The 72089-nt window shown below is 36.1% G+C and overlaps 2 protein-coding genes across 2 annotated transcripts; both read left to right on the plus strand.

Moving 5' to 3' along the window:
* Positions 1-29491: 29491 nt before the first annotated feature.
* LOC142530598 (uncharacterized) lies at positions 29492-29998 on the plus strand. Its single transcript, XM_075636422.1, has one exon. It carries the CDS (start codon positions 29492-29494, stop codon positions 29996-29998), a length of 507 nt encoding a protein of 168 aa, XP_075492537.1.
* A 6594-nt stretch (positions 29999-36592) lies between these two features.
* On the plus strand, positions 36593-57248 carry LOC142530836 (cell division cycle protein 27 homolog B). The gene is made up of 16 exons (XM_075636689.1): positions 36593-36977; positions 37715-37787; positions 38328-38434; positions 38625-38671; positions 41295-41392; positions 49768-50069; positions 50806-50961; positions 52956-53169; positions 54024-54244; positions 54323-54388; positions 54560-54679; positions 55287-55363; positions 55574-55693; positions 55780-55999; positions 56086-56367; positions 56782-57248. The coding sequence occupies exons 1-16, from the start codon at positions 36873-36875 to the stop codon at positions 56830-56832; spliced, it is 2259 nt and encodes a 752-aa protein (XP_075492804.1). The 5' UTR covers positions 36593-36872; the 3' UTR covers positions 56833-57248.
* The last annotated feature ends 14841 nt before the right edge of the window (positions 57249-72089 follow it).

Below are 72089 nucleotides of genomic sequence, written 5' to 3' on the forward strand. Positions count from 1 at the left end.
ATGTGCGGAAACGATCTGTTGGTTAGTGGGTGAAAAATAGTAAAACAGAAAAGCAGTAGATGGCACAGGGTTTGTTTCTGGAAGTTCGAAGATGAATCTTCTACGTCTCCCCTTCTTCTGTTTCCAGAAGGTATCACTAAAAGACTTTGGTGAATACAGTACAACAGTTGTACACACCCACTTCAACAGGACTTACCCTTCGCCTACTGAAAATCTTAGGTTTACAACTCAACTACTTGAATAATCTTAAGTTCTGGAAAGGACTCTTTTCCAGTTACAAATTCTTCTATTAATGAGATAGTGAAGTGAATAGCTTAAGAAGAGATAAAGAAAATAGCTAGCACAAAATGATCTCAAATGATCAAATGTATGCAATGAAGCGTGTGCTGCTTTTTCAGTGTTGAGCTTTTGAGATAACTGAAAGTTCTAGCAATGCTCGAATGAAATTTTTGATTGAGATTCGTTCTCTTCTGTTTATTGAAAAGTGTTTCGTCTCCATATATAGGCTTCATCCAACGTTCTAAAATCTGAACGGCTCTTTTGACTTTTCAGTGGTTCAGCTTTATTGCTGAAAATAGACCCTGCAGAATACATTAAAGCAATCACTCTCAGTTCATACCAAAAATGGTAAGCCGTCTTAAATGTTCCCGTACAACATTTAATGGCATTTAATGAAGCAATAAATGCTAGTATCACGTTAATAGATTAACGGTAATATTTAAAGACTTGAGATACGCAAAATTCTGCTAGTGTTTATTTCGAGTTTGTATTTTTTCTAGTTCTAGTTTTAGCTAAGAAGTCATTTGTTAAATAGATTAAGCAGTACTTGATAAGTGCTGCTACTGGTTTTAGCGCGGTACAAGTGCTTCTGGTTTTCTGCTTATTTACATCTACTGGTTTTGTACTTAAGTCAGCATCTACTGGTTTTTTACTAGCATCTCCACAACAAAATTAATTCTAACAATTTATCTCTTTGTGGTTGTGGGGACCCGGACGCTAATCATAATCTTAATCATCATTTGGGACATTTTAATCACTAATAATAAACAGGGTCTAAATTTTTTTTTTAAAATACAATATGAATTGCGGAACGTAATGGAATTCAATCTAATATACATATCAGTATAAAGGTACAAGTCTTTTACTACATACAATCATTCAACTAAGGTTTAACATCTAAATCTCAAGTGTCTAAACCCTATCTTTAATCAACGTAGTCTCCACTCTAATCACGATCTCCCTTCATCTCCTCGACCCTGAACCTGTCCCACCTGTTGCCATGCACACATACAAACACGACAACAGCCGGATAACTCCGGTGAAATAAATATCCCAGTATAAACAATGTAAACATGCAGTCATATAAAAGCATATATAAAAGCTTGAAACACATATCAATCACATGTATCAAATCTGAACAACATGTATCAATAGAAACTCTGAATCACACTCTGTGACTCCTAGACTCTGATTCGACTCATCCTAATCTAGGGATCCCGATCTCAATAAGAACGCAACTTTCTCCCATCTACTTTACTCCAGCTAGATGGTGGTACGTTCTTAGTCCCAGACTTTGGCTGTCTATATAGAAGATCTACAATAGGAGTCGGTCTTCTCCTCAGTCTATCGATATATATCCAAAAGTCCAGTGACTTGGCGGTTCTGCCAAAGACTAGGCAGGTCTGCCCAACTCTGACTCATGCTTTGCTATAATCAATAGAATAAGCATATCAATATCAAGGATTGCAAATATCAAATGCAATAATCATTCAGTATGTGATTTTGGGAAACTCAAGTTAAAGCTAACTCGAGTTGTGCAATCCCGAATCAACATTTACTTATACCTTTCTTTCTGTCTATCTGACTCTGTCGAAGTCTCGGATTCACAGCCTGTCAATATCAATCTGGCAATGACAATATCGAAGGTATCGTATCAATATACCATTCGGATCAATACTGGATATAATCAGAACTGAATCAAATTCAGTTTCAACAGCATAACTGCACAACCTCAATATACCCAGCCATACAAATCAACAGATATCAATTCCAACACCTCATAATCAATACAATACAAATCTGATATCAAATCTCAATCAAATCAACTCTGAAAATCATAGCAATTCTATACGATATCCGTTCTTCAATCCGGTTTCGATTATACCATGTCTAACATGTCAGAAATACCATATATGAATCATATCCGATTCCTTCAACATCATAATTTCAAGACATGACAAAACGTAGTAAAATTTACATCCAATTGTAGCCTGCGTTGATAGGAACACAGTACCAAAGTCAGATTTAAAATCAGACGGGCGGATCTCGCGCAATCTCAATTTGAATTTACGAAGGTGAAAGCTTCTTCCTTGGAGCCCTTTTTGATTTCTTCTATTGCTGTTCGAAGAAATGAAGGCAAATGTATTTATATATTGCATGTTGAGGGCAAGTGGCTCGTCCTTTGCCTTGCACGTCTCGCGCATATGCGCGACCATCATCGGCGCATATGCGCGAGACCTACTGGTCTCGGCGTTTGGCTTCGCAACAGTTGGCGCATATGCGCGACGCATCTCCGCGCATATGCGCCCAACTCTCTGGACTCGGCATTCTTGAATAACACTTGCTCGCGCATATGCGCGTCATGTCTCGCGCATATGCGCGAGACTTACTTTCTCGGCAATGATTCCAAGTACTTGCCTCGCGCATATGCGCGTCCTTTCTCGCGCATATGCGCGAGGTGTTCTGTCCTCGCGAATGGTCTTTCGCGCATATGCGCGCCTTTCTCCGCGCATGTGCGTGATGCCTACTGATTTTCAACCTTTGTTCATACTATCCCACGTTCTCTTCAATATCATGTCATCCTCAATTCATACTTCAATTTCCTTTTCGGATATCCCGGTCTTATCCATTTCATCTATGATTACCTTACGATTAATCAATGAATCATTTTAGATTACAACGCCTCAAATCTCGGGCATTACAATTCTCCCCCCCTAAGATCCGATTTCGTCCCCGAAATCATAGGTAATCAATCAATTATCAATCAGATATAATAAGGAATGGAGAATAGAAGCTATACAAGAATACTCACATCAGTGAAATAAAGCTGGGAACCTCTGTCTCATATCAGACTCAGTCTCCCAAGTAGCTTCTTCAACGCCATGACGACTCCACTGAACTTTCACAAGTGGAATAGTCTTCGTTCTGAGCTGTTTTTCCTTCCGATCAAGAATCTGAATCGGCTTTTCAAAATAGCTCAATGTCTCGTCCAATTCGGCCTCGTCTGGCTGAATAATATGTGAAGCATCTGGCATGTACTTCCGCAATAATGATACATGAAAAACATCATGTATCCCAGATAATGAAGGCAGTAGGGCTAATCGATAGGCACGATCTCCTATCTTTTCAAGAATCTCATATGGCCCAATATATCGTGGAGACAATTTTCCTTTCTTGCCAAATCTGACAACTCCTCGGAAAGGTGAAATCTTCAAGAATACTCGGTCTCCTGCCTCAAATACCAACGGTCTACGTCAAACATTGGCATATTTGGCTTGTCTATCCTGGGCTGCCTTCATTCTCTTCTGAATTAGCTTCACTTTTTCAGTCATATCTCTGATCATATCAGGTCCAATCTCTGGGACCTCAGAGATATCGTCCCAATACAGAGGGGATCTGCATTTCTTACCATACAACGCTTCGAAAGAAGCCATCTCAATACTCTTCTGATAGCTATTGTTGTACGAGAACTCACAAAGTGGCAAGGTATCTTGCCAACTAGTGCTAAAATCAAGCACTATTGCTCTCAGCATATCCTCCAATGTCTGGATAGTCCGCTCTGACTGTCCGTCGGTCTGTGGATGATATGCGGTACTCAGATTCAATTTCGTACCTAGAGCCTGCTGTAAACTCCTGTCAGAAGTGTGAAGTAAACCGAGGATCACGGTCTGATACAATCGACTTCGGCACTCCGTGTAATCTGACCACCTCTCTGACATAAATTTCTGCCATCTGGTCATGTCGGTACGTCATCTTGTACGGAATAAAGCATGCTGATTTGGTCAATCTGTCAATCACGACCCAAATCGCATCACAACCTCGGGAGGATCTTGGTAGCTTCGTCACAAAATCCATGGAAATGTGATCTCACTTCCATTCAGGAATAGCTAGACTCTGTAACAGTCCTCCTGGTTTCTTTCTTTTTGCTTTCACCTGCTGGCAATTCATACATTTGGATACAACTCAGCAATATCAGTTTTCATCTGTTTCCACCAAAACTGTCTTTTCAAATCATTATACATCTTTCTGCCACCAAGATGAATACTGAATCGACTGTTGTGTGCTTCTGACAAAATCTGTCGTTTTAACTCTGAAACCTTCGGCACAACCAGACGATCGTTCACATATAGTACACTATCCCGTACCTGATACTCAGATCGATGTCCTGCTCTAACCATCGATATCGAATTCTAAATATTCTGATCAATTTTCTGCGCCGCTTTAATTCTCAAAATCAGTTCTGGTTCAACTTGAACAGCATATAGTCTCAGCGGTCTATAATCTGTTTCAAATGCTAATCCAGACAAACAGCAGTTTTCTATCAAATTCGATACACCGATCGTCGATAAGGATAAAGAACATACCTTTCGACTCAGTGCATCTGCTGCTGCATTAGACTTCCCCGGATAGTACTTGATTTCACAATCAAAATCTTTAATCAAATCAAGCCATCTTCGCTGTCTCATATTCAATTCTGACTGTGAAAATAGATATTTCAGGCTCTTGTGATCAGAATAGATCTCGAACTTCTCACCATATAGATAATGTCGCCATATCTTCAAAGCGAAGACAATGGCCGCCAATTCAAGATCATGAATTGGGTAACGAGTCTCATGTGGTTTCAGCTGTCTTGAGGCATAAGCAATCACATGTCCTCGCTGCATCAGAATACAACCCAATCCTCGATGAGATGCATCACAATAAACCACAAAATCACCAGTACCTGATGGGATAGTCAGTATCGGTGCACTGGTCAGTCTTTTCTTTAATTCAAGAAAACTGGTCTCACATTCTTCAGACCAAACAAATGGAGCATTCTTCTGAGTCAATTGTGTAATCGGCTTGGCAATACTATAGAAATCTTTAATAAATCGTCGATAATATCTTGCCAAACCCATAAAACTATGAATCTCGGGTACTGAAGTTGGTCTCGGCCAAGAAATCACTGCCTCAACCTTACTGGGATCAACTGATATACCATCTCCGGATATAATATGCCCCAGAAATACAACTTGTCTCAACCAAAACTCGCATTTTGACAGTTTAGCATATAATTTCTCAGCCCTCAGAATTTCCAACACAGTTCTTAAATGCTCAGCATGCTCAATCATATTCTTCGAATAAATCAAGATAACATCAATGAATATAATAACAAAATCGTCAAGATACCTCTGAAAGACACGGTTCATCAACCCCATAAATACAGCCGGTGCATTCGTCAAACCAAATGGCATGACAATAAATTCATAATGTCCATTCCTGGTTCTAAATGCGGTCTTTGAGATATCAGAATCTCTGACTCTCAGCTGATGGTATCCAGATCTCAGATCGATCTTGGAATATACAGATGAACCCTGCAACTGATCAAACAAATCATCAATGCGAGGTAAGGGATATTTTTTCTTTACCGTAGCCTTGTTCAGTTGCCGGTAGTCGATACAGAGTCTCATCGAACCGTCTTTCTTCCTCACAAACAGTACTGGAGCACCCCAAGGAGACACACTTGGTCTGATATACCCCTTGGCTAGTAAATCTTCCAACTGTTCTTTCAACTCTTTCAACTCAATCGGTGTCATTCTGTACGGAGCCCTCGAAATCGGAACTGTACCTGGCATTAACTCAATGCTGAAGTCGATCTCTCGAATAGGAGGTAATCCAGGAATCTCATCTGGGAAGACGTCAGCAAATTCACACACCACTGGCAGGTCTGCCAATGATGGACTCGATTTCAGTAAATCAACTGAATACACAAGAAATCTCTCTGCTCCTTTCTGTAACAATCGAGTCATAGACAATACGGATATCAAAGGAATTCTCGATCTAGAACTCTTACCGTAGAATTTCCACTCATCAGTCATATCTGGTCGGAATTTCACAATCTTGTGGAAACAATCAACAGTCGCTCTGTACTTGGTCAGCATATCAATCCCGATAATACATTAAAAATCAGACAATCCAAGTACGATGCAATCTAAATCAATCTCATGCCCATCATACTGTAGTATACAATGTTTTACAGAATTCACTAATATTAAACATGTCCCCAACGGAGAAGAGACAGACACTACAAACGATAATGACTCAATAGGCAAAGCATGACTCAATGCAAATTTCTCAGAAATAAATGTATGAGAAGCACCAGTATCAATCAATATATAAGTAGGGTAACCAGAAATAAAACAGTTACCTGCAACAACATCATCTGGTGCCTCCTGAGCCTGCTTCCTCTGTCAAAGCGAATATTCCGGCCTGCTGTCTAGGAGGCTGGATCACTGTCTGACTACCTCCAGGCCTCTGCTGTGATTGAGTTGGGGCTGGCTGAAACGAATGAACAGCAGCGGGTCGTCTATCAGTCTGTGCCGCTGATCCAGATGATTCGGCTCCCTGGGATCTTTGGGAACCTCTCTGTGGACACACCCTAGCAAAGTGTCCCTGCTGATTGCAGTGCTGATTGCAGACGTTGCAACTACCAGTCACTCCCTGGCATTGCTCGGTCGGATGTCTCCCTCCGCAGGTTCTGCAGTACACTCCAGTATAGCTCTGGCTCTGTCAAGAACCACTCGAGCTAGATGAACTGCTCCCTGATTTCTTGAATTGCTTTCCTCTAGCTTTCAAGAAATCTTTCTTTCCACTACTGCTGCTACCACCCTCAAATCTGGGAGGTGGTTGTTGGGGTCTCGGTGCTGGAGGAACATAGGAAGCTCCTTTCTGTCGAATCAGACCAGCTTCTGCTCCTTTGGCTCGGTTCAGGGCATCAATGAAATTATTCGGTCGCCCTGTGTTCACCAATGTAAAGATCTCGGGGTTCAAACCATTGATGAACTGATCAGCAATAGCTTCTTCATTCTCGGCCACATGTGGAGCAAATCGCAACAAGGTAGAAAACTTGGTCACATATTCCTCAATATTCAGTTGACCCTGCCTCAAGTTTGCAAATTCTGCTCCCTTATCCTTCCTGTACGACACTGGAAAGAATCTCTGATAAAACTCAGTTCTAAATACGTTCCAGGTATAACTGTACCTCGATGCTCCAAGGCCCGCTTGGTTGTAATCCACCAGTTCTTTGCAACATCATGCAACTGGTGCCCTATCAGTTTCACTCTCCTTTCATCGGTGTAATCCAAGGAATCAAACAGCATTTCTATGTCATCTAACCATCTCTCACAGTCAACAGAAGTCTCTGTTCCTTTCAGGGTTGGCGGTTTAAATGACTGAAACCTCTTTAACAGTGTTTCCATCAGTGTTGGTGTAACATCCATTGGAGAATTCGAAGTACTACCCTGTTCTGGTATTCTTCGGGGAGGCATATCTGATTACCAAAAGGATTAGTAACCAAATACAACATATCTGTTTCGGTCCTCCTCTGATCATCTTACTGCTGATCAAGAATCGGTTCTGATTCATTCTCAATAAAACACATTACCAAATCAAATCAGATAACCAGGTAAACATGCGTTATAAAGCAGTAGAACATGCTAGCAATCAAAAGCAGGAAAGAAACTCAATCTACCCCGCTCACTAGCTCCTATCTCAGTCTAAAGGATCTATGGCTCTGATACCACCTGTTGTGGGGACCCGGACGCTAATCATAATCTTAATCATCATTTGGGACAATTTAATCACTAATAATAAACATGGTCTAATTTTTTTTTTTAAATACAATATGAATTGCGGAATGTAATGGAATTCAATCTAATATACATATCAGTATAAAGGTACAAGTCTTGTACTACATACAATCATTCAACTAAGGTTTAACATCTAAATCTCAAGTGTCTAAACCCTATCTTTAATCAAGTCCGTAGTCTCCACTCTAATCACAATCTCCCTTCATCTCCTCGACCCTGAACCTGTCCCACCTGTTGCCATGCACACATACAAACACGACAACAGCCGAATAACTCCGGTGAGATAAATATCCCAGTATAAACAATGTAAACATGCAGTCATATAAAAGCATATATAAAAGCATGAAACACATATCAATCACATGTATCAAATCTGAACAACATGTATCAATACAAACTCTGAATCACACTCTGTGACTCCTAGACTCTGACTCGACTCATCCTAATCTAGGGATCCCGATCTCAATAAGAACGCAACGTTCTCCCATCTACTTTACCCCAGCTAGATGGTGGTACGTTCTTAGTCCCAGACTTTGGCTGTCTATATCGAAGATCTACAATAGGAGTCGGTCTTCTCCTCAGTCTATCGATATATATCCAAAAGTCTAGTGACTTGGCGGTTCTGCAAAAGACTAGGCGGGTCTGCCCAACTCTGACTCATGCTTTGCTATAATCAATAGAATAAGCATATCAATATCAAGGATTGCAAATATCAAATGCAATAATCATTCAGTATGTGATTTTGGGAAACTCAAGTTAAAGCTAACTCGAGTTGTGCAATCCCGAATCAAAATTTATTTATACCTTTCTTCCTGTCTATCTGACTCTGTCGAAGTCTCGGATTCACAGCCTGTCAATATCAATCTGGCAATGACAATATCGAAGGTATCGTATCAATATACCATTCGGATCAATACTGGATATAATCAGAACTGAATCAAATTCAGTTTCAACAGCATAACTGCACAACCTCAGTATACCCAGCCATACAAATCAACAGATATCAATTCCAACATCTCATTATCAATACAATACAAATCTGATATCAAATCTCAATCAAATCAACTCTGAAAATCATAGCAATTCTATACGATATCCGTTCTTCAATCCGGTTTCGATTATACCATGTCTAACATGTCAGAAACACCATATATGAAACATATCCGATTCCTTCAACATCATAATTTCAAGACATGACAAAACGTAGTAAAATTTACGTCCAATTGTAGCCTGCGTCGATAGGAACACAGTACCAAAGTCGGATTTAAAATCAGACGGGCGGATCTCGCGCAATCTCAATTTGAATTTACGAAGGTGAAAGCTTCTTCCTTGGAGCCCTTTTTGATTTCTTCTGTTGCTGTTCGAAGAAATGAAGGCAAATGTATTTATATATTGCATGGTGAGGGCAAGTGGCTCGTCCTTTGCCTTGAATGTTTCGCGCATATGCGCGACCATCATCGGCGCATATGCGCGAGACCTACTGGTCTCGGCGTTTGGCTTCGCAACAGTTGGCGCATATGCGCGACGCATCTCCGCGCATATGCGCCCAACTCTCTGGACTCGGCATTCTTGAATAACACCTGCTCGCGCATATGCGCGTCATGTCTCGCGCATATGCGCGAGACTTACTGTCTCGGCAATGATTCCAAGTACTTGCCTCGCGCATATGCGCGAGGTGTTCTGTCCTCGCGAATGGTCTTTCGCGCATATGCGCGCCTTTCTCCGCGCATGTGCGTGATGCCTACTGGTTTTCAACCTCTGTTCATACTATCCCACGTTCTCTTCAATATCATGTCATCCTCAATTCATACTTCAATTTCCTTTTTGGATATCTCGATCTGATCCATTTCGTCTATGATTACCTTACGATTAATCAATGAATCATTTTAGATTACAACGCCTCAAATCTCGGGCATTACAGTGGTGATGCCAAAACCTAGATGTCCCTTAAAACATTAGTAGAATTGAGAAAACAGATTAAGAAGCAGATAAAAGCAATTAGTATCCAGAAAATCAAGACAAGAAAATAAAATTAATTTGTTCCAATATCTCTAAAAATAGCTTCATCTGGATTTTGATCCCTTCCAGAAGAATGAGGTCTGCTGTTACTCGCTCCAGTTCTATCTCCAGCAGTTCTATCTCCAGCTCTATCGTCTTTCCCCTTTTTGGCATCACTTTCTTTAAATTGAGTGATTAGATCATCAACTCGGCCTGTGAGGGTTTGGATTCCCGCATTCAGCATTTCCAAGTATGGTGCTTGGCTCGAAACTCTGTCTGACATATTTGTAAAAGATTGAAATTGAGATTCAATCTTGGTATGAAGGAGTTCTAGTTGTGGAAAATATTCTTCTTGAATAAACTGAATTCGATAACAAATCTCGTCAAAGAGTCGTTGGTGTTTGCGACTTCTTTTGATATACGTTCTTGACTAGATTTGACGCGACCGCTATGATCACTGTGTTCATAAGAGAGCTGTTTGGCAATCTCAGATAGATTATGAAGTCCTCTTTGAAGAGTTTCCATGGCATATTCAAGAGCAGAGGTCTCAGAAGGTGAAGGAGATTCTGCAAGAGCACGTTGCTTAATATCTTCCATTTTGGCTATGCGCTCAGGAGAATGCTGAGAAGAAATAGTAAGAGCAGTAGAAGGTGCAGCTTCTGCTTGAGTGATAAAAGCTTGTTCTGGTTCAGCAGAAGGACCTTCTGAAGCAGTAGTTTGATCTGTTGGCCTCGTTTCTGGTTGTTTCAAATCAGCAGCAGGTTCAGTAATAGCTCTCGACTCAACAGCAGAAGGTGAAGTAGGCAACAGAGTTGCCATTTCAGCTTGATGAGCTTCTGAAAAATGTTCAAGCTCTGGAAGAGATGAAGAAGTAGTAGCAGTAGCAGTAGCAGATTCTGGAATGGATTGGACTGGAGGAGGATCAGCAGAAGTGGAAATAATTGGCAAGTGTGTCATCCTGTGCAGTTTGAGTCTGCACAATCGATTCGATCACTTCATCAACCGATGCCAGATCATGAACAGAGATAAGTGAGGAAGATTGGGTAGGAGCTTCTTGAGGTGCAGGAGTACTAGAAACCTTGACTTCAGAAGAAGCTTTGGCCGGTTCCTCAACTGACTGTGTCTTCAATATGGCGGGGACAGTATTGACACTAAATTTTGGAGGCTGAGAAAAAGTCTTCTCCTTGGTAACAATTTGCTCAGACAAAATTGTCAGCTGCTCTGACAAAATTTGAATGACATTATGATCATGAAAAGCAGTAGGACCAGTAGAGTCAAAATTTGACTTCAAAATTTTCAGAACAGTGTCCATATTCTGCTGTTTGGCTTGATCCAGAATGTAGTTTCTGCGATTGATGGCTTCTATCACATTTTGTGTCTTGGCAGCAGCAAGACCTTTTTCTCATTTTTCACAGTTTGAGCAAAAGCACTGGGAGTCCTCAAAAAAGTGATTGGATGGTAGACTCTTACCTTGAGCCAATCATCAAAGAATTTCATGTCTTCTCTGGTTGAATTATTAATTTCTTCCAGATGAAGATCGATTGCTGTTTGAATGGTTGATGTGGCCACCGGTGACTGAGACAACTCGGTAATCTTGCCTTTCCCTTTTCTAGAAGTAGCAGGGACTACTGGTTTGAAAGCAGAAGAACCAGTAGCAGATTCTCTAATGACCACTCCAGAAGTTGGTCTGAAAAATTGAGCAGTTGAAGGTCCTGATTCAATGGCTTTAGCTTTGGTGGATGAGACAGCTGGTGGAAAAACTTGTCGAAGAGGAACATCCTCTAATTCAGCAAGAGCCGCTGTTTTCTAGATGCGGATGGTGGTGCGAGGCTTCTTTTTGGATGGGGTGGGAGGCAATGATGCTTGTTGAGTGGGTGCTGCTAATTCTTCAGATTCCGTTTTGTCAGAATCAGACAAAACTACACCTCTTTTTCTTTTGATTTTCTTCTGCCCCTCAGCCTGAGATTCCCCAATCTCCTTCTTTATAGCCACAAACTCACCAACTGTTGGCTTCGGCCTTAAGGCAAGCACACTATCAGCATCTGTCATGGTGACCGAAGAGCCATCCTCTTCTGTTGTTCTGGGAAAACCAGCATCTTGCAACATTTTACCTGATTTGCACACAAATCCAGTACCTTTCCTTACAACCATATCTTTCATAATTCGAAACAGAAAGCGACCCCAATCCACTTTATTTTCTGAAGTGATGGCCATCACACTTGAACCTTCTCTTTGGTCAGTTTGTCGAATATTCCAGCCTTGACCAACAAGGCTTTTGCCACGATATCAGCGAGTACCTGGTACTCAATTTTCAATAGCTTCTTGAAGCAGGAAGGTGAAAGCTCTTCTGCAGTGGCTGAAAAGTTTGTCAAAGCAGTAGACATCTCTTCCTTTGTGATATCCGAAAGCTCGAAAAGTCCAGAAATTGGTAGAAAGAAAGTGGAACCGAGAAGTGCAGCATCAATGGAGATTGATGCATCTCCCTGTGTATAGTAAATCTTTTCTTCGACAACTTCTGCTTTGGCATAGAAATCTAGAAGAGCAGACTTGTAGATAATAGCAGGCGATTCCAAGAATTTGCGAAGTCCAGATTTTTCCAAGGATTTGAACATCTTAACGAGGTTCTCAGCCTTAATGGAGAGAACAGATGCAAAGTTCACCTGATAAGCATTCAAAGTATAAGCTGCGGCCATTTCTGAGTTGAAAGAGATTAGAGGTAGATTAGCAGTAGATGCGAGAAAGCAGTAGATGCAAAGTAATGATCTGAATTCGTAAAGTGCAATGAAAGAGAAAATGAACGGTTAAAAGGAATGAAATGTACAGCCGTCAGTAAACATAGGGATACGTGTCGATATGTTTATGGTTGGTAGAGAGAGAAAACAGGAGTGTCAGTTACTCTACTCATTTCAAAATTTAAAAAAAATTCAGTAAAAAAAATGGCGGGCTGTCCGAGGCGGTTGCTAAAAGAACAGAAGCTGATTTGTCGTTTTATGATAATATCTACTGGAAGAAGGTAAAGTGCTGAAACAAATGCAGCACTTAGACAACTTCTGGTAGATACACTGTTTTATCGAAAAGACAAATCAGTTTCTAATATAAATGCCATAACAATGTTCCCCCTCAATTAATGCAGTAATAAAGGATATTAAACTCCAAACGACTCTTGGCAAACATTCAATCTGAACCATTGATAATGAATAGTCGCAAGGATTTTTATCTCCCTTGAATACTACTATAAATACCTGCACAAGTTAAACAAAGTTAAGCGTACATAAGATCAAATGAAAACTAATGTGAATGAAGAAGCAGAATCTGATCCAGAAGCCGAAGCAAGAATGTTCAGAAGACAACTTGCTGCGTTTTCTAAGAAGATGTTTGAAGATATCGTTCTTTATATAATGATCCTTGGATCAAACTCCTGGAGTTGTAATGTGAACAATCAAAAAGATTGTTTGCTCTTATTAGGATTGGGATGCAGCATCATTCCCTTCCATAAGCATTCTAATGAAATAAGAGAGTACTAGTGGATCGATGATACTGAAAAGCTTAGTAGGATAATCTGTGTAATCATTCTGCTGATATCTTCAATTGTACCTCTTGTAATGTAATGCATCTGATTATATGAATAAAAGATTTCGTTTTTCCATACCTCTTGTGCTGTTCTTATTCCTGAATATTTCTACTGGATTAGAATAAAGAAACAGAAGACACGTGAAAACAGAAGATAATAAACAGTAGTTATGATAAATCAATTAATCCAAGAACATTACGAAAATACGAAAACTTATTCTCAGGAAGTGGTTTGGTAAATATGTCTGCTGCTTGCTGATCAGTAGGAATGTATTCCAGACGAATATTCTTCTTTTGCACATGATCTCTAATGAAATGATGTCTGATATCAATGTGCTTTGTTCTGGAATGGAGTACTGGATTATGTGATATAGCAATTGCACTGGTATTGTCACAAAATATAGGTGATTCAGAGGCTTGAACTCCATAGTCTTTAAGTTGTTATTGTATCCAAAGCATTTGAGAACAACAGCTTCTAGCAGCAAGATACTCTGCTTCTGCAGTAGACGTGGCTATAGAAGTCTGCTTTTTGCTAAACCAGGAGATCAACCTGTCACCAAGAAATTGACAAAAACCACTTGTGCTTTTCCTATCCAGTTTACATCCTGCATAATCAGCATCTGAGTATCCAATAAGATTAAACGATGAGTCCTTGGGATACCAGAGGCCTACATTTTGAGTACCTTTCAGATATTTTAAAATTCTTTTACCAGCAATGAAATGTGATTGTTTAGGATTTGATTGAAATCTAGAACATATGCAAACAGCAAACATAATATTGGGTCTACTGGCAGTAAGATATAACAATGAGCCAATAAGACCACGATACTGAGTTACCTCTACTAGAGTTCCCCCTTCATCTTTATCAAGTTTGGTAGACGAGCTCATAGGAGTGGAAGCAGTAGAGCATGCTTCCATCCCAAACTTTTTCAGTAGTTCCTTTGTATACTTAGCTTGATTGATGAAGATTCCAGTATCAAGTTGCTTGATTTGAAGTCCTAAGAAAAATGTTAATTCTCCCATCATGCTCATCTCGAACTGTTACTGTATTAACTTAGCAAACTTTGCACATAATTTGGGGTTAGTTGACCCAAATATAATATCATCAACATAAATTTGAACTAATAATATGTGTTTGTTTTTTACTAGGGTAAATAAAGTCTTGTCCACGGTACCAACGGTGAAATCATGATTAATAAGAAATTGTGAAAGTGTGTCGTACCAAGCCCTAGGTGCTTGTTTCAGACCATACAATGCTTTGTGTAATTTAAAAACATGATTCGGTAATAGATGATCAGAAAAACCTGGAGGCTGTTCAACATAGACTTCCTCTTGTAGTAGACCATTGAGGAACGCACTCTTCACATCCATCTGATACACTTTGAAATTTTTGAAAGCAGCAAAGGCTAAAAATATTCTGATAGCTTCGAGCCTAGCTACTGGTGCAAAAGTTTCATCATAGTCTATTCCTTCTTCTTGTCTGAATCTTTGTGCAACCAATCTTGCTTTGTTTCTGACAACTGTTCCTTCTTCATTTAGTTTGTTTCTGAATACCCACCGGGTTCCAATGATAGCTTGGTGAGATGGTCTAGGTACTAGAAACAATACTTTATTCTCTCAAATTGATTCAGCTCTTCTTGCATAGCTTCTATCCAATTGGGATCCAGAAGAGCTTCTTCAATCTTCTTTGGTTCATCTTGAGAAATAAAAGCAGCATGTATTCATTCATCATCTGTCTTCTGGTCCTTAGCGGAGCTGTTGGATTTCCAATCACCAAAGATGGAGGATGAGATTTTCTCCAAATAAAAGGATTTAGATTGTCTTTATGTAAAGCAGTAAATTGTTTTGGAATATCAGCTGCTGGTTCTGGAATGCCAGCTGCTGGTTCTGGAATGCCAGCTGCTGGTTCTGGAATGTCAGCTGCTGGTTCTGCCATATGAATGTCTGGTTCTGGATTTTGAATATCCTTGACACTTGCTTCTGCATCATCTTCACTGTCTAGTTCCAGATGAACCATGTCTAACCTGTTACTTAGATTAGATATGTTAGTAATCTCGGGAGCACTAATGTCTTCATCAAATACAACATGAATAGATTCTTCAACATTGAGTGTTTTATTATTGAAAATTATAAATGCCTTACTAACTGCTGAATATCCAAGAAATATTCCAGCGTCAGATTTTGAATCAAATGCAGCTAAATGATTTTTACCATTATTATACACAAAGCATCTACAACCAAAAACATGAAAGTAAGATACATTCGGTTTACTCCCTTTCCATATTTCGTAAGGAGTCTGATTATTCCTCTCGTTGATCATTGTTCTGTTTTGTGTGTAGCAAGCAGTATTAATAGCTTCTGCCCAGAAGCGCTGAGAGATGTCTGCATCTGCTAGCATTGTTCTAGCAGCTTCTTTAAGTGTTCTGTTTCTTCTCTCAGCTACTCCATTTTGTTGGGGCGTCCTGGCAGATGAATATTCATGATGAATGCCCTGTTCATCTAGATATTTCTCAAGAGTCTTGTTAGTAAATTCAGTACCTCGAACTTCTGATTCTAATGACAGAAACTGATTTTTCATTTTGAATCTTTTTCAGAAGTTTGATCAGGAGGCTACTGGTTTGATCTTTTTCAGCAAGAAAGATTACCCAAGTAAATCTAGAAAAATCATCAACAACAACAAGGGTGTATCTCATTCCCCCTAAGCTCATGATAGGGATTGGACCAAATAAGTCCATATGCAATAATTCTAAATATCTTGAGGATGATTTGCTGCCTTTATTTTTGAAACTAGATCTTACTTGTTTACCAAGTTGACATGCAGAACATACATGATTCTTAACAAAATTTATGTCTGGCAATCCATCGACTAAGTTCTGCTTTTTGAGATTGTTGATAGACTTGAAATTCAGGTGATTCAATCTCTTGTGCCACAGCCAGTGTTTATCACTTAGAGATGCAACTAAACATGTAGGAGCAATGATATGATCTATGTTCCATGAAATTTTATAGGTGTTGCCTTTTCTAACTCCGGTTAAAACAGTAGAGTCATCAGCATTTTTAACTGTGCAAGTGTGCTTCTGGAAAGCTACTGAAAATCCATTATCACATAATTGACTAATACTGATCAAGTTATAACAAATATTTTCAACTAAGAGCACATCCTTAATAGTGATGTTACCATGGATAATCTTACCCTTACCCACGGTTTTACCTTTTGAGTTGTTCCCAAAGGTTATCTCTGGTCCAGCACAACTCACTATTTCTGATAGTAGGCTCTTCTGTCCAGTCATATGTCTGGAACATCCACTGTCCAAATACCATGTTGAGCTACTAATCTTGGCTTTCTTCACCTGTACCTGCAAACACAAATTTTAGTATCTGGTACCCAATCTACTTGGGTCCAAGCCTTATTAGTCCCTTTGGAACCCACATTTGTACAATTTTTGTACTTCGGGTATCCATGGAGGTGTGTGCAACAGAGAGTCTGTTATTTCTAACATTATGCATCTTATCATGTTGTTCTTCCCTTCTGTTTCTGTTGTCTGGCCTGTATCTCTTCTGAACAGGTCTAGAATTGTAGTACTGGTAGTTTTTAACCTTCATAGGAGGTTGTCTTCCTGAGTTGAATCCTCTACTGGATCCAGAACTCTGGTCAACTCTTTCCTTAGGTTCAACATAACCCAGACCATAATGCATCCTTTTGTTCATCTGATTTACATTCCTTTTAATTGAAGCAGTAGGTACTTCTGGTTTCTGTACCACACTGGATTTCACAAAATGAATGTACTTTCCTTTGCACATATCCAGTTTTGGCTTAGTATTCGTTTCAGAAGTGCCTTCATCATTACAAAATCCGAGACCACTCCTGTCTCCAGATTGTTTTTGTAACTCTTGCATCTTTTCGAGTGAAATAAAGTACTTGTTCCAAGCATTCACCAGTATCGATAACTTCTGGTTTTCAGAAAGCATCGTCTGGTAATCTGCTTTTACTCTTTCATTCTCAGTTTTTAATTTACTCATCTCAACTTGTAAATCATTACAGCTGTTTACTTGCAAGCAAGTTAACTTACTGTTCGATCTCTTAAGTTCTGATTTTCAATCTTAACTTCCTCGAATGATTGAGAAAGTCTTGAATACTCTTCTACCATGTCGTGTAATGCTTTGACTAAATCAGTGCGTGTAAATTCATCAGAGTCAAAGTCAAATACCTCTCCAGATGTCGAGGTTGATTCCGTATTTTCCATCAGAAATTTGATCTCATCTTCATCACTGTCACTTGAATGGCTTTCAGAACTAGAAGATTCGGAACTTGAGTCTGCCCATTTGGACTTACTTTCTTCTGCAATCATTGCCTTTCTGTCTCTTCTGGTCTTTTTATCATTGCGTTTGACACCCTTCTTCTCCTGGTCATCCTTCTTTGGTTTTGGACAATCAGCAATGAAGTGTCCAACTTTTCCGCAGTTAAAGCATGCCATATCACCAGATGGTGATTCCTTTTTGAAATTGCGGTTGGCACTTTGAAATGTTCTGTGATTCTTTCTCATGAATCTGGAAAACTTCTTAACAAATAATGACATTGCGTCATTGCTTATCTGTTCAGCGCTTCTCTCAGAAGTACTTTCTATAGCAGTAGCAGAAGATGAACTTGGGGCAACTGTAGCAGTAGAGTTAACAGTAGCTGCGAGAGCTTTGGTTGGTGGAATTGCTAAGGACTCTTCTCCAATTCGAACTTCAAGTTCAAACTCATATGCCTTCAGATCTGAGAACAAGTCATGTAGTTCTAACTTGTTTAGATCCCTGGAAGCTCTCATTGCCATCGTTTTGACGTCCCATTCTCTGGGTAGGGCTCTCATTACCTTTAATGCAACTTCCCTGTTGCCAAAATCTTTCCCAAGAGCTGAGAGTTCATTGACAACGCTATTGAAGCGTTCATCAAACTCATTCATAGTTTCTCCAGCCTTCATCTTCATATTCTCAAACTTCTGTATGGCTACATAAAGTTTGTTTTCCTTAGTTTCTTCGTTTCCTTCACAGATCTGAATTAATTTTTCCCAGATTTCCTTGGCAGTAAGGCACATCTTGATTTTGCTGAAGGTATTTTTGTCGAGTGTCTTGTACAGAATGTCCTTTGCAACGTTGTCAAGATTGGCTTTCTTCTTGTCCTCACTTGTCCATTCATATCTTGGTTTTTCCAGCATCTGAGGTACACCTTCGGTGATAGCAACAGCTGGATTTGTCTTTAAGATCTTTAATGGACCATCTGTGATGACATACCACATGTCATCATCTTGAGCTGCAAGCTTGCATTCTGATTTTCCAGTCATCAAAGTCTTCTTTTGAGAACATTGGAATTTTGCTGAAGTGAGCCATGTCTGTTAAATATTTTTCAGAACAAGAATAACCTGCTCTGATATCACTTATTGAGGATCGGGTTGAGTTTAGAGGGAGGATGAATAAACTCAACGGCAAACTTAATCGATTTTTCAGAATGATGTGCTAGAATCCTGTTAGAGATGCTAGCGGTTTTTTGTTCAAGTTTAAAGACCAGCATATCACAAGATAATGTGCGGAAACGATCTGTTGGTTAGTGGGTGAAAAATAGTAAAACAGAAAAGCAGTAGATGGCACAGGGTTTGTTTCTGGAAGTTCGAAGATGAATCTTCTACGTCTCCCCTTCTTCTGTTTCCAGAAGGTATCACTAAAAGACTTTGGTGAATACAGTACAATAGTTGTACACACCCACTTCAACAGGACTTACTCTTCGCCTACTGAAACTCTTAGTTTTACAACTCAACTACTTGAATAATCTTAAGTTTTGGAAAGGACTCTTTTCCAGTTACAAATTCTTCTATTAATGAGATAGTGAAGTGAATAGCTTAAGAAGAGATAAAGAAAATAGCTAGCACAAAATGATCTCAAATGATCAAATGTATGCAATGAAGCGTGTGCTGCTTTTTCAGTGTTGAGCTTTTGAGATAACTGAAAGTTCTAGCGATGTTCGAATGAAATTTTTGATTGAGATTCGTTCTCTTCTCTTTCTTGAAAAGTGCTTCGTCTCCATATATAGGCTTTATCCAACGTTCTAAAATCTGAACGGCTCTTTTGACTTTTCAGTGGCTCAGCTTTATTGCTGAAAATAGACCCTGCAGAATACATTAAAGCAATCAGTCTCAGTTCATACCAAAAATGGTAAGCCGTCTTAAATGTTCCCGTACAACATTTAATGGCATTTAATGAAGCAATAAATGCTAGTATCACGTTAATAGATTAACGGTAATATTTAAAGACTTGAGATACGCAAAATTCTGCTAGTGTTTATTTCGAGTTTGTATTTCTTCTAGTTCTGGTTTTAGCTAAGAAGTCATTTGTTAAGTAGATTAAGCAGTACTTGATAAGTGCTGCTACTGGTTTTAGCGCGGTACAAGTGCTTCTGGTTTTCTACTTATTTACATCTACTGGTTTTCTACTTAAGTCAGCATCTACTGGTTTTTTACTAGCATCTCCACAACAAAATTAATTCTAACAACATCATCAATCAGAATGTGGTGAAAGCCTTCGAAAGCTAATTTCCAAAGTGCACCATCAGGGTCATCTCTTTTTGTTGTCATACACCTAACAAGAAAAAGGGGATTATATTAGCATAAACCACATGACAGTGTAGAATCAAGTACAAATCACTGCATGTATAAATAAAAATATCACAGAAAACTAAAATCACAAGACAGACTTCACACTCTGTCTTCTGCACAACATTACATGCAAGACAGTCAAGTTTGATTATGAGCTTGACATCAATTTTTGTGAGCACTGTCAGAAGGCTGGTCACGCTTTGGAAACTTGTTTTCTTAAAAATCAAGATGATACAGCACAAGAGGACACGGTTGCTGCTGGTTATACAACACGTAGTAGATCCCGTAGTGTGGTGTGGAAAAAGAGTGGTTCCAGGGGGAGATCCAGACTCAGAAAAACCTATAAATATGCGCCCTCTAGATCTAACTCCACTGCTGGAATGAATAAGGGTACTGGTAGTACTGAAAGTGATAAGTTAAAGAAGGATACAATTCCTACTCTAGCAGAGCACAACCCACCGTCTGTTGCACTGGAACAGGCAGCAACCATGGATAATTTGGATACTTTCAATTGTATCCGAGATCATAACAATTGTTTGCTTGTTATTTTATTTTCAATTATTTATATTTTGTTTGTTTTTCCTTTTATTTGAATTTTTATTTATTTTATAAATTAATATATATTAAAGTAAATTTGTCTAATCAATCTATGAGAACGATACTCGTACTTCGTAAACTATGTTATAACTTGAATCGTGTACTTATGATTTATTCAAACTAAAAAATTAATTTTATTGGAGAATTTACAGTGCAAGAAAAGTTAGATTATTTGTCTAAATTATTTGATGAGCTCTTAGATGTTGCAACTACATCACGATTTTCTATGTCAAACTTATTTAATTAGAATCTCTTTGGTATATTTGGATAGTGTTTGTGAGAGCTTTGCTTATTTTAAAATGATTTTTCTAGAGATTATTTTAAGTGAGTGAGAAGAAAAAGTAGGAAATGTTTGGAAATAAAAATATAAAAGCTAATACAAACTAGAATTTGAATATTTAGGGAAAAATTATTTCCAAACTTAATTTTTAGTAAAATGACAACAATATCTTTAACTAATATAATATTTATATATTTTAATTATCTAAATTTTGGTAGTAACGCCATTAAAAATATTTTTATATAATTATTATTACATTTTGAATATTTTATATCAAAATTAAAATTTTTTATAACACGGATGCATGAAAATTTATATAAGATTAATAACAACAAAAAAAACAAATGAAAATATTTGTATAAATGCATAAAATATGTAAAAAAACAAATTATGAAAATGAAAATTTTATAAAAATTCATTATATATTTTAAAAAATTAATGTTTGTAATAAAATATGATTGGAATTTTATTAATTTCATTCAAAACAATTAAAACTCATACTTAAATAAAATTTAACATTTTAAAAAATCTCCAAAAATATTTATAAAAATTGAGAGCAATTGTATAATATGATAATTTTTTTACAGATACAAATTTCAAATTGTAAATTTAAATTATTAGAAAAAAATAGAAGCAGAAAAAAGCATCTCAAATTTATTTCTAATTTTTGGTTAAAAATAATTGAAGTTGAAGTAAAAGTTGATACTCATAAATAACCCAAAGCACTTTTAGTCGGCTAGAAGCCAAGAAGTGCTTCTTAAAAGATCTCTCAAACACACCTTTGGTCTGGTTGATGAATATACCAATGTCTAGCTACTTCACTTACAGTTTGAGAAAGAATGTTAATTCTCTCATCATGCTTATTTCGAATTACACCTGCATTGACACAGAGCCAAATAAAATGTCATCAAAATAAATTTGTACTAACAAAGAATGATCATCCTTATTAAATTTAAAAAATGTCTTATTAACAATTACAATTACAAAATCATGCTTAAGCAGAAATTTTGGACAAAATATCATACTAGGCTCGAGGGGCTTGTTTCAATCCATACAATACCTTATCAAATTCATAAACATAATGAGGATATACATTATTAATAAAACCAGGTGATTGTTGAACATAAACTTCTCCATTCAATATGCCATTAAAAAATGCAGAATTAACATTAATCTGGTACCTTAAAGTCCTGATATGCAACAAATGCAATAAATATCCCAATGACCTCGAGTTTTGCTACAAAAACAAATGATTCATCAATGTATGTTTCTTCTTTCTACCTAAAGCCTTGAGTAACAAGTTTAACTTTATTTCTTACAACTGATATATTTTCATTAATTTTATTAGTACAACCATCTAGTTCCAACAAAATGTTGATCTGAAGGTATGTGAACTAGATTACACACTTTATTTTTCTTAAATTGATTAACTTCTTCGTGCATAGCTTCTATTTAGCATGAGTCTTATAATGCTTCACCTATCTTTTTAGGTTCTATCTAAGAAATGAATGCAACATCCAAATTTCATCAATCATTTGCTTTCTAGTTCTCAGAACAACTATTGGGTTACAGTTGACAAGTTCAAGTGGATGATTATTATTCCACCTGAGGCATGGTCCAAACATATTTGTTTTTTGATGTTGAACCATTGGATCTTCATTTGCATCTAAAAAAATTATCTTTTTGAGTTATCTCTGGCTATTGATCATTCACTGGCTCAACTTCTTTGGCGGCTTGATTTTTCACAATATTTTCATTTTCAACTGGACTTATTGTAGGAGCGATTCCAGGCAATCTTCTTAGATCTATTTAATCATCACTGTTGAATCAAGGTTAGTAACATCTAAGATGTTGCTTAAATCTGCAACCATTGGTATATCGAGAGTTGCAAATGAATTCGATAACGATGTGATATATCTTTGAGTAATAATAGTGATATCAGATGTGCAACTAGAGAACCATCTTCCCTAGAGCACATGTCTTACTCTTCCAAGAGATTCTTTGCACTATTAACTCATCATATCACATAGGATATCTTCACCTATATGCAAACGGTGAATCCCGACTACAATGCATTGGCTCCTATGTATTTCGAAACTATAACCAATCTCGCCACCTGATGAGCCGCAATGAACTCGGTAAACGAGACAAAGTGCAGTGCTAGTATGCAGAGCCTCCATGTTGTTACAGAACAAATGACTAATGGTGTACAACCATAACAATGGACTTTTTCACTCGATAAGTGATAAACACTTGGAAATTCCGAGGAAGATTGTTCAGTGCATCATCAAATGATCATTCATCTGTATGAACAGATATATTCATGCCCTATCAATGAAACATGACATTTACATAACAGATGCTAGTCTCAAGCTCAATTGACCTTTATCTTTATTTTAGGCGGTTAATTCGATTATGAACCTATTTACAATATACGATACAGTTTCTAATGAATTTCATGATCTTACATTGTGAGGCAGGCCTCATGGTACATATTGTGTATTCAAGGGGTATACATATAAAGTAAATGTCACAATTGGATAAAACCGTAAGATATTATTAAAATAATGAATGTTTTTATATAAGAACCAATAAAGTTCAAGCCACAAGTTAGCTCGCCGGGACACCTACTATAACAATCTCACACTTGTCTTATGGCCAACTACCCATAGATTTCAGACTCCTTGCTTCACGATGCTTCTAAAAGAATGGTCCTGGCAAGGACTTCATCAGTGGATCAACAACATTATCTGTAGAGACAACTCTCTCCATTGATATGCCTCTTTTTCCCACAATCTCCTAAATTATGTGGAACTTCCTCAATATAAATTTGGGATCGCTGATATGACCTCGTTCATTTGCTTGTGCAATGGCACCGGTGTTGTTACAGTAGACTAGAACTGGATCAACTATTTGACGAATGACACTCAACTTTTGAAATAAATTTCTCATCCAAACAACCTCTTTTGTTGTAACTATGTTTTCGGTCTCAATGGTTGAATCTATTGTGTCTTACTTGGAACTCTTCCAAGAGACATCACCACAATTGAACTTGAATACAAATCAAGAGATTTATTTTGAATCATTCACATATGATTGGAAGTTAGAATGAGTATAGCCTTCCAATTTTAATTATCCACTCTCGTAAACCAAGAACAAATTCTTAATTCTTCTTAAGTAATTAAGAATGTCCACCATTGTTTTCTAATACAATGAACGGGGATTCGATTGATATCTATTTGCAAAACTCAGTGCAAATGCAACACCTTGACGAATATCTATCATACCATACATTATATTGCCTATAGAAGACGCATATGGGATGCGGCTCATGGTTTCTATCTGATCGTCAGTCTTAGGGCACATAGGCTTAGATGGAGTTACACCATGACACATAGTGAGATGAACTCTCCTGTACTCCTCCATAGAGAATCGCCTTAGTATGATATCGATATAAGTAAATTGGATGAGACCTAACATCCTCTTTGATCTATCCCTATAGATCTGTATGGCCAGACTTCTGAGGTTCTCCTGCTGAACCACCTATCAACTGGACAATCAGCTAGACTGCTTAATTGGCGTAACAGTTAGACTGATTCAGTTTGTGCGATCAGTTGGGTCTTCAGTTTGCGATGTAAACAGCTCGTGAGTGATCCTAGATGTTGCACACTAAGGTAGATTATTAGCAACATAATTATCAAGTTTTGTTATCATCAAAATCAAGATTGCGAACTTGAAAAGTTCCAACAATAGTGTTGTCAAATCCGAGGTTCCACCTCCTTGATGCATGTTTGAGTACATAGATAGATCTCTGAAGTTTTCATACTTTATGCTCACTTTCTACTGATGTGAATTCTTCTAGTTGAGACGTGTAAATCTCTTCCTTAATATCACCATTAAGGAATAGTGCCTTTACATCCATCTGCCATATTTCATAGTGCCATGGATAACAATATAGTAATGGACTTGAATATTGCGACTAGAGAAAATGTTTTCTCATAGTCAATACATTGCCTTTGAGTATATTCTTTTGGTATTAATCTTGCTTTGAAGGTCATTATCTTCCCATCCACCCTAAATTTCCTTCTGTAAATCCATTTTCTTCCTATGAGAACAATTTCATTTGGTAGATCTACTTAGGACCACAATTGATTCGAATACATGGAGTCCATCTCGGGCTGCATGACTTTAAGCTATTTAGATTAATCGACATCAGATAATTCTTATTTGAAACTTTTTGGATCATATCCAGGAAGTAACTCATCTTTGCCTTCTTCAAGAAGCATGCTCATCTTCTTAGTTGATCTTGAGATCCTTTCGGATCTCTTGAGAGCTTGTGTTTATTCAACAGGTTGTTAGAGTGTGAGTTCTACTATTTCATAAGTGGGTGGTTTCTGAATCTTTTCGAGTTCTATATTCCGTTTTTTCTATCTAATAGTATCCAGTAAAATTTTTTGGATATCCCACGAAGTAACACAAATTGGCTTTATCATCCAATTTGTTTCTCACTGACCGCTTCATATAAACATGACATCCACATATTCTTAAAGAATAATATTTGGGTGGCTTTCCTGTCTATATCACACATGAAGTTTTATCCACTATCTATGTATGGACTTGGTTCAACAACATTGCCGTAGTTTCAAGTGCAAATTCCCAGAAAGATGGCGGAAATTCAGTAAATGCCATCATAGATCGAACTATGTCCATCAATGTTCGATTAAATCATTCTGACACACCATTCAACTGAGATGTGGCAGGTGAGATCCAGTGTGAGAAAATCTCATTCTATTTAAGATGGTCTTGAAATTTAGTACTTAAGTATTTTCCATATCGATTAGATCGAAGTGTTTTAATACTCTTTCATAATTGTTTATCTACTTAAACTCTGAATTCTTTGAACTTTTCAAAGGTTTCAGATTTTTATTTCATTAAATACACATGCCCATACCTCGAGAAGTCATCGATAAATGTAATGAAGTAGGATTGACTATATTTCGTACTAACACTTAGCGGACCACATACATCTGACTATGTGCATCCTTCTTTGGAAAATATGTCGTAGCCTAGCGTGACAAGTGTACTTGATTTAGACTATCTTGTTTTATTTTCTTTGTTGTTGATATCGAGTTTAATTGGACATCGTTAATTGAGATATATTTTATTTTTAAGTTATAGAGATCATTTTATAATTTGTCTGTTCCAATTAATATTCATTCTTATAAATATTGCAAACATCTTTAGCAAATAAACAAGAAAATCAATCTTTTTTAAGCACATAAATAAAAATAATATTTTTAACTAAGTTAGAAACATATAAAACATATATTAAAAGTAAATTAAAATTATTGTTTAGTACTAATTAACTGTTTCATATGACCCTCGCAACAACTTTCCTAACAGATTGGTATTGTCAATTTCTCTTCATCGTACACTGCATTAAATGCTAATACTGCATTAAATGCTAATTTAATGCATTTTTTGTTTTTACAGCTTCAGTTATTAGCTTCTGAAAAGTTGATTGACTCTTGACATTTTAGGAAAAATTTATGTCAATCGGGAGTTGGTAAGATAGTGTGCTTGACACGTTTTTGTGATAGACATGTTGGAATAGTATCCTAAAAGCATTATTATTAGACTATGTTTTTATATTATTAATAAAAGTGACATTTATTATTGAACATATTTACATGAAATTTATTGTCTTAAATATCATAGAAAAATCCCTAGTTTATTGGATGTAACCATGATTTTAGTATATATAAAAGTTATAGATATAAGAGGATTAAAATTATGGATAATAAACTTAAATTAAGTCCGTGATGAAATTAATTAAATTATGGGATCTTTAATTAAAGCATCATTAATGCGGCCCATAAACATTAAGAATGTGACTGTCTTATCCGGACTGTCGATGTAGAGACATCTAGATGGGGGCATTTATATATAATGAGATTATGTAGGACTTGGACCGATTTAATTAGACATTTTATAATAAATTTCGTTGTTAATATGAAATTTAAATTAAATCATAAAAATGATCATATATGAATAAATCTGAATCCTGATGTGATTATAGACTCCTGTTCATTTCAATGTGATTCTTGATTTGCTTGTTTAAAGTTTGCAATTATGCATTCTCAATACTTGCATTTTAGATTTACATTTGAAATTAATGGCTGGGAATATGCATTCACAGACATGGAATTCATTCCTTCTTGCGAGAAGCAGAAAGATAATTCTCTCATTTGTTAATTCTAAAACTGAGTGTGGGCCCAATTAATTTATAATTGAATTATAAATTGAACCACTCACTATTGAATTAATGGTAAATGAGGATAAGAAGTAATTGAAGAGGTAAAACGAAAAATTCCTAGCTTCAATTATGAATTGTCTATGGAGGATTTATTCATATGTAATGTTTATATCAATGGACTACTCGTTTTGTAGAGTAAATATTTCATAATGAAGAAGAATGCAATTTCATATTTTTAGTGGAGTAATTATGGAATTAATAAATTGGGTAAATTATTTAAAGAGTTTAATTATTTATCTAATTTATTGGAGCTTCTAATTATGAGTTCATGGTCCCCAGTACGTTTTTCAAATTAATGACGGATAAGAAATGCAATTTAGAAATTACTCGAGATAATGGAAATTTGTTTCCATATAATCAAAGGCTTAGATATAAATATAATTTAATATGAGTTATTAATTATATTTAAATTATAATTATGAGATAATTATAAATTTAATTATCGTGATAATATTATAAATGGACATACACATTTTTTTCAAAAACGAGAGACAATTGATTTATATATATATATATATATATATATATATATATATATAACATGTATAAATTGTTTTATTGTTTAAAAATCAATTACGTAGAAAAATTGGTTTTCTATAATCATTACTTTGCTATTGTTGAATTGATTGTTAAAATCTCAATTATTTAAAGAGAACATTACAGGCAATTCAATAAGGAAAAAGAAAAATCGAGAATAAGCCATCTTGAGAAAATATATTTGAGCATAATATATTTTCTGAAAAATTTGATTTCTAAGTTTGTATATTTCTGAGTGTCCACACACTATCGTATCGATAGAAAAGATTGTACTGGAAGGCTGTGATTTCTACAGATCTCGGATTCACAAAAAGAAAGAAAAACTACAAAAAGGTTTGTTTTTCTAGAAACTAACTTTATTTAAATTCATCATTAATTTATATTCATATGTTCGATTATAATTTATGAAATTATGTAATCGATTCCGCTGTATTTTTGATTTGATCAAAATAATTATTATAGTCGGAATAGTTCCGAAGACTCTATAAATTTCCAACAAATGGTATCAGAGCCATTGTTTTCATATGAATATAAATCACGAGAATTTAAATTTATGATAATGAGTTATTATTGAAGCTTATAAATTTAGTTGTTAAATTTTTTGATTGCCGAGGATATTTGTTTATCTTAATTATGAGAACATATCAAATAAGATGATAAAATATGAATTTATTTATTCTATCGAGTCCTACATGAGCTGGAAGAAGACTTATTATGTGCACAAGAAAGAATAGTTCTTCTTTAAAAAAAATAAATTGATGCAACGTTTTTCAATAATTGGGTCCAAGCATGTTTTTAATAATTGTGTAATGGGACAAATTCGTTTATATCATCGGATTTTTTTTTAATAGATTAATAAAGTTAATTTGAAATTAAATAAATGGTTTATTTAATTTATTAATTAATGATAATAAGCAAAATTATGAATTTCAACCATATCTATTTTTTATATATTGTATCATGTTTAAATTAGATTTAAATTTTATGATATTCATTATGTAAAAAAAATACACATGTTGTATGTATAAAAAAAAACAATAAGATTGTAATTTTTATAATTAAATCATTAGATGATTTAATTAATTAAATAATTAAAAGTTTGAGAAACTTTAATTATTATAATGAGTGGGAGAAGAATATATGACAATAAATTCTACGGCCTCCACAATTAACAAAAGCAACGTGAGATTTAAATGGCGCCTAGTGACGCATAGGACGTCATCCCTAAGGATGGTTTTCATTTAAATCAAAATTCAAGGCTTAGTTTCCGAAAGGATAAGATTTTTAATTAAATTCATACTTTACCTACTCTAAGGTGGCAATTATGAATTGAGTTTTAAAATCTGAAATTGTGGGTTACACTCATAAAGATGCAATTAAATTGTTTAAATGTATCCAGGCTAAATTAAATGATAATTGTTAAATAAAAGTGAAGATATGAGATATCTTAGTGTTTTATTTATTAATAGAGATAGTCTCAATTTAATCGTCATTTAATTCGTTTGACCCTAAGGCAACTTGTTAAATGCGAGATTAAATTTCCTCGGAATTGGTAAAATAAATATATTGTATCGTACATCATATTTATTATTCCTAAATTTAATTATATATGATATTTGTTCAATTGATTAAATATCACTTTTATATTACAGCAATCATGACTTCCGGTCCCGTTCTTGCTTTACTTAATGAAAAGTTGACTGGTGAAAATTTTTTAAAATGGAAGAGTAACATTAACATTGCCCTCGTCTGTGAAAACCTCAAGTTTGTCTTAACAGAGGAATGTCCTCCTGAGCCCTCTTTAAATGCTTCTCGTAGTGTACGAGAAATTTATGATCGATGGATAGCGGCAAACAATAAAGCAAAAGGCTACCTGTTAGCTGGAATGAATGACGTGCTAAGGATAAAGCATGAGCATGTAGATAATGCTTATCAGATAATGGATTCTCTACAAGAAATGTTTGGCCAGCGATCTAGTCAATCTAAGCATGAGGCCATTAAGAATGCTATGAATGCTAAAATGAAAAAAGGGCAATCAGTTGGTGCGCATGTTTTGAACATGGTAAATTACTTCACTGAAGCTGAAACTCATGGTGCGACCATAGATGATGATGGTACACAAGTGAGTATGATTTTAGAATCATTGCCTCCTACTTTCCTGTAATTCAAGAGCAACTATGTCATGAACAAGCTCAATTATAACATGACACAATTGCTCAACGAGTTACAAACCTTTGAGGCTATTTCCATTGGAAAAGTTCAAGAAGGTGAGACAAATGTTGTCGAGAATAAACCATCTTCCTCCAAATCTAGTTTGAAAAGGAAGAATAAATGGAAAGGAAAGGGAATTCAGAAAAAGCAAAAGAATTGGAAGAGTTCTAATGACAGAAAGAAAGCCAACACTGCAAAGCCCAAAGAAAAATGTTTTCACTGTGGGATTGATGGTCACTGGAAAAGAAACTGTCCCAAGTATCTCGCTGACCTAAAAGAGAAGAAAAAAGGTAAATATGATTTACTTGTTCTAGAATCTTGTTTAGTAACTATTGATTCTTCTATATGGATAGTTGATTCGGGTGCTACTAATCACGTTTGTTCTTCTTTGCAGATACTTAGTTCTTATGAAGAGCTTGTCGATGGGTCATTCACGATGAGAGTAGGCAATGGAGCAGTGGTTTCGGCAAGAGCAGTGGGAGTTGTTAAACTCAGATTTAATAATAAATATTTGGTTTTAAACAATGTTTATTTTATACCTAGTTTTCGGAGAAATTTGATTTCTGTATCAAAATTGCATGAACAATTTTATTCGCTTTCTTTTAATAATAATGAGATTGTTATTTTAAGAAATGGACGTATGATTTGTACTGCATTAATGGAAAATGGGTTATATATTCTAAGACCAAATGAACAACCACTGCTTAATGTCGAAATATTTAAAGTAGAACATCCTAAAACTAAAAAGCAAAAGGTTTCTCATGAAGATAAAACATATTTATGGCACCTAAGATTAGGGCATATTTCCTTAGAAAGATTAAACATACTTGTAAAGGATGGTCCTTTAAGAGAGTTAAATGTTAACACTATTCCTGTTTGTGAATCTTGTCTAGAAGGAAAAATGACTAAGAGACCTTTCTCTGCAAAGGGCAATAAGGCCAAAGAACCACTAGAGCTTATATATAGTGATGTATGTGGTCCTATGACAACACAAGCTAGAGGTGGTTATGAGTACTTTGTCATTTTTATAGATGATTACTCAAGGTATGGATATATTTATCTAATGCACAGAAAATCAAAGACTTTTGGAAAGTTCAAAGAATTTCATGTGGAAGCCGAAAGGCAACTAGGAAAATCTTTGAAATGTCTTCGATCCGATCGAGGCGGAGGGTATCTTGATACTGAGTTCAAAGGTTATTTTCTAGAGCATGGTATTTTATACCAACTCACAGCACCTGGTACACCTCAGCAAAATGGTGTTGCTGAAAGGAGAAATCGCACTTTGCTTGATATGATGAGATCTATGATGAGCTACCCTTCACTGCCAATTTCGTTTTGGGGTTACGCAATAGAGACGACAACTTACATTTTGAATACAGTGCCATCTAAGTCAATCCACAAGACACCTCTAGAATTGTGGAATGGGAGAAAACCTAGTTTATCTCATTTTCGCATATGGGGGTGCCCAGCACATGTGCTGGAAGGAAAGACTGGGAAATTGCATCCATGTTCAAAAGTGTGTTTGTTCGTGGGATACGCCAAGGGAACGAGAGGAGGTTGGTTTTATGATCCTCAAGAAAAGAAGGTAATTGTATCGACAAATGCCATTTTTCTTGAAAATGATTATATGACCGATTTCAAACCTCGAAGTAAGATTGTACTCGAGGAGTTACAAAATGATGAGATCATTCCACGTACAACAAATGTTGTTAAGGAAACCACTAACGATACCACTAAATCAAGTCAAGATATAATCTCACCTCGACGCAGTGGGAGAGTAGTGAGACTACCCCTCCGCTATCGTCAAGACGAAGAGGCAAATGTTGCAGTCACTGATGGGGTGGAAGATGATCCATTGTCATTTCAACATGCAATGGAAGATCCTGACAAAGAAAAGTGGCTTGAAGCTATGAATCAAGAAATGGAGTCGATGTACTCTAATTCTGTATGGGTTCTTGTAGATACACCTGAAGAGGTTAGACCTATTGGGTGTAAATGGATCTATAAGAGAAAAAGAGGTGCAGATGGGAAAGTGGAGACTTTTAAATCAAGATTGGTTGCAAAGGTTTATACCCAAAGAGAAGGAGTTGATTATGAAGAGACTTTCTCTCCTGTAGCCATGCTTAAATCTGTCCGCATCTTACTTTCAATTGTTGCTCATTTTGATTATGAGATACGGCAGATGGATGTCAAGACGGCCTTTCTAAATGGTCATCTAGATGAGGAAATCTACATGAGGCAACCAGAAGGTTTTATAGCACAAGGTCAAGAGCAAAAAGTTTGCAAATTACTTAGATCCATTTATGGACTAAAGCAAGCCTCAAGATCTTCGGAACCATAGATTTGATGCAACAATTAAATCTTATGGTTTTGATCAAAGTGTTGATGAACCTTGTGTATACAAGCACATCAAAGATGATAATGTGGTATTCATAGTACTTTACGTAGATGATATTCTGCTCATTGGGAATGATGTAGAAAAATTGTCTAAAGTAAAAGATTGGCTAGCCAAGCAATTCCAAATGAAAGATTTGGGAGAAGCAAATTATGTTCTTGGAATTCGAAATGTTCGAGATCGTAAGAACAAATTGTTGGCATTGTCTCCAGCTTCTTATATTGATAAGATGTTATTGCGTTATAGAATGCAAGATTCCAAGAAATGTTATCTACCAACCCGACATGGAATCATCCTCTCCAAGGAGCAGTGTCCTAAGACACCGCAAGAAGTTGAGGACATGAGACGCGTTCCCTATGCCTCTGTAGTAGGCAGCCTAATGTACGCAATGATGTGCACTAGACCAGACATATGTTATGCTGTGGGGATAGTCAGTCGATTTCAGTCAAATCCTAGTATGGATCATTGGATAGCGGTAAAGAACATTCTCAAGTTTCTTCGGAGAACGAGAAATTATATGCTTGTCTATTCGGGTAGAGACCTTAAAATAGACGGTTACACTGATTCTGATTTTCAATCAGACAGAGATTCTCGAAAGTCGATATCTGGATCAGTGTTTACTCTTGGTGTCAGTGCCATAGTCTGGAGAAGTATAAAACAATCCAGCATAGCCGACTCGACCATGGAGGCCGAATACATAGCTGCTTCTGAAGCTGCTAAAGAGGCTGTATGGCTTAAGAAGTTCCTATATGATTTGGAAGTTGTTCCAAATATGGATAATCCACTCACTTTGTGGTGTGATAACAGTGGTGCGGTGGCTAATTCAAAGGAACCTCGCAGTCACAAGAGATCGAAGCATATAGAAAGAAAGTATCATTTGATCCGAGAGATAGTACAAAGAGGTGACATTTCCATTCTCAAGATTGCATCTGGTGACAACCTCGCCGATCCATTCACTAAGACACTGCCTGCAAAAGTGTTTGAGAAGCATATGATGAATATGGGACTTAAAGACATGTCTCATATGCTTTAGGGCAAGTGGGAGATTGTTGGTATAGTGCCCTAAAAGCATTGTTATTAGACTATGTTTTTATATTATTAATAAAAGTGACATTTATTATTGAACATATTTACATGAAATTTATTGTCTTAAATATCATAGAAAAATCCCTAGTTTATTGGATGTAACCATGATTTTAGTATATATAAAATTATATATACAAGAGGATTAAAATTATGGATAATAAACTTAAATTAAGTCCGTGATGAAATTAATTAAATTATGAGATCTTTAATTAAAGCATCATTAATGCGGCCCATAAACATTAAGAATGTGACCGTCTTATCCGGACTGTCGATGTAGAGATATCTAAATGGGGGCATTTATATATAATGAGATTATGTAGGACTTGGACCGATTTAATTAGACATTTTATAATAAATTTCGTTGTTAATATGAAATTTAAATTAAATCATAAAGATGATCATATATGAATAAATCTGAATCCTGATGTGATTATAGACTCCTGTTCATTTCAATGTGATTCTTGATTTGCTTGTTTAAAGTTTGCAATTATGCATTCTCAATACTTGCATTTTAGATTTACATTTGAAATTAATGGCTTGGAATATGAATTCACAGACATGGAATCCATTCCTTCTTGCGAGAAGCAGAAAGATAATTCTCTCATTTGTTAATTCTAGAACTGAGTGTGAGGCCCAATTAATTTATAATTGAATTATAAATTGAACCACTCACTAGTGAATTAATGGTAAATGAGGATAAGAAGTAATTGAAGAGGTAAAACGGAAAATTCCTAGCTTCAATTATGAATTGTCTATGGAGGATTTATTCATATGTAATGTTTATATCAATGGACTACTCGTTTTGTAGAGTAAATATTTCATAATGAAGAAGAGTGCAATTTCATATTTTTAGTGGAGTAATTATGGAATTAATAAATTGGGTAAATTATTTAAAGAGTTTAATTATTTATCTAATTTATTGGAGCTTCTAATTATGAGTCCATGGTCCCCAGTACGTTTTTCAAATTAATGACGGATAAGAAATGCAATTTAGAAATCACTCGAGATAATGGAAATTTGTTTCCATATCATCAAAGGCTTAGATATAAATATAATTTAATATGAGTTATTAATTATATTAAAATTATAATTATGAGACAATTATAAATTTAATTATCGTGATAATATTATAAATAGACATACACATTTTTTTCAAAAACGAGAGACAATTGATTTAAATATATATATATATATATAAATAAAAGTCAAATTTGATATACTTATATATTATTGAATTAAACATGTGTAAATTGTTTTATTGTTTAAAAATCAATTACGTAGAAAAATTGGTTTTCTATAATCATTACTTTGCTATTGTTGAATTGATTGTTAAAATCTCAATTATCTAAAGATAACATTACAGGCAATTCAATAAGGAAAAAGAAAAATCGAGAATAAGCTATCTTGAGAAAATATATTTGAGCATAATATATTTTCTGAAAAATTTGATTTCTAAGTTTGTATATTTCTGAGTGCCCACACACTACCGTATCGATAGAAAAGATTATACTGGAAGGCTGTGGTTTCTACAGATCTCGGATTCACAAAAAGAAAGAAAAACTACAAAAATGTTAGTTTTTCTAGAAACTAATTTTATTTAAATTCATCATTAATTTATATTCATATGTTCGATTATAATTTATGAAATTATGTAATCGATTTCGCTGTGTTTCTGATTTGATCAAAATAATTATTATAGTCGGAATAGTTCCGAAGACTCTATAAATTTCCAACAAGACATTGAACAACTTGATTTGTTGTATCCATCTTGATTTAATAATGTCTGACTGATTATTTCTTTGATATAGCGGTCTAGTTAGAAACAAATTCAATATATTATCTTCTTATGTTGTCTGCAACTTGAACTTAGAACAACTGAGTTCATCAGCTAGAGTCATGTAATTACATGAAAAAGACAACTGGAACCTAATCAGCTCGATGTTGTTTTGTTATTGCCAAAACTTAAGATCTTTTAATCTTATCATATTGATTTTAGACGTGGTACTACTGCATAATTAACATTCATTTTGATTTTATATGTAAACAAAACGAGGGGATACGAAAGTCCATGAAAATAAGAATTTTTGGGTGATAAGTGTATATGACATTAAATTAGATATAAAAAAAATTTAATCTAAAAAATAAAATAAAATTTTAAATTAAATACAAAACCTTTCAAAATAAATGCAATACAATTCAAACCCATAGATTTGAAAAGAAAGCAGTTGTTTGATTTCAAGGATATATTTCATATCTATTACAATGAAGCATCTACGCAAATTTACAAAAGAAGTGAATTTTAAATTCACCCAATATAAATTTATCCAAGAAATTAAATAAATATGTAATTATGGATATGAATTTTATGGCTTCAAATCCCTCAATCTAATAGTACTTTTTATTGTTATTTCAAAAGTTGAATGATTCCACAACAAATGTGGCACTGTAAAAACTTTATTTTTAAATTTTTTTGAACGAATTTCAAACCCCAACGATAATAATAACCGGTGGTTCATCAATCATAAGTGGAATTGTTAAAAGAAGATTACAATCTAGTATCAAGATTTTTTGAATTATCCAATCGGTGATTTTAAAGTCTGAACCAAAGTTATTTTTTGGGTATCGAAGTCCTGATGAAAATGTAAATTTAAATATCATAGACAAACATTATTTAATTAGGTGCAATCGTGTTAAAATGTTTAGTCTATGTTATCTCATGTATATATATAAAATGGGCTGGCCCGCCATCAAACAAGGTGAGACGGGCTGCAACGCAAAAAATAAATGATAAATTATAAATTTTATTTTTTTAAAAAATTGACGGGACAACCTGACCCGTCACAACCCGCGGCCCTTTTAGGCCTGCCCGCCTCCACACGAGCGGCCAAAAACATAACCCAATGCGATATTTTTTCATGGCAGGATAGATTAATTCTACGAGTCTAATTCATTTTAGCTGACTTCGATCTCGAAAGTGGTACTCCCGTTATCTTATAATTTAAGGCAATCAATTGATCAATAACCGGAAATATGGATCTCGTTGTAAAATAGACTCGTCCGTGCACATGGACAAACGGCCACCGAGTCCCCGAAACCAGTGCTGCGAACCCAACAGTTGTCACGTGCCATTCGAATTTTGAAACCTAATATCACGTGACCTACAAAAACCACAAACCCTGAATCCCCCAAACCAGAGCCCCCTTTTTTTTGAAATTGAAATTTTTTGAAACCCATTCCCCTGCATAAGATCCAATAATTACATACAATCTCTCAATCCGTAGCAATACTTTTCCATCTTTCTATCCAAATTCAAAGAAATTCATGTAAGTGTACCGTGTGCGCATAAATGGAGGCGATAGTGGCGGAATGTGTGCGGGACAACCTACGCCACTTCATGCACCGTAACGCCATTTTCATGTGCGAACGCCTTTGTGCTGAGTTTCCATCCGAGGTTAGCATTAAGGGGTATATAAATTCGACGGCATTTGATGTTAATTTTTAGATATCCGGATACATTAGGGAATTGTTGGTTCTACTGTACAGCTGCATTTGCTCTAGTTTTTGTGAGCTCCTCCTGTAGTTTGTAGCGTTAATTAGTGTCTTTTCTTTCTTCTTTTGGTGGAGTCGATGTTGTGGGCTGCCTCGTTTCAGGCTTGAGCTGAATAGCCTTGGGGAATTTACTGTTGTATATGAATGTGCTGAAGGTCATGTGTCGCTGAGAATAGCAGGATTAAGTGATGGGAAGTAACAAAAGATTTTTTATTTCCAGGATCGTTCTCAAAATGGGTTCAATTCTTTGGATTTTGGAACTCATAAAGTTGATTCTTGTAGGATCAACTTTACATAAGTTACGTACACATTAATGATGCTTATCGTGCCAGTCAAATATTTTATTGGGAAGAGGAAGTCATGTAACTGTTTCTGAATGAAAAAGAGAATCTTGTTTTTTGCCAACTGCTAACTGAATGATGCTAGAGTCAATTCATTGTTATTGTTTTGAAGCCATGCTAATTCATTATTTTAATTATTTTTAAGGCTGCAATCCAGTCGATCCCTCTATAATTATGTGCCATACATTTTCAATAATGTTATATAGGATGATATTTTGTCGACTGTTTCAAACTGCTACTAAATTTTACTCAAGTTGCATTATTTCCTCGATGATTTACATTTCACTGTCAAATGCAGACAAATTTGCAGCTACTTGCCACTTGTTACTTGCAAAACAATCAGGCACACTGCGCATATCAAATTTTAAAAGGTATATTTGGAATATTTTGAAATATTTATATTATTATAACCGAATTTGAGCAACTGATCTTATTAAACCGAAGCACATATGAGCCATTATCCTGTTATATTCTCGGGAAATTATCACAATCTTTGTTTTGTTTTGGGAGTTTTGTGAGAACAATTTTTATTTTTTTTTGATCATTTGTGAGAAGAGTTTTTAGCAAACAAAATGTGTGCATAATTTTGTCACAGAGAAATTAGTTTTTATGGATATGAAAACATGCCAGGAATGATTTGGTAAAAATAATATTAAAATTTTAAAACAATATTTGGATTATAATATAATGCAATACTAACTTTTAAGAAATGATGAAACATTTGATTAAAAGTTATTATTATATTGAGAGATGTGAAAAGTGAGAAAAGTTTGATTTTGGAGAATAACAGTAAATGATAGTGCGTGCGTGTTTTATTTGGGGGATGAAAAAATGATGTTTGGAAATGAAAACAAACCTTTTCTATACTGTCGCATCTGTGTTTACTGAAAATGCTATCTTGGTCTTCGAAGGGGCGCATATGGCTCAGTGCCGCTACTTGTTTGCACTATCGTGCTTTCAGATGGATCTTCTGAGCGAAGCTGAAGCAGCATTATCTCCTATTGAATCCTCTACGGAGGTATGATACAAAATATAAATCATGAGGTCAAACAGATAGTGTCCATTAATGGTTGGAGTGATACCTTTGTCATATTCATAGTTTCTTCTATTGCCTAACTTTAGTAAGTATAAGAAAACATATTTATTGCGCCTTTTGGTCACTTGTATTGGATGGAGCAGTCGTAGTTATTTTTTTCCTATTTTCTTAGGTTCCAAACGGAGCTGCTGGTCATTATCTTCTTGGACTTATATACAGGTTTTTGACATGTTATACTCCCTTCTTAATTCGTTATCTTTACATGGGGCTGCTATTGATATCCTATTCATTTCATTTAAATGAATAAACCATCTCATAAATTGCGTTGCAATTTTCTTATAAAGCTCATCACAACATGAAAATTGACTTGGGATGGCATTAGAAAACTGTGTTTGTAAATTGTGCTTTTCCATGAGTTGAAAACATTTCATGTTTTGTATCCTTTGTTGTTCTTATGTTTTGCATTTGAGAAGCACTTATTTTCTAGCAAATTTAGTGCTCCATTTTCCTATTCTTTTCCTTATATTTGCGGGTTAATGTGTAACTAGTGTTAATTATCCAGAATTATCAGTACTATAATCTTGAATAAATTTCAAATAATAATTGATTATCGTGTTATGATGCATGTTTGAATCTTATATACGTTGTTGGCCCTGTTTGAAGCACTTTTTTGTTGCCGTGGTGGTAGAAATCTGAACAAAATGTTGAACTGGATTGCTGACTTAATAGTAGCACTCTTCTTATTTTGGGAGAAACAGGTTGCAGATTTTACATGTAGTCATGTGTATCTTGGAAATTTACTGACTACTGATTTTTGTTGTTTCGTTTGATTGTAAATGATAGTTGATGTATGACCGTCTTTTCAAGCACAAGATTATTCTAAAATTGTTTAAATTTGCAAGAAGTAATTTCTGTTACCAGCCTACAATCTTTTCCTGCATTGGGTTGTTTTGGTTTGAAAAATTGTTGCATGCTTGCTGAAAGTTAATTCTTTTCCTGTTTGTTTATCCGGGAAATTGTATATAAAATCTAAATATCACATACCAGAACTACTACACCATTATCTATATCGTACTGTTACCATATTGAAGAATCAAGATAAGAATTAGATATGTTTGAAAGATTGTTTACCCTGTGATGAAAATTAATAGCTCCACTTTATTTTGTGTGGAGAAATATGGTAGTCAAAACGTTTTTCTTGATTGCCTGGAATTTATTTTCGATAAATATTGAAACTGTGACCAATAACTTTCTATGATATTGTATTTTAGCATAATACAATGTACTATAATTGTATATTTAAGTTCTATTTCAGATGAGGCAACATGGTGTCTTTTTGTAGCGGACGAGTGACTTATTTGGACAGTTTTTTAGCGTTGATAATACTTGAGTTTTCAATTAGGAAGAAGTTATAGGGAATCACGACTTTGGTGCTCTGGGAGATTGTTTATGGTATTTTACATCCTTCGCAAGAGTCCATTTTTTTGGTTTATCATTTTTGTGTCTTTTATTTTATTGGCATGAAACCTTCCTTGTAGTGTTGACACGCGGAGTTGTTTGTAGGCAAATTATCAAACCTTGTGAGTCTGGTTGAATTGCAGAAGTTATTGTCTTAGGCTGGTGGGTTATAGACCCTCCTAAACCTTGTCAAGGTATAGGTTATAATGAACTCGACGAAGTCACAATATTTGTTTAAATAACACCATTGTCACTTTCTTGCAACGTTTTAGTGTTGCTCAAGAAACATCCACTTAGATTGTCATTCGAGTTGGTCCCAACTTTAGGCACAAGATGTTTTGGCTTCTGTTCTGTCCACATGGTGATCAAACCAAATTAACATCTAATTTTATTCCAAGGATGAGACTGATTGTACGAACTCAAATAAAGGGTAAATGCAAGGTTTTAAAATTTGTTTGGTGCTAGTCGGACGCCAGACCAGTGCCTAATGCCGGAGCGTAGGAGCCGCTTGGCGGATTCTATGTTATCAACATAATAAATCACATACTATAACTACAACACAATAACATCAAATTTAAAATGCGTTCAGAATTACACGACTAATAGAGCACCACAAATTTACTCTACTTTTTCCTCTCTATGATTTTCCGCAATTTGTTCGCTATGCGGACACAAACTAAAGATCACTACAGCGGTCTTCTTCTTCTTCGGATTCAAAATCATCCTCGTGAAGTTTTGTCACTCTAGATTGCAGATGAAGATGAAGATGAAGTTTGGTGTGATTGGGAAAGCCAACAAATTGCATTTCTTGTTGGACTTTGGTTTATGGCTTATAAAAAAATTACCTTTCATTTTTTTTAATTGGGCATTAAAAGCCCAAAAAACTTAAAAAAAGCCGAAAAATAAATAAAAGCCTAAAAGCCCCAATTGTCCGCGGTGCCTAGGACGCATAGGCCGATTAGTCGGCGCCTAGGGCAGCCTAGGCGTTCTTGCCACCTAGGTCCGAATTTTAGAACACTGGGTAAATGTCTTATTAATGTTTAAAAGTGATTAAAAGTAGTGTCACGTTTGAAAATTGAGATGGGCAGGCCTGTAACTGAAAGGAAGGCTATGGCACCTTTGTGATTTAACAATACAAGATAAACAAACATTGAAAGAAGAGTCATTGCATGTTGGAAGTAAGAAGACTAACGCTTCATGCATATTGTTGGTCTTTACACTTGGTTATTGACAACTAAGTTTGTTTTTTTTCCTTTTTTCTAATGAATAATAGATGGATGAATAGAAAGAACTCATTTGATGATGCACAATCATTCTGAATGATGATGTTTTTCTCACTTTTCATGATGTTAGCTTAATGTCCACGTTTTAATACTTTTTCCAGGTATACTGACAGAAAGCAAAGTGCTATTCATCACTTTAATCAAGCTTTAGCATTGGATCCGTTGTTATGGACTGCTTATGAGGAGCTTTGTATATTAGGTAACATGTAGAGTGAATTTGTGATTTCAAATATTTGCATTTGGCTTTTGGAGTTTTGAAGTTTTCATGGTCGTCGTTCTTGGCTACTAGTCTTTTAGCTTTTAATACCCAGAATTGAAGTGATTTGAACATTGAGCATTTTTCTGATTTGGCTTTGACTTTGATTTGATGGGGCATTTTGATAATAAAGATAAGAGATGTATTGTTACTGTGGAATTTATCGAACAAAAGGTAGAAGACAGAGAAACTTTCTCATTCTTATTTTTCATATATTATTCAGTCTAATATGTACATTTAATTTAAATAGGCAAAGAAGAAAGTTAAATCCCAACAAATGTGGGAGAATATTCTATCACAATCCTATCATACCAAACATAACTCAAATCAAATCAAATTTATCTCTAAACAGATTTTATTTAAATAGGAATAAATTTATTAAAACTTCCTCTCAAGTTGGTGTGAAGATATCTATCATCCGCAACTTGCTAACTTGGTCTTCAAATAGTAGCTTTGGAAGCCTCTTGGTTGGAATATCCGCAACCTACAACGTAGTTGGAACAAACAGAGTACAAATGCCTTCTTCCTCAAGTTTCTCCTTAATGAAGTGCTCTTCAATTTCAATGTTCTTGGTTCTATCATGTAGAACTGGATTATGCACAATGCTAATAACAAATTTACTATCACAATATAGCTTCGTTGGATACTTCATTTTCCTCGTCAAATCATCCATAACTCTCTTAAGCTAGAGAGCCTCACATACCCCTTGAGCCATAGATCTGAACTCAGCTTCTGCATTGCTTCTAGCAATTACGCTTTGTTTTTTACTCCTCCAGGTTTCTAAGTTACCCTATACGAAAGTGCAATATCCTGAAGTTGACCTTCTGTCTGAGATTGAACCTGCCCAATCTGCATCTGTATACACCTCAATTGATCCTATTCACTTTTCTCAAAGAGCAAACCATTGCCCGATGTTCCCTTCAAATATTTGAGAATCTGATATACAACTTCCAAGTGTTTTTCACAAGGTGAGTGCATAAATTGACTCTCCATGCTCACAACGAAGGCAATGTTTGGTTGTAGATCAATCTCCCAACTAATAATTGATGCCTTCCTTTATCCAATGGAGTTAATTTCTCCGAGTTTACCATTTGCCTATGTTGGAGTATGTGAAGGCTTGCATCCACTCATCCCAGTTTCCTTTAAGGGATCTAGAACGTACTTGCGTTGAGACACTACAATTCCTTTTTCAGATCTTGCTATTTCCATCCCAAGAAGTACTTCAAATGTCCCAAATATTTGATTTCCAATTCTTCAGCCAAGCTTTTCCTCAATCTTCTCATCTCCTCGAAATCTTCTCCTGTTAATGTTATGTCATCAACGTACACAATGAATACCGAGATCCTATCAGTGGATGATTTCTTTGTGAACAAAGTATGGTCTGATTGACCCTATTTGTATCCTGTCTTTTAACAAACTTTGTGAATCTCTCAAACCATGTTTTGAGAGATTGTTTTAATTCATATAGAGATTTTTTCTGGTACACATCTTTGACGCAAACTGATCGGTAAAGCCAGGATGAGTCTACCTCCATATATACTTCTTCTTCCAAATCACAATTTAGGAAGACATTTTTCACATTGAGTTGGTTTAGAGGCCAGTCAAGATTCGCGACAATAGATAATATAACTCGAATAGTATTCAATTTTGCCACTGGAGAGAGTTTTAGAATAATCAACTCCATATGTTTGCGTGAACCCTTTGGTAACTAAGCAGGCTTTATACTTTTCCAATGAGCCATCAAAATTGTATTTTGCAGTGAAAACCCATAACAACCCCAACCCCACAATGGATTTTCCTTTGGGCAGGTCAATCTTCTCCAAAGTGGAGTTTTTCTCCAGAGCTCTGTTCTCTTCAGAGATTGCTTCCTTCCATTCAGGTATCGCTAGAGCTTCATGTACATTATTTGGAATCCTAAAAAAATCAATTTGAGAGGTATGGCAAAGAAGGTTGGATGATAAATTTTTATAAATTACAAATAGGACAGTGGATGAACAGTACACGACCAAACAACTTTCCTTTGAGCGACATGAAGGTCAATGATATTTGAAGGGGTTAACTTGCACATACCTTGATTCGAATCATCGAATCTGTTGGCATGCGATTGTGCGTCTCTTGATTTGGCCCCAGATACGATTCATGACTTTGTGGTATGACATTGTCTCCTCTCCTGTGCCTTGCCTTTCGTTGTATAAACTAGAAACTTGAACTGTTTCTCATTCATTTTTGTTGTGTCGGACGATGTAACGGAATTGTCAGGAGTTTCAAATTCATTGTTGGGTCTGAATTATTTTGGCATTCATCTTCATCGGACTTATACTCCCTTTGAAGATGAGTGTCATTGTACAACTGTCCCTCGAAAAATGTGACATCCGTAGAGACACATCCGTTTTTGGCACAAGATCAAAGCACTTAAACCCCAGTTGATTAGATTGGTTCCCAACAAAAATGCACCTATGAGACTTGGGATCTAGTTTGGATCGGTTAGGGTAATGATGATGCACAAAGACTAGACTTCCAAATATTTTTAGGGGAATTTCTGTGAGAAGTCTAGTATTATGAAATCATTTTTGAAATATGCTAATGGGAGATTGAAATTTCAAAATACCCGATGATAGACGATTTATTAAATAAGTAGCTGTAAGAATCGCTTCTCTCCAAAGATGCTTAGAACCTTAGTCTGAAAAATAATCGCTCGAACAACCTCCATGAGGTGTTTGTTCTTTCTTTCAGCTATTCCATTTTGTCGCAGAGTATGAAAACAAGAAGTTTGATGCACCATCCCCTAGCCTCCAAAAAAATCTCCTGGTAAATGATTAACAAATTCTCTCCCATTATCAATTCAAAATTTTAATTGCAACTTTAAATTGGTTTTGAACTATGTTATGAAAAATCTTGAAAACATGCACAACGTTTGATTTATCTTTCGAAAAAAAATGTCCAAGTGATACGAGTATGATCATCAATAAAAGTAATAAACCAATGTTTTCCAAATAAAGTAGTCACTCTGAGGACCCCAAACATCACTATGAATCAAAGTAAATGGAGCAGACTCTTTGTAAGGTTGAGGTGGGAAAAAGACCAGTGATGTTTAGCCAATGCACATGTTTCACAACGAAACAAAGATGGATTTTTATTAATAAAAAGCTTTGGTAGCAACTGTTTCAAATAACCAAAGTTTGGATTCCCTAAACGGCAACACCATAGCATTATTTCACTATCCTTAGAAGTAGAAATGGAGTTGAAACGAGTCCTTTGGGTTAGTTGAGCATGGAAAGTGTCAACATGGAGAATATAGAGACCGTTATCCTTCCTAGCATTGCCAATGATCTTCTCTGAGGCCAAGTCCTGAAACTCACAATGAGAAGACAAACAAGCAACCCGACAATTAAGATCAATAGTCAATTGGCTAACGTGAAGAAGATTATATGACAAAAATGGAACATGTAGAACATTATTAAGTGTTAAAAGGGGAAATGCACAATAGTCCCTTTTCCAGCAACAGGGGCAAATACACCATTGAAAATTTTAATTTTTCTGTTTCCGGCACACGGGACATATGTGGAGAAAAAATTGATGTTCTAGTCATAAAAGTTAGTGATTTTAGACCAATTAGTTTGACAACGAGCATGTATAAGATTTTGGCTAAGGTCTTGACTAATCGAATGAAGAAAGTTTTGGCTCAAACAATTGCAGAAAACCAATGTGCTTTCGTGAAGGGGAGACAGATTCTTGATTGTTGTCTTATTGCGAATGAGGTTGTTGAGGAATATCGAAGAAAGAAAAAGAAAGGATGGGTCCTTAAAGTTGATTTGCAAAAAGCTTACGACAACGTCGATTGGAGGTTTTTGGATTTTGTGCTACAGAAGAAAGGTTTTGGAGATCGATGGAGGAGGTGGATTATGGGATGCGTGTCTAATGTGTCTTACTCGATTTTCATAAATGGAAGGCTAAAAGGAAAATTTAAAGGAGAGCGAGGACTTAGACAAGGGAAGGGATCCTCTATCCCCATTCCTATTCAATTTAGTCGTTGACAGTCTGGGGAGGATGGTAGACAGGGCCGAGGAGTTAAATGAAGTTAGAGGACTCGAAACTGGTAGAAGGAATTTTGAAATTTCACATATCCAATTTGCGGATGACACTTTGTTTTTGGTTCAGTCAGAGAGGCATGTGGTGGCATTAATGGAAATTCTGAAATTTTTCGGGATTAACTCAGGTTTGCAAATAAATTTGGAAAAAAGTGTAGTCTTGGGGATTAACTTTACGGATGAAGAAGTTGGTGTTTTGGCGCAGAAAATTGGGTGCAAAAAAGACTCGTGGCCAATCCAGTATCTAGGGGTGCCATTGGGAGGTAATCCTATGACTTACAATTTTTGGGAACCCGTCCTATCCAAAATGACAAAAAAACTTTCAAGCTGGAAAAAGGGTTTCCTTTCGCGGGGAGGACGCCTTACTTTGATTCAATCGGTGTTAAGTGCTTTGCCTTCATACTTCATGTGTCTGTTTAAAATGCCAAGATAGGTGGCAAAAAAGATGGAAAAAATAATGAGAGACTTCTTGTGGGATGAAGCTGATGGGGACACGCATTGCCATGTTGTTGGATGGGATCAGGTTAGTAAGCCGAAGGACAGGGGAGGATTGGGATTGGGTAATCTTTGTCTACGGAATAGAGCGCTACTGGGAAAATGGTGGTGGAGCGGAACATTGGAAACAGAGGTGTTGTGGAAAAAAGTTGTAATGAATATTTATGGTATCCAAGAGAATGGGTGGGACGTGGGATTAGCGAGGAAACTCTATTTTCAAAAGCCCTTGGAAATCTATCTCTCGGTCTTACCCAGCTTTTCATCAATTAGTCGGGACGATACTAAAAAAAGGTAATATCATTCGTTTCTGGGAAGATGTTTGGGTGGGGGGTTTCAGTCGTTTAAACAACGATTTCCATCTCTGTTTAGGGTCTGTACTTCGGTTAATAAACCCATTCAAAATTTCACAGATGTGGTCGTCAGTGGGGTAAATCAAATTTTTCAATGGGATGTCCGGTTTAGAAGAGAGTTAAATGAGGTCGAATTTGGGGAGTTTGCCGAACTTTTAGGGGTTTTAGACACTGTTAGGTTGGAGTCGGGTTCAGGGGATTTTAGAGTGTGGTTGGGAGATTCTTCTGGTCTGTTTTCGGTAAAATCTTTCTATGATTCCTTTTTCCTGATCGATGCCTTTCCTACATTTCCTTATTATGATAATATCTGGAAGGTACCTGTTCCACAAAAGGTTCAGATTTTCTCGTGGATCGTGGCTTTGGGGAAACTACCCACTTGTGCTTCGGTGCAAAGAAGGTGACCGCTTTGTGTTTTGTGCCCGCACTGGTGCAGTTTATGTCGAAGTAAGGAGAAACTCAAGATCATTTAATGTTACATTGCTCTTTCTCTACATGTATATGGTCAAAAGTGTTGCAAGAGCTGGGTTTCGCTTGGTCATTTCCACGGAGGGTACAAGATCTGTTTCTTTTCGAGCCCGGTGGTCCGACAATCAGAATATATCACAGATTCTGGTTGGTGGTGATACATTGCACATTATGGTCTATTTGGTTAGAAAGAAACAAAAGAATATTCGCAGACCAGTCAGAGAATGTGGAAGAAGTTTGGGAGAAAATTAAATTCAGAGTTGCAAACTGGACAACTAGGCTCACTGAGTTTAATCATCTTTCGATTTCAGACTTGGTTAGGGATTGGAATTTTTTATGGGTTTGAATATGTTGTTTATTGTCGTAGTCATTTAACGACTATTTTAGTACTATTGCTGCGGATTTCTTATCCGCATCTGTTGTAATTTAAAATTTTATATTATCAATAAAGTTAAGTTTCTGATAAAAAAAAAAAGATTGTGGCCCCTAAATTGACTATCCAGGTGTTAGAAATCGAGTTTGCGAGATCGGTTAAGGAGGATATACCTGTTTGAGCTAAGGAGCAGGAGGAATTGGAACCGCCTAAGTGAGATTGGAACAATTTTGACAGGAGCTTAAGCTGATCCTTGGTGAAAGGAGTTGATTCCGAAGTGGGAAAGGGCTGGCTGGAGTCGGCACTACTTGATTGAAGAGCATGACTAGCCCATTTTAGTCCACCAGATTTCTTCTTGAGATTGGCAGGTTTGCCATGGATTTGCCAACAAGTGTCAACTGTATGCCATGATTTATGGTACTTCTCACACCATATTTTGGGTTTTCCTTCATCCACAGATGAGCTTTTGCCTTTGCCCACAAGTGCCGAGCCGATTCTGAATAGGATTCATCCAGCTTTGGCATCATCACAAGACGACTGGCTTCTTCACGCCGAATCTCGGAAAATACTTCACGAATGCTGGCAGTGGATTTCGACCAACAACACTACCTCTAACTTCATCAAGATCTTTAGCTAAACCTGCGATTTCTTAAAACGAGCACTATTGCTGCTTTCCCTTTCTTCAGCCGCAAAAAACTATAATTCTTGACAGGTGGACTTCAACTCAGTGTAGTAAGAAGTGACATCCCGATGGCCCTGTTGTTCCCACCACATATGGGTATTCAATTCAACTGTGCGTAGTTTTCCATGTCTGAATATGTCTCCCTAACTGCCTCCCAATCATCATGGGCTGTAGGAAGAAACATAAAGGGTTTGACCAATGATAGGCTCCATCAAATTAATTAGCCAAGCTGTGACGAGGGAATTTTCGGACCTCCAATGTTTGTACATTGTATCTGTGGAGGCAGGCGCCTTAATCTCACCATTTAAATAGCCCAATTTTCTCTTTCCATCAATGACGAGGCGGATTGATTGAGTCCACTCAAGATAATTCTGGCCATTGAGTTTATGGATGGTAAGTTGAAGGGATTATCGGATAGAGCCATGGGTGGTTGGGAAAAAGAGGGCACTGCCACTGGTATTGCCGTAGGGTGACCCTCACTGCCGCTGCTGGTAGATTCAGTGGTACCGGATCCAATTCCAACCATCACAGCCTTAAAATTCATGATCGGCTGGCTCGTGATACCATATAAAATTTATCGAACATAAGGTAGAAGACATAGGCTCTTTCTCATTCTTATTTTTCATATATAATTCAGTTTAATGTATAAATTTATATAGGGAAAGTAGACATAATTAAATCCCAACAAATCTGGGAGAATATTCTATCACAATCCGATCACACAAAACATAACTAAATTAAATCAAATCTATATCTAAACAGATTTTATTTGAATAGGGATAAATTTATCAACAGTTACTTTTCACATGGGTTTGCAAATTTTATGATTGAATTCCTCTTGGCAGTTACTTTATTATCAGTCAGAATTTTGTGATTCGGGAAGTTCCATAAATATTGCTGTAGATTGTTGGTTCTCTGGTTATTCTTTAATTGCTGAATAGGTGTTCCTTGGATTTGTAGCATCTTAAAACATCAAATGTCTCTGTTTAATTTAAAATTGGATGAGATGCTCATCAAATATGCCATCAAAGCCAGAAGTAGGGAGGTCCTGAGTTTCATTGTTTTCAAATTGAAGAATTTTTTTCACAAACTTGTCTTTGTACAAAGAACAGGACATGCACACAAGGGTTTTTCTCATAAACGTTGGATGCCACCATCTTATGTAATTACTTAAGCTTTGAATAGACTTATGCGTATTATTATGAATTTATCTTTAAGGAAGGATAGTATTCGCTTCTCCTTTGTTAAGAGAATAACAAGATGAATGTTAATGCTCTATAGGTTCTTTTCTGTTATTAAAGTTTTAACTCTCTTTTCCACTTGTTGCTGGTGCATGAGTTATTTCTCATTAATTTTCCTATGTTTGCTTCTCCTGCTTGATAGGTTTTATTTTTTGACCTTGAGTTTAGGTTTGCATTATGGATTTGTGTCCTGTTTGATTATTGGTATCTGTGGCCCAAGTGCAAAATGAAGAAAGCTGGAGATGATGTAAACATATTTTTGTCCAAAAATACCTTCTGTAATAATTTGTTCTAAAGCAATCTGCCTATCTATGACACCATACCTAGAACAGGGAAACCCTGATTACTATGGACACCATTAAACCGGGACTCTTCAATCTTTTGACAAGTAAAGCTGGCTTCAAATGTGGGCAATGTGTTAGTTTTTCGTTTACATTTGAAGAAGCAAATCTATGAATTATAGCTTCTGTAAATAATCATGTTCTTAATGGCATCCAATTCCTGACTTGTGACAAGATTTTCATGCATCCTACTCGAGAACAATGGTCCCCCTTTTACTATTTTATTCCCAAGTTGTGTGTTATCTTCATATTTTATTAAGCAGACAATGGGGGACCATTTCAGGCGCAGCTGAAGAAGCAACTAAGGTTTTTGATGAAGGAGCTTCTCTGTGCCTCCAAAAGCAGTATCTACACATAGAATTAGCTTCCCAGAATATGCGGGCATCTAGTGAGGATCATGATATTGCTTCTAGCAGAATTTTAGAATCAGCAGATGACAGTACAAGGCAGTTGCATACACAAGTGAATAGCCTACGAGATATATCTAAAAACAATCATGGAGCAGCTTCCAGCCAGCCTCTAAATTGTGGTTCTGCTGGCTTACCATTTTATAATACACCTTCTCCAATGGCTACACAATCACAGGTATAGTCGTGTATGTTTTTGTCCTTTGGGCTTAATTATAGTTGGTCACACTTCTTGTTTTTTTCTCTCCTCCAATGGCTACGATATCTTATATGTGACTATGTATAGGATGCATTGTTGCTTTTAGGTTGGGCTAAGACATGACTGTTTGCATTGTTATTAAAGACACAAGGCACATGATGGCCACATACGCCATGGAATATAGGCTCAAGGTGTCATGTGATGACTGCATCATGTCAAAGCGGGACATACTAATGTATAAATTCTAAATGTAAATGTATTTAGAAGACTTGTCATGTATCTTCTAATATGTGATTTTCTTCTTATTAAGTAATAGTATGCTAAAATTCGGTAGTATGAAAATCAAATAGAAAAGATTATCTAATTGCATTTGCACTTTGAAGCCTTCACATATGCCGTGCTCGAGGGTTTTGATATGCACCCAGGTCTGCGTTTCACTGAAGGTTTTGATATTCCTTTTTAGTTCCTGCACATTCCTAGTTACCTTTTAAATGGTGATGGCTGTTCTTTTGAACGTTAACTACACAATCCTCTTGCCTTTGCAGTTTATATTCTTCTGACACTTTGCTGTTACTACGTACTGAATTTGGTTTATATTTTTTGAAGTAGTGTATATGTGAATACGCAGTTTGTGGCATGGGCAAACATTATCATCTGTTTCTCAAGACTGCTTTCATGCTATCTTTTACTCCCAAAATTCTTGTATGCCTTGTAGTTATCAGGTGTTGCTCCACCTCCTCTGTTGAGAAATGTCCAACCTAATGGTCCAAACATGAGAGCATTTGTAGCTGATAATTCTCCAAGACAAACCGTTAACTCTACTATTCCAGGCCCAAGGAGAAAATTCGTGGACGAGGGAAAATTAAGAAAGGTTAAGACATTTTAAGTTATTGTTTCTTTACTATATTATTTTATGAATGTCTTTATTTGTAGTTCTCATCGATTCTTGGTTTGTACTCTCGTGTGTACCTTGTTGATTCTTGTTATTAGTTACCTACTTCTTTCGTTTCTTACTGAAATGTTACACTCATGTCATGTTTCCTTTGGTTTTTGCAAGGAAATAATGTTCATTAGATTATTCATTTTAGCATAACCTAAAATGAATGCATTTTTCATATCATAAAATGGTTCCTTTGGAATTATGAAATTTTATGTTCAAAGTAGTGACTAAATTGATGGAACCACCCAAAATTTGAGGTGTTGAAGCTGTGTTATATAAGAAAATATTATTGACTACCTTTTGTGCCATGACTTAATTCACCAGCATGTTGTCCTGATATAATAAATTATTATTGACTGCTTTATGTTCTATTAGCCTATCACTCAATGCACACTTATATTATTATAATATAATATAATATTAAGGCACAATGTCAATTTTAGTCCTTTATGTATTGCGATTTGATATTTTTAATTATGTATATTTCGTTGAGTCAATTATAGTTTAATAACTATGTTACAAATATCAGTTTTACTCTTATAATCAAAATCATGTAACTAAATGACTAATATCGTACTATGCTCAATTTAATTCTTCATCCAACCCTTTTATTCTTTATTGGATTTTTTATTTTTGGCAAGATCTCAGGGATGAGGAGGCAATTGAGTTAGGTTCTTTGATCAAATCTTTAGATAGAGTCAACTTGATCGAAGGAGCGGAAGACATTAGGGAGTGGGTTTGGGATTCTTCAGGGCAATTTTCAATGATTTGTTTTTCGAGTCTTTCTTTTTAGATTCTAGTTATCTCTACTTTTCTCATTATCAAGCAATTTGGAAAGCGCCTATTCCATCCAATGTGCAAGTATTCTTGTGGATTGCAGTGCTTGGAAAATTATAATCGTTTGAGATGTTGCAAAAATGTTTCCTTGTTTTCTTTGTCCAAATTGGTGTGTGTTATGTCGTCAAGAGGTGGAGGCTCACGACCATTTATCATCATCCATTGTTTTTTTTCACGGTGTCTTTGGTTTAAAGCATTGGCTGAGTTTGGCTTGATTTGGGTATCTCCGAGATCAACTTGGATCTATTCGCAGCGGATCTCGGTCGTGATTTGGGGAGGAGGGGTAGAATTTTTGGGGATGTGGTGGTTCATTGTTTGAGTTGGTCCATGTGGATTGAGAGGAATATGAGGATATTTGAAGCTCATGAAGACCCGATTGAGGAATGTTGGGACAAGGTTACATTCAGGGTTTCATGCTGGAGTTCAAGGAATGTAGAGTTCAAATCGTTCCCGTTCTCATTCTCAGATTTGTGTGGGAATTGGGGTCTGGTATTATGTTAATCTATTTTGACTATGGATCTCACTTCGTTTGATTTGGAACTCGGTTCTCTTTTTGTAATTAATTTAATAATCAATAATAATATTTCTTATCAAAAAATAATATTGACCATTTGATTATATTATTTTGATGAGAATGACTAAAATTGATCGTGAGAACATAGTTACATGTCTATGATAGATTCAATTAATGATATATTGCTAAAAATTTGACACCCCAATATATACATGTGTAAAATTGACATTTTGCCTGTTGTGTATTTAACCTTTTACTTTAGTTTATCCCATATTAGTTAACTTGCAAGCACATCAGTTTATCCATCCGTTTGCATTTAGATTCAAACCAGTAAAATTTGTCTTAGTAACTTTCTTCTTCTTCTTCTTCTTCATATCTATTGTTCCTTTTCTCATCTGGCATTCTTTTGAAATAGACTATCCTCTGGATTCTATGCGACAAGTTCAAAACCATTCATATCGATAAACATTAATTTCCGCAACGTGTCTTCTTGAAATTAATATCATTCATTGGTTGTACTTTATTCTTTTTCCTTTTTTTTATGTGTTGAGAATAGTTAATTCATCTGCATTAGGTCTCCGAGCGGCTGTTTTCTGATTCTGGACAGCGACGAAGCATGAGACTTGCTGGAGAATCTGTGATCAACACAAGCTCATGTTTGTCAGTCTCTGGCAATGGAACAAGCCACTCTTCTAAATTTCTTGGAGGTTCTAGGTTAACCTCTGTGGCATCACGTTCTTTGACATACCGAAAGGGGCAATCTTGGACAAATGAGAATGCAGATGAAGGTGATTGAAGATGATTATTTATTTTTTTGTCAAATGATTTTTTGTAGTGAATTTGTTTAGGATAAGACATGGGTTAATTTGTACCTATGGTATCACTAAATGACTCTTGGAGTTTTTCCATTCAACTCCATGGAACAATTAGGCTGTTGGATTATGAAGTGGGTTGACGGTTACTTATATTAGCTATTCTTGAGTTAATCATGCTACACTCGACTTGTATTCCTTTTATTTTATATGTGGTATTAATGAAATTCAATTGATCGCTGAAAAGTTTCAATTGAGATTTAAAACCTGGGCAACTTTGTAAAAGATATCACTTAAGTTTCAGCTAAGAAACAAAGTTAGACTCCTAGTGGCGAGGATGGGCCCTGAACTATTATTATTATTATTATTATTATTATTATTATTATTATTATTATTTTTTGCAATCTGTTAACAGTTCTTTTTGTGGATGATATATAGGCTACTGGTGCATATAGCTGTTACTGTGTTATAAGCATGGTTGTAATAGAAAATTGTGTGATTCAGATTATTGCTTTTCGATGTTATGCTAGAGACTTCATGGTGTTTGTGACCTTTTAATTTGATGAAATTAAGCCGATATTGGTTGAAAGATCTCTATAATATATACGCTGCTGGTGCATATAGCTTTATTGTGTTATAAGCATGGTTATAATAGAAATTGTGAGATTCAGATGATTGCTTTTTGATGTTATGCTACAAACTTCATGATGTTTGTGACATTTTGATTTGATGAAATTAAACTGATATTGGTTGAAAGATCTCTATTAATCAGGGGATTAATGGACCTCCTTTGTTATCACCTGACTAACAAAAGAATCTTCCTTTCTTAGGGATTCATCATGAAGTGCATGATGATTCTAGATCAAGTATCCCAGCTTCAAATTCATCCCCATCTGTTGATAATAGATTACTTGAACAAGAAGGGTTATCAAGGTCATCAGGTGCTGCTGTTTTGAGCAGCGCAAGATACAGTGATGGGGCTTCTGAAATATTGGCCATTTTAAGGCTTCTTGGGGATGGCTTCAGACTTTCCTGTCTCTCCCGATGCAAGGTATTGGATGAATTTCTTGGAAAACTGGTTTAACAATTATTTTATGACCATATAAGTAGCATGCTTGTACCGGACCAGGATGCGCTCGATGTCTATATCAAACTTCCACAAAAGCATTATAATACAGGATGGGTACTTTCTCAGGTAATCTCTTGTCTTCACTTTATGTTGTGCTCAATATTTTTATGGTGACAGTACAAGCAAGGTCTTTGTATCTGTCCCTAGTGCTATGCTTGTGCTAATGGAGCTTTAGATTGGGTTGTTTATATGTTTTTCGGATAATCTGGCCTATTTAACGATCTTACTCAATTACAGGTTGGAAAAGCATACTTTGAAATGGTTGATTATCTTGAAGCTGATAGAGCCTTCAGTCTCGCACGTATTGCCTCCCCTTACAGTTTGGAGGGGATGGATATTTACTCTACAGTTTTATATGTAAGCTTTTATAAATTTATAAGATTTCATTAATTGACTATAATGTATTAGTACGACCATTCTCATGCAGTTTATGAGCTACCCGTCTAAAGTTGAGGTCTTTCTCATCTAATATTGTACTAACGTTTTATTATGACTTTTGTGCATTTCCTTTATATCCTTTTTGTTAAAATGTTTCCCTGATGCAATCCTATTGATAACCTTAATACACCATGGGGTTGCTGTTAGGTCTAGAGACAATCTTTATTTTTGTGTCTGTAATGTTAATCTTCAGGTTGAGAAATAAGCATCATTTCTTTTTTCCTTAGTTGAACCTTAAACAGTTAAAACCCAGTTTAAAGATGAAATATTTTTCTCAAATGTTAACACTCACACGATTAAATGATACCGTAATTTCTTGTGAAATATGAAATTGTATCTTGTTTGCAATACCTCTGCTCTGAAGAACTTCGATAAGTTTTGCCATGATAACTATGTAGAACTTTCTGATTATTATATTCCAGTGTGTTGATGGTGTTGAATGTTAAGATGGCTGTTCTAATTTGATGTTTTGGCTCCAATCCACGAGTTTTATATGTTACTGAATCAATTTCCCTCTATATTTTAGCATTTAAAGGAAGATATGAAGTTGAGTTACCTGGCTCAGGAGCTCGTAGCAACTGATCGTTTGGCTCCTCAATCTTGGTATCCCATCTAAACTAGCTATGTTTAGCTCTGAACTTTACTTTGTAGATGCTTCACTTTTATGTGGCTTATTCTATACGTATTTTTTGCTCCTCTATAAGAGCTGCAGATGCATTAGCTGTTACTTTGGCTTCTTGCTGACACGATGCATAATTTTATTGACTTTTTTCTGTAAGATATGTCCTGATCTTAGGAAATATGACATGGCAGGTGTGCTATGGGGAATTGCTATAGCTTACAGAAAGACCATGAAACCGCTCTTAAAAATTTCCAGCGATCAGTGCAGTTAAATTCAAGATTTGCTTATGCCCACACCCTCTGTGGCCACGAGTATGGTTCACAATTTGTATTCCCTGTTTCCGATGTAATTTCCTTCTGAAGGTTATTTTAATCATTAAATCTATGTATCTTAACAGATATGTGTCCTTGGAGGATTTTGAAAATGGTATTAAAAGCTATCAGAGCGCCCTTTTGGTAGATTCCAGGCACTATAATGCCTGGTATGGTCTTGGAATGATCTATCTTCGACAAGAGAAGTTTGAGTTTTCAGAGCATCACTTTTGGATGGCTTTCCGAATCAATCCGCTTTCCTCTGTAATAATGTCGTATCTTGGGACTGCTTTGCATGCTCTGAAGGTGAAAGCAAAGTAATAGAGTGGAATTCGTTTTTATATTAGTTTTGTTGCATCATGAACAATAAACTCATCCCTCTATCTCAACAGAAAAATAACGAAGCACTGGAAATGATGGAAAGAGCTATTTTAGCTGATAAGAAGAACCCTCTCCCACTTTATCAGAAGGCTAACATATTAGTCAGCATGGAAAATCTTGATGGGGCTTTAGCAGTTCTCGAGGAGCTCAAAGAGTATGCTCCATGCGAGAGCAGTGTTTATGCATTAATGGGCAGGATATACAAAAGAAGAAATATGCATGACAAAGCCATGCTTCATTTTGGACTAGCATTGGATTTGAAACCTTCTGCAACTGATGTTGCTGCCATTAAGGTAACAAATTTCCTTATTAAGAATGACAATATTGCCGAGGGTATTGCAATAACTCTGTTGCTACTAGCATGATAAATATCGTTAAGATTCATTGATTTTATACAGAAAGTCGTAAAAATGGAAGATACTTTTGCACCAACTTTGGGACTATTGAAGTGACTCAGTTCACAAAATAAATCTTCGGCTACACCTCTAAGAGTAGAACTGCATAATTCTGTTATTTGTGGTTCAACATAGTATTCCTCGACTTGATTTTGGCTGTTTTGTTTTAAATTGAGTCATGGTGTATATTATTTGTCTTACGAAATGTAGCTGACCTAGCACTAAACATATCAGAAGATTTGAAAGTCCTGACCCAATCCAATACCTGATAATTCTAGTATGTAATTTCCACTTCACTCTGTAACGTCTCAGGCTGCCATTGAAAAGCTACATGTACCCGACGAGTTGGAGGATGTCTTATGAAATATATTTACAGAATTAAAGACAAATGTGAATGGCACATGGTAATCAACTTGTGTATTGATCTGCTCGTGCTTTCGGCTGGATGCTCAACAAGCACTACAATGCTAGCGCATATTCTGTTGAGGATTTCTTGCAATTGGCTGGTCCTGTGATAGCGAGAGAAACAACGGTATAATTTGCAGGAGCGAGTATGCCTATTACCTCAACATGCCTAATTCCTCCATGTATCCATATTCTCCCAAATGAATCTCATTCACTAAGAGAGATTGTTTTCTTGGCTAGATGTAGTTATGCATTTAAGCTGAATTTCAATAATATTATCACATTTAGTTTAATTAGCAAAAAAGACGTGTTGCACGTGAAAGTAGGTTGTTTTGACAAAAATTAACTATCTAAATGAATTAACATAATGTCTATTTTCTATTTGTTTGTTTAGAGATAATGACATATAATTTTACATGTGCATTAATAAATTAATTTTTTTTAAAATCATACATAAACTTCATGTTTTGAAACATATATTTGTTTGAAGTCTTCTTTCATCTATCCTACTATCTCAATATTTTTATGTTTTTCTTATTTTTATGTATTATTTTTTCGTTTGATTAAATTATTTTTTCATCATAATTCATTCTTGACGTTTGTAACGATATCAATCATTTATATATATTTTTTCGATATAACTATTCATCATTTTCATTTTAGATTTTTTTTTTCTATAATCATTTTGGGTTTTGGATCAAGTCTTTTTATTTGAATATTTTAGTTTTTTGAAAATCCGCAAATTATGAATTGTTTCATTAATAACAGGTAAGACTTTGTTATGAATTCCAATATTTTTTCCAATTTGAAAATAAATTTATATTATTTTTGTTATGATCGAAAGATTGGTTCAGAGACGTAAATAAATAATCTTAATAGATTTTCAAATTAATTTGGTTGGATTAGCAACGTTGAATTGAAATTTTTGTCGGTTAGATTTCAAAAAATCAGCACTTGGGTAATGCATGGAAATAGGCTCAGATTGAACAATAAAAATGACAAGCAAAAAAGCACTTAAGCTAGCAAAATTGAATGGCAAGGTAAGTGAACAGAGAATTGTGTATAGATGTTCGAAGATTTTAAGAATTCATACGTCACTCATCTTTCCAGTCAAGAAGTATTTGATTAGAATGTGTTGGTAATTACAAGCAATTTGCAATAACCAACCTAACCAAAGCTTATCCCTGACTTACTGAAACTGTTATAAAACTTACAACTTAATCAATACTAGTTACTATGCACACGCGATGCGTGCGTACAATCTTTTTTATCATTAGTCAATAGACTAAAGTGAAATTTGACAAATTATGAAGGGACTAAATTGATATTTGAATGGTTAAAATAAAAAAAATAAAAATAAAAGTGTGTGTTGAAATTTAAAAAAAAACAAAAAAACAAAAGTGTAATATAAGTATCATATAAGGGTAAAATCGGAAAAAAAAAGTTGGTGTCCTCTTTAGGTAGTTATTATCATGTGCTCACATTTAATAATATAGTATAGATGACTGGTAAAACTCTTACCGTAAATTACAAGTTTTCGAATGAAAAAAACTAGCACAAATTGATCCTCAATTATCAGATAAAAGAATTTAAGCGTGTTTTTGAAATATGCTTTGATTAGTTGGGCTTTCGACGAGCAGAATTTTAGAATAAAACTCACAAATCAGAATGTGTCGTTCAAAACAGAAAGTTCAATCAACTGATCTATTTATAAGCACGAATTGCAACGGTCGAATTTTTCAATTTATTAGTCGTTTCCAAATAGAGAGGTCCATTGTGTCGCGTCATCGTCTTTTAGTACACTCTGATAGTGCATAGGAACTATATCATTCTAATAGACTGAAAATGTTGTTCTGTAAGAAGATTTTATCATATATGTCAGCAGAGAATGTCTTAATAGAATGTCCGCCAAAATACTTATCCTTAAAACAACGTTTTGAAAATCTTAAGAGAATGTCCGCCAAAGGTACCTTACTGATTCGTTAGAATAGATTAACTTGTATGTCTTGAATCAGTGACCTTCGATATTCAGTTATCTTCCGATGATCAGTTACGATTGAGCTCGATTTGTCTCGAAGATCAATTATGCTTCAGAAAAACATTTAATAATGATTATTCAGTTTTTCTTCATGAATTCAGTTCGATTAGGATATTTTATTCGTCGACTTTAATTATTAACCTTTTTAAATCACTTAAAACTCAATTTATCCAACAATTTCAATGTTTCATAGTCAAGTTCATCGTTTGTCTAAACTCGAACAATTTATGCAAACTTCACCTCATAAGTTTATTTATTTTTTCTACTTCGTGCACATATTTTGTAGTAATATTCATTCATGTTTTTGGCTAAAAATATTATATATATTTATACTAAATAAGATAATTTTATATATCTATTTGCAATAAAATTTTTAGAAACATGGCAACTAAATCAAATAAAGCTGATAATTTTTTTTTTTAATATGGCTGGACAATATCGTAGATCACGAAGCCACGTTCAGCTAATAAACAATTTATAAAGAAAAAAATTGTTACAAACTTGTACAATTTCTGTACTTGTACAATTAGAAATTCCTTTTGAACAGCCCTACAATTCCAAGATCGATGGTTCCGGTATTAATTAAAGGTGAAACAAAAACTAAACCACTTGGATACATTTTTTTTCCCAATTTCTTGTAGTTTTGATGGGGGTTTGAATTAAAATTTATTCGTTTAATTATTATCCCGAAGCATAACTATGGCTTTCGGATTATACCTTCGTCCATCAACAATCATTTGGGCGACGACAGCTCCCCAGCTCAATCCTCGAGTCACTGCTTATTATTTCAAGAGCTTTGCGCAACCCTTATGGACATACAAGGATTGCTGGAAAAGTCCAGAATTCACTAGATATCGAGATAGAGACTTTTAAATTATATACAAATTCTGAATCCTGAATGCCCTATTTATAGCCCGAGTTCGGAAGCTCCGATCCCGAATTCGGAAGAACCAATATCCTATTGAAGCTCCAAATTCTTATGTGTCGATGCTCATTTTACAATACTTCAGAAGTTCTGATCATTTGTTTGGAAGCTCCGATCTTCGTTCAGATGTTCCGAATTTTCTTCGGAAGTTCCGATCAGTTCGTTCGGGTCGTTCCGAACTGGCTATTGAATAATCACTTTGATTTTCTTAAGTAATGATAATGATTTATAATCAAACAATAATTTATTTGAAATATAACTTGGGTCGTTACAGAAACAAAAAAAATATTTTAGTACTGATTTTGGTTCCACTGTTTTTTAGAACCGTGATTGACTCTATCTTTCAATTCCTGACAATCTAAATATATGTTTTTTAAGTAAGTACATTCATTTTCAAATATGCTTCACTTCAAATCTTTAAAAAATGTAGATCACTCTCTCCCATTAAATCACCTTCTTTTCTTAAACAATGAATCAAACTAAATATTTTTCAGAATATATATTGTGGTTGCCTCCATCACAATAATTATGTCCAAAATCTTTTTTTATATGTTGTAAAAAAAAAGGTTCCAATTTGAAAACTCGGCTATCCAATTAGAACTCTCTTTTTAAGTTTTACTGAAACCATTATTTGAAGAGTTTAACATCAAATAGACTTTCAGGCATGCTAAGAACTCTCTTACACATATCTATCAAAAGGAAAAAGATCTCCTCGAACGCAGTACGAAGAAAATGAAGACATCAACAGCAGAGCTTAATCAAGGAATGGAAGACGTGGTAATGGAAGGAAATTTGCATGACAACCAAAATGCGAAAGGGAGAGCCATGACGACGACAAACTCAGCAAACCAACACTCATTCAAGGATACTCTCCTTGGGAGTCATACTGTAGGCACACCACACATCTACCCAGATGGGGATGTGCTCATTTCAGATGACGAATTTTATTGAGAAGATGAAGAAGATGAAGGGTGCCCGGTTATTAAGCTATCCCAGGAGGAAAAAATCAGGCCTCGTCGGCCATGGCGTCAAACCTTGATCGTTAAAGTCATGGGCAGGTCAATTGGGTATAACTCTTTTCCGACGTATTAAGGCTTTGTGGAAGCCTAAAACACCGATTGATCTTGTTGCTCTTGACAATGATTATTTCATTGTCAGATTTGCTTCCATAGATGACTACAACTACGCTAAGTTTGAAGGTCCATGGATGGTAATGGATCATTATCTAATTGCGAAAGAATGGTCCCCCAACCTCGACCCGCTCTCGGATAATACAAATAAGCTATTGGTTTGGGTGAGGCTTCCCTTGCCTTCCGGTAGAATACTTCCGGTAGAATATTGACAAGGAATTCTTAATGAAGATTGGGAGGAAGTTTGCAGGCCCATTCGAGTAGACCAAGACACCAGCCTCGTATCTAGAGGAAAGTTCGGAAAATTTATGTTATGAAAAAAGTCCGAAGGATTGAGTATGAAGGCATCCACATGGTCTGCTTCATGTGTGGAGTGTACGACCACCATCAAGGAGATTGCCCTGGAACAGAGGTGGGGAAAAACCTTGAGGCAGTGACAATGCATGCGAAAGAGGGAGGCGGAGACACTAAACATATTAGGAAAGCACTAATTCCAGCGGCAATCACGGAGAACTTCGGGCCTTGGATGATGGTATCACGAGTATCCCGCAGATTTGGCAAGAATATTATTGAACATAGAGAAAAACTTTGTAAGCTTGATAATAGACGAGATTCTGATAATATTCCTACTAAAAATAACTACAGGGGCCATATGCAATTTGAAGTACTGGGCGATGAGGAAAATTGCGACATGGGCCCAATTGAGGCTGGACCAGAACAAATGGAAGAAGAGCAAATTAAGACAGAAAAACTAAAGGAAAAAGGGAGAAGGCCCAATGTCCAGGTGAACCTCAAAGAGACTCAACCAGAGCAAATAATAGATAACCATCAAACTAACGTAGAAAAACAGGGATTTAGATCCTCTACTGTGTTGAAAATACAACACTTGATGTTGTGCACATTTTACACGAGATGATCACATGATCATGTGATCATCTCGTGTAAAAAGTGCATAACATCAAATGTTGTATTTTCAACACAGTAGAGGATCCAGATCCGAAAAACAGGGGAAACGATGGCATAAAATGAGGGAAGAAAAGAAAACCATAATGGACAGAGACAAGATGCTGCAGAAGAAGAAAACGTTTTGGTACGAGGTTCACGGGAGGGAAAACACATTGTGCGTGAGGTAATCAACAATGTACCAAGCAAAGGCAATTGGGAAAACACCTACCTATTGGGAAATGAGATTGAAACTGAGCACCATCAAGACACTCCTTATATATACAGAACTACCGATGAGGATGCATACATACAACATGAAAAGGAAAACAATGAAAAAGAGATTGTCAAAGAAACACTGTTGGGGAATCCCAGCCCCAACTTCGTTAATTCTCCCTTTCGTCCAGATGGGTTGTTTAAGCACCTTTGAAGGGTGCAATCTATCTCGATTCTGATTTTAAGTATGACCCTATTAGTATGGAATTGTCAAGAATTGGCCTCTAAAGAATTGAACTGCATCCTAAAAGATATGATTAAAAGAAACAACCCAAGTATACTGGGCTTGCTTGAGCCTCGAGTACCAGGTTCCCATGCTGATGATATCTGTAAAAAAATGGGATACTTTAACTAGCTAAGGGTTGAAGCAGTAGGATTTAGTGGGGGAATTTGGATATTTCGGAAAGAGAGAATCCATTTAGAGATTGTCTACTCCCATCCTCAGTTTGTTCTAGCTCGTGTTACCTTGGTTCCTGTCAATAGTCTATGGTAGCCCCAATGCTACGCTTAGAAAAAAGTTGTGGCAGGATCTTACGAAGAAAAATCTCAACATTGCAAGACCCTGGTTATCTATAGGAGACTACAATTCTGTCAGTTCAGAGCATGAAGTTAGCTCAACTGGAAGTGTGGCAAGTAATAGGAGTGCTGCTCTTACCGACTAGATGTTTAATCAAGGTTTCCTAGACCTAGGCTACATTGGCCCAAGATTTACATGGGTCAGAGGACTAAGCACTAACACATTCAAAGGAGCCCACCTTGACAGAGGAGTGTGTACTGTAGATTGGAGGCAAATGTTCCTGAAGCTACAGTGATACATCTTCTTATCATCCAATCGGATCACGCCCCACTTTTAGTCAAACTAAATGGTCAAAAAAATAACAAGGGTCAAGGGCCTTTCCGTTTCCAAGCAGCCTGGCTTACCCACAAGGATTTCCATAAGGTGTTCGAACAGGAATGGCAAAACAAACTCACGCTTGTTACAATGTGGATAAGTTAGCCAAATCTCTATCAGAATGGAACTCTTCTACCTTTGGCAACATCAACAGATGCAAGAGAATATTGATAGCTAGAATCGAAAGAGTGCAAAAGTGCCTAAATAACTAACAGAGGCACCGACTTCTGAAGCTGGAAACCAAACTCAAAAAAGAATTAGACATTGTATTAGAGCAGGAAGAACTCATGTGTTTTCAAAAATCCAGGGAAGAATGTATTGTCTCAGGGGACATAAATACTAAATTTTACCATGCCTCTGCTATGTTCAAAAGAAGCAAAAATAAAATTGGAGCTCTTATGGCAGATAATGGAGACTGGGTTACAGATGTAGAGCAACTAAAAAGCATGGCTATTCATATTATTCTTCCCTCTTCCAATCGGGTCCCGACTATCATCACATTGCTATGGAAAAAGATAAATTCCCATTGCTTTCAGAAGCTAATTTAATTACTCTAAATGCACCAATCTTGGCAGAAGAGATAAAAACATGCACTTTTTGATATGGAACCATTTAAAGCTCCCGAATAAGATGGTATACCAGCAGGTTTTTACTAGAAAATGTGGCATATAGTGGAAAACTGTTGGAACATTTCATGTTCACAATCTTGATTTTGATGTTAACAAAACTTGTTGTTTCTAACGAATTTACCTAAGTGCACAGAAAGCTGAAACTGATCAGGCTTTGAATTGATCAGTTACCGAGCCAAAACTAAAACTATCAAGACGCAAACTGAAAGTACCAAATGATTGCCCAAACTGAACCAGTCCAACTGAAATATCAAATACCAGTTCAGCTGATAGGTGGTTCAACAGAAGACCTTCAGAAGCCCGGCCAGCTGATGAAGAGTTCAACTGATGAAGAGCCCAACTAACCAGTTCAGAGCATCAGCTATGAGCCAACCAGTTTGCAGAACACGACAAGCTTATCTAAAGTTGAATCCAGCTGTGCACAACGATATAAAAGCAAGTGTCCGATCTAAGGACAATAATGAACGTTGCGGCAGCTTAAAGTCGAGACGTTCCAGAATGGCTGTCAGAAAAGACAAGACACAAATTTCGAGGAACATATTCAAACTGCAACGAACACATTTGATGAGTTTTGATGTACGATCATATGGCCTCTATAAATACAAAATCAAGACCATCAACAAATAAATGTGAAAAATAAAGAGAGGAAGATAGGGCACGCTCAATTCATATCAGTTTACAAGAAGGAACCAGCCCATATTTGATGGAACACTTCAACGTGTTATCAGCTTAGATTAGAATCACAATTTGCTTAGTGTGTGAGAAAACTTTCGTGTTGTATTCATAGACCAGATCTCTCTCTCACACACACAATCACTAACATATATACACAGAGAATCGAGCATATTGAATAGCTGAGTGAGTCTTCCACAAAGACATTAAACTTGTGTATGTAGTCTTTAACACATTGAAGTTGAACAAGTGTTGGCAGGAAGGTGTTGCCTTCAGTCTAGACTAGGAGTTCAGTTAGGCAGTAGCGCTAAGCTAACTGGGTTTGTACAAGGTATTGTATAAATCAAAGTCTTCTAGTGGATCCTACTCGAGGTGGTAGAAGAGGTGACGTAGGAGCAGCTGAAGTATCCGAAAATCAATAAACATATCTTGTGTATTTAACTATTGTTTTAAACTTATATGATCAGTTCGAGCTGATATCAATTCAGTTCTCACTATAACTGAACTGATACAAGCAAAAACCGATTCTCCTTATTTCAGTTAATCAGTTTACACAAGCTAAAAGCTTTGAACTGATCTGCTTTCTTAACGAAGGATTATTTCGAGTATTTTTCGCTTGGTTTAAAACCCAAACTTGATTTAATTAATCGGTGTTTATATTATTAGAACACGAGCTATTGCATCTCATTGAGAATATTGTGTTTGAAGCATCCTCGTAGGTGCCTAGATAACAGAAACTCAATCTATGAGTCCGCACTGAAATTCTTCACATCGAGAGAATTGCCTAGGGGTATGAACGATCCTCTTCTATCATTGATCCCTAAGGTTTTTAACCCAGAGTTTGTTAATCAATTTAGGCCGATTAGTCTGTGCAATGTAAGCTACAAAATACTTACAAAAACTATGAATAACCGTCTAAAACATGTGATGCCCGACCTGGGCCATATCAAAGCAGCTTTGTCCCAGGCCGCCAAATTTTCGATAACATAATTGTCTACCAAGAGGTGCTTCAGTCCATGAGGAAAAAATTGGGTGGTAAAGGTTTTATGGCCATCAAGATTGATCTTGAGAAAGCATATGATAAACTTTCGTGGTATTTCATTAGAGATACGATCAACAATGCTGGCTTCAGTCAGGAATGGGTCAGAAACACCATGACTTGTATTGAATCTCCTAGATTGTCGATTCTTTGGAATGGAGAACAAATGGAATGGATTAAATCAGGGAGAGGAATCTGACAGGGTTATTCTATATCACCATACATCTTTGTGCTCTGTATTGAGAGATTAAGTCATCTAATCTGTCAAGCGGTTGATAATGGCCATTGGAAAGCTATTAGACTCTTTAGAAATGGACCTCTTTTATCGCACTTAATATTTTCAGATGACATGGTCCTATTTGCAGAGGCACAAATGGAACAATTAATACTCATGATGGAGATTATAAATAAATTATGCTCTTGCTCTGGACAAAGAGTTAACTTCCAGAATTCACACATCTTTGTATCTAAAAATGTGGAGAATACAGTGAGTGGCTAATAAATTGTCTTCATGTCAGGGATCCCACTAATGACCGACCTTTGAAAATATCTGGGAGTACCTTCCATACATGGTAGAGTCACTAGCAATCTGTACAAGCAAGTGCTGGATAAAGTAAAATAAAGACTAGAGGGATTGAAAACAAAGTATTTAAGCTTCGCAGGATGCCAAGTATTAGTGCAATCCGTGCTTTATTTTATTCTCCTTTACTTCATGCAAACAAGTCTATTACCCATGAGAATATGCTCCGAAATCGAGAAAACAATCCAAAACTTCCTTTGGGGTGGAAGCAATGGCAAGCGCAAATATCATCCAGTGAAACGGGACACTATTACAAAGCCTAAGGAGATGGGAGGTTTGGGAATCAGAAGATTGCATCTTTTGAACCTAGCATTCATGATAAAGCTAGGCTGGAGATTAATGGAAGAGAGAGAGAATCTTTGGGCACAGGTCCTGGAAAACAAATACATACGATGATTCCAATACTATAAAGCTTCAAACAATAAGAGGAGCCTCCAATGCATGGCAAGGCATTTCCAAAGCAACTCATCTCCTGGAGAAGGGAAGAAAGAGAGTACTAAGAAATTATAAAACTATCTGCTTTTGGATTGATAAATGGATAGGAAATTAACCGCTAAGCCTGTCCTTACTCAGCGACATTGACCTGGTTGAGAAGGAGAAAAAGTATATGAATACTGGATCAAGGGCGAGGGCTGGAATTGGGAAGCTTTAAAAGGGAAGCTACCTACTTACGTGGAGAATGAATTGGCTGGGTACATGATCAGTGAAGAGGAGAACATGGAGGTTAGTGATTGCTGAGGAATCACCAACAATGGGAAATTCTCTATTAGCTCGGCCTATGAACTTCATGGACAAGGAAAAACAGACAAATGACACCTCTTGTGGAGCCATATGGAAACTGGAAGTGACTTCTAGGATTTCATGTTCGCAATCTTTATTTTGATGTTAACAAAACTTGTTTATTTATTTCTAATGAGTTTACCTAAGTACGGAGAAACTGAAACTGACCAGGCATCGAACTGATCAGTTACCAAACTTAAACTGAAGCTATCGAGACGCAAATTGAAAGTGACAACCGATTGATCGAACTGAACCAATACAACTGAAGTATCAAGAGCAGTTCAATTGATTGTCCAGTTGACAGGTGGTTCAGTAGAAGACCGTCAGAAGCCCGGCCAGCTGATGAAGTGTTCAACTGATGAAGAGCCCAACTGATCAGTTCAACAGAATCAGTGAAATAAGTTCAGCTGACGAGTCAACTGATTTCACCTCACCAGTTCAAGACCAGTTCAACTGACCAGTTCAGAACATCAATAAGAAGCGAACCAGTTTGCAGATACGACAAGCTTAATCCAGCTGTGCACAAAGGTACAAAAGCTATTGTACTATCAAGGTACAATAAGAGACGTTGCAGCAGCGTTTAAAGCCAAATGTTCCAGATATCTATTTTGGGGAACAAATTCAAACTGCAACGGATTCATTTACTGAGTCTCACTGTACGTTCAGCCAAACTCCTATAAATAGAAGCTGAATCTCAGTGAAGACGACGATGAGAGTTGACGAGTGAAAAGATAAAATACATAGAGTGCACGCATATCGCCTATCAGCTTACAAAGAAGCAACCGCCCAGTTGAGGGAACACTCCAAAGTTATATCAGTTTAGTTTAGAAGCTTATTTTTCTTAGTGTTTGAGAAAATTTTCGTATTATTCTCATATATCAGTTCTCACACACGCACACACCACCACCCAAAATCCATTCTTGCACAAAGACGTTAAACTTGTGTATGTAGTCTTTGACACACAGACGTTAAACAAGTGTTGGCTGGAAGGTGCTGCCTTCAGTCAAGACTAGGAGTTCAGTTAGGCAGTGGGTAAGTCCTAAGCTGGGTGGTTTGTACAAGTAGTTGTATAAATCAAAGTCTTCTAGTGGTACCTACCCGAGGAGGTAGAACGGGTGACGTAGGAGCATTGAAGTCTCCGAACATCCATAAACATATCTTGTGTACTTTAACTATTAACCCATTGCTTTAAACTGATTTGATCAGTTCGAGTAGCTATCAGTTCAGTTCTCACCATAATTGAACTAATACATGCTAGAATTGATCTCCCTTATCTTCAGTTAATCAGTTACACGAGATTAAAAGCTCTAACTGATCAGCTTTCTTAAGTGTTTTCCACTTGGTTTCTAACCAAACTCGAGATAGTTCATCGATGTCATCATTCTTAGAACACGAGCTATTGCAGCTCATTGATTTATTGTGTTGAAAGCACCTCAAAGGTGCCGAGCACACGATCCATCAATTTATATCAGAGCTAGCTGTTCTAATAAGGACATTTGAAAACTAATATTTCTTTAAAATATGTTTTAGAATATGTTTTTAAATGGTTTTCAAAACCCTCTTATAATGTTATATGTGTTTGCCGTGATGTTTTTGTTGTTTAAGCTGTGTGCAGGATTTTTGAGTTCAACTGACAGCAGGATAGCTACACTGATAAGCGGACAAGATTTTAGTTGCCAGTTCAACTGATCAACAGACGAAACCCAACTACCAGCTGAAACCGATGAGTTAAGTGGAGCTTAATCATCATAAGTGCCGCCGCTTCATTGCCATATCAGATCCTAGTAGTTGATCAATGTGGTTCAGCATCAGTTGAGTCCAGTTTGCATCAGTTAGACAAGTGAGCCAGCACAGAGATAAAGTCCAAGGCAATCAGCTGTTCTTATGACAAAAGAAACTCAAAATCGATGCAGCATTCCCAGCATTCTAGGCGACCAATTATTGGTACACTCAGTTCTATTTTATATAAATTGACTGATACTTGATATTATTTGATATTTGCTAAGTGTAGTAGCAATTCCCTTACATAATATGTTGTGTTAAATATTAATGCAAGGGACGCGTAATGGATTAAATTAACATCATGTGCATCCAGTTAGTTTGCATGTAACTGAACTGATTTTCCAATTTATATGTTGCCTTAACTGCTTGAATATTTATTGCTTAAACTTCTTTTTAAAATCGCGTAAACGATTATATTTTTTTTTTGGGGGGGGGGGGGGGGGGGGGGGGGGGGAGTTTTTTATTCAGTTCTTAAGGGGGGGCTTGTAACGTACCGTACTTTTAAACTACTTGAAATTTGCGGAAAAATAAAAAAATTTCTTAAATACCAAATAAACTTTCAAATTGTGATCATAAATGAACTGTCCATCTAAAAGCATTTGTAAAATAGAGAACACAATCAAAGTTGCTAAAGAAAAATACTTGTTTAAACATTGTAATCAAAACGTGAAATCATAGTATTTGAGACGTGCATAAAAATCTTAAAAACATGGACGGTCCTCGGGTTTAGCCTCTCGCTCAGTCCAAGCCAGCTCACTGGTCCTCACCTCTCGTCTCCTCAAATTCATCCTTACCTGCATCGATCAAGTCTAGTGAGTCTAAAGACTCAACATGCATAAACTGGATATAACAAGTATTACATAATAAAACCGCATGCATCTTTAAAGTAGAGCGTACATACTTGAAACTTGAACATAATAGCATAAACGTACTTGAAACATGAACGTAGTAGCATAAACGTAGACGTGCCATCATCATAAGAATTTTCTTAAACATACTTGCATCATACATACTTGAGCATACATAACATCATTTTGCGTAGAGATATGTTTCAAAGCAAGTGACTCATACATAAAATGCCTGTTCAGAATAAACCACAGTATTGGGCTGACAGGAAATATCCACTGCCACATACATGAGATCTCCGTTCATGTTTTAATGGGTGGATTGGTCCCTGGTCATGCTTTACCGCTTTCCAATCTTGATCTAAACCCGTTCATGCTTTACCGGGGTGGATTGAGCCCTGGTCATGCTTTACCACTTTCCAATCCCATACATAATTTGGTCACAAAACATTTAGCATACCTCAAAAACTTGAAATATTTTCTTTTGCACGTCGAACATACTTACTTACTTAGCGTTGAGGGATTCGTTGGATCTCGCTTGGGGCCACTGCTGCACATACTAACATGAATTTGAATCCTTATCTTGAATAACTTAGACGTATAGTCATGCTCACACCCAAAAGTGACAAAACGTTCTAAACCTCTCGGGACTTGACCTCGTTTAATTGTCGTACTAAATCATGATATAAAACCCCAAACCAAATCCTATATTTTATATTCATAACCACAAACCAAATCATACATTTTATATTCGTATAAAAAATAAAAAAAATAATTTTTTTATAAAAGGGGTACACGGACCCCGTGTACGGGTCCATGTAGGGGTCAGGGTAGGCACTGAAAATTTGCATTTTAAGGAAAAAATGCACGGACCCCGTGCCAGGGTCCGTCTACATGTCCGTGTAGGTACTGGAATCGCAAACCAACGAAGAAACACTACACTTAAGGCTTATCCCTCCTAACTCGATCATACGGATCATAAACCAATGCCTAGAGACTCATCCTAGGATGCTATGGAACTTAATAAAACTCTAACAAACACCTCAAAACAACTACGCATCACAAACAACGCAACCCAATCCGTGAACACGGCATTTGACACCAAATCAATTCCTACGACTTATAATTCAATCGAGTGCCTAACAACACGAAACAAAACACCAACAATCATCCCAACATCATTCTCAATGTATTTAACACAGCAGCGCTCACCCGTCGATCCCCAACGAAGCCTGAAACAATAAAACTTCAAGAACAAATCAAGAACATATTTTTCAGAAAAACGCAGTTTGAGCAGTCCCATAAAAACGGCCATAACTCACTCAATTCTTATCCAAATATTTCGAATTTTATATCAAATCGAAGATATCAAAAATTTCTATGTTTCATATGTTGAAAGATTTTCCAAAAAGTCGATCAAAAAGTCGCAGTATTTAAAATGACCGCAAACTTCGAGTTTTGAGATCCAAAAACGTTTCAAAATCGATCCAACCATTTTTGCTCAAACTTTTGTATAACATACACATGGTTTTCATACAATAAACATCAAAATTATTACTATGACAAGATCGATGCCGAAACGAAAGAATATACATGCCTTTTGATAGTAAAATTTACCGAACCGACGATACCGAAGCGGGAAAGATGCACAATGACTAAACTTTAAATGTTTTAAAATCTTAAAATCACCTAACAAATTAATTAGGCTTTTAAAATACTAAAACTTATAAATCACTTAAAATGCTCCCAATCTAAACTTAAAAATAATTTACCACATTTTAAAATTGCCAAAATCGTCACCGGTCTCTTCTCCTCGATCCTGCATCGAATAATCGCCTGAAACATGAAACTCGAGAAAACTTTTAACGTTCCTAACATAAACATAATAACTTGAAATGATGTAATTTAAATAGATCATGCACGACTATAAATCATTTTAAACTTGAATAAATAATTTAACAAATAAATAAATTCATGGGATTTACGCGTACTGATTTTTAGGCTCTACAGTTCCTCCCCCACTTATATAAATTTCATCCTCGAAATTAAATCTTACCAAAAAACTCCGGATAGCGATTTTTCATATCTGTCTTGGTCTCCCAAGTGGCTTCCTTCACTGATTGATTCAGCCACCGAACTTTGACCAACTTGGTCACCTTGTTCCGAAGTCTCCACTCCTGCCTGTCTAGGATTTGAACATGTCTTTCCTCATACGACAGATCCGGAGCAAGCTGCAACGGCTAATAGCTCAAAACATGCGAAGGATTATCTAGGTACTTCCTCAGCATTGAGATGTGGAACACATTGTGTACACCGGCCAGATTCAGCGGTAAGGCTACACGATAAGCTAGTGTCCCAACTCTGTCAAGAATTTCAAACGGTCCAATAAACCTCGGACTAAGCTTGCCTTTCTTCCCAAATCTCATAACACCCTTCAGGGTGCTATCTTCACAAAAACGTGATCACCTACGGCAAACTCTAGATCTCTCCTTCTCTTGTCAGCATAACTCTTTTGACGACTCTGGGCGGTCTTCATCCTGTCTCGGATCTTGACCACCACATCTGTAGTCTGCTGAACTATTTCTGGACCAAGCTCTGACCTCTCACCGACTTCATCCCAATGAATCGGCGACCTGCACTTCCTCCCATACAATGCCTCGTAGGGAGCCAAACCAATGGATGATT

This window comes from Primulina tabacum, chromosome 17, assembly GCF_025594145.1.
Source record: "Primulina tabacum isolate GXHZ01 chromosome 17, ASM2559414v2, whole genome shotgun sequence".
NCBI classification, from domain to species: domain Eukaryota; kingdom Viridiplantae; phylum Streptophyta; class Magnoliopsida; order Lamiales; family Gesneriaceae; genus Primulina; species Primulina tabacum.

What these genes read in the sequence shown, in the direction of transcription:
- LOC142530598 (XM_075636422.1), top strand. Translation starts at nt 29,492, where the DNA reads ATGACTTCCGGTCCCGTTCTTGCTTTACTTAATGAAAAGTTGACTGGT.
- LOC142530836 (XM_075636689.1), top strand. Translation starts at nt 36,873, where the DNA reads ATGGAGGCGATAGTGGCGGAATGTGTGCGGGACAACCTACGCCACTTC. An exon ending in CGCATATCAAATTTTAAAAG is followed by an intron (nt 37,788 to 38,327) that starts GTATATTTGGAA and finishes TGGTCTTCGAAG; the next exon opens with GGGCGCATATGGCTCAGTGC. An exon ending in CCTGTCTCTCCCGATGCAAG is followed by an intron (nt 54,245 to 54,322) that starts GTATTGGATGAA and finishes GTACCGGACCAG; the next exon opens with GATGCGCTCGATGTCTATAT.